Source organism: Magnolia sinica, chromosome 2 (assembly GCF_029962835.1).
Source record: "Magnolia sinica isolate HGM2019 chromosome 2, MsV1, whole genome shotgun sequence".
In the NCBI taxonomy this organism is placed as follows: Eukaryota; Viridiplantae; Streptophyta; class Magnoliopsida; order Magnoliales; family Magnoliaceae; genus Magnolia; species Magnolia sinica.
The window spans coordinates 39,683,027-39,755,115 of record NC_080574.1 but is presented as its reverse complement, the minus strand read 5'-3'; the positions used below and the strand labels follow the sequence as shown (position 1 = coordinate 39,755,115).

At 39.7% G+C, this 72,089-nt stretch overlaps 3 protein-coding genes across 7 annotated transcripts in view; 2 read left to right on the top strand and 1 right to left on the bottom strand.

The window, feature by feature from the left end:
- LOC131237003 (WUSCHEL-related homeobox 8) overlaps positions 1–970 on the top strand; it is a 7,054-nt gene extending 6,084 nt beyond the window's left edge. The window contains exon 3 of the mRNA XM_058234609.1: positions 231–970. Within this exon, the coding sequence (XP_058090592.1) occupies positions 231–319 (89 nt within the window). The 3' untranslated portion in view covers positions 320–970. The remainder of the gene's footprint in view (positions 1–230) is intronic.
- Positions 971–33,322: 32,352 nt separating this feature from the next.
- LOC131237002 (uncharacterized) lies at positions 33,323–44,869 on the top strand. Of its 2 annotated transcripts, none has more exons than XM_058234607.1 (3): positions 33,323–33,498; positions 33,992–35,420; positions 44,500–44,869. In XM_058234607.1, exons 2-3 carry the CDS (start codon positions 34,237–34,239, stop codon positions 44,501–44,503), a joined length of 1,188 nt encoding a protein of 395 aa, XP_058090590.1. In that variant the 5' UTR covers positions 33,323–33,498; positions 33,992–34,236; the 3' UTR covers positions 44,504–44,869. The 2 variants fall into 2 exon arrangements, with proteins under 2 accessions (XP_058090590.1, XP_058090589.1); XM_058234606.1 differs by having other exon boundaries at positions 33,324–33,498; positions 44,467–44,869.
- A 3,369-nt stretch (positions 44,870–48,238) lies between these two features.
- Positions 48,239–53,388, bottom strand: LOC131237001 (uncharacterized). Of its 4 annotated transcripts, XM_058234605.1 has the most exons (6): positions 53,244–53,373; positions 52,947–53,186; positions 51,122–51,901; positions 49,346–49,393; positions 49,192–49,259; positions 48,239–49,081 (listed from the first exon to the last, which is right to left on the bottom strand). In XM_058234605.1, the coding sequence occupies exons 2-6, from the start codon at positions 53,148–53,150 to the stop codon at positions 49,036–49,038; spliced, it is 1,146 nt and encodes a 381-aa protein (XP_058090588.1). In that variant the 5' UTR covers positions 53,151–53,186; positions 53,244–53,373; the 3' UTR covers positions 48,239–49,035. The 4 variants fall into 4 exon arrangements, with proteins under 4 accessions (XP_058090588.1, XP_058090587.1, XP_058090585.1 ...); XM_058234604.1 differs by having other exon boundaries at positions 48,239–49,259; positions 52,947–53,173; positions 53,231–53,388; XM_058234602.1 differs by having other exon boundaries at positions 48,239–49,259; positions 53,244–53,365.
- Between the last annotated feature and the right edge of the window lie 18,701 nt (positions 53,389–72,089).

Below are 72,089 nucleotides of genomic sequence, written 5' to 3'. Positions count from 1 at the left end.
AAAAGGCCAAGGATAAGAAGGGTTAGGATCTTCCAATTGGGACTTTTGGGGGCATCCCCAGTACACTGCAGGGCCCATCAGATCAATGGTTTGGATCACTGACCTAGGGAATTGGGAGCCTCAGCAAACGGCACCCTATAATTCCTCTTGCATATGGTACTTCCTTGTAATTCCTCTCTAGTCATTATGGTGAATGACACACAATGTTCTTATTAAGTCGATGATTGCAGGAATTGATCACCACCTGATTGGGAAGATGGAAGTCCCAGGCAACTATAGTCCTTTTCGGACTGGAGAAGGCTTTGATATGATTGGGTGATTTTCCCCAAATTGGCGTCATTTTATTACATGTGACTTCATGGTGATGAGCTGATTACATATTGATATTAACGGAGTAAAGAACATCTGAGCAGAAACATATGGGCCACATAACATAGTGCATGTTTACAATTGTATACGGAAAGTTAGATTTAGCAGGACTCTTGTGAAGAGTTTTTGAGTATTTCATGATGGTATGATCCTTCAGATCTGATCTATAGGATCCGCTTCCAATGAACTAGGATCATTGGAATTTAAGTTTACAAGTTACTTGAAAATAGACAGTCTCTATTCTGCCGGGACGAGCTAGTTCACGAGCGGTTATGATTGAGCGGTTTTTCTTTGTTTGGCTGGTGTAAATGAGTAGGTATCCAAGTGTTTTGGACCTTGGGTTTTGTGGTTGATTTGAATTCTAATCATGTGGCGTGGAGTTTCAGGCCCCTACCGAAGTTGCAGTTTGAGATCAATACAGTTATGGTTTTCTGAAAGAATGTGACTCCTTGTGTTGCTTCTCTGTAAGTCTATGCTTCGCTCTTTTTTTTGTTGATGAATCCTAAATCTTGGATATTTGTTTTCAGTGTATTTCTATGTTTCTCAATATTGAGTGTGTTATTTTTCAAGGAGCAAAAGAAAGAAAAAAGGAAAACAACGACCCGAATGAGTTATGTTACTGGTAACATGCATGATCATGAGTTCAATCTGCATGGATGTGTTGAATCATGTAACTGTTTTCCCTCGAGCTAACTGAACATGAGATCACTCCTGCATCAGCCACTTGTGGTTTATATTACTGTTGAACTTGCAGTGTTTTGATATTTTTCTTGAGGTATTGCTTGGCCCAAAAGTTTCTAGTTTCTACCATTCGATTGGGTTTTTGGTTTGTACATGCGCGGCCCATGGTTCAATGATCCGAATTGTTGATATTTTTGGGTCCACCATGGGTGGCTCATGTGCAAAAATGCCACAGATTGAAAGATTCTAGTCAGGGACATTTATTATATTTCTTTCTCAACCTTCTATTTACTGAATACAGATTGAAGCATAGGATTCATTCTTGTGTGTTGTTTTTGGTGCATGGCCCATTCATGGTGGGTCTTATTATATTGACAATCTGAACAATGGGCCCCACATGTACAACCTGAAACAATGCAGTGGAGAGACCTCTGGCCTGAGCATTCAGTAATAATACTTCTCTTTCTTCTTCTTCTTCTTCTTCTTTTTTCGTGTCTCCTATGTTGCTTTATTACTTATGGAAGAGTCAGTACTGCAAACCAAACCCTCCATGAGCACATCTTGAGAGCGTTTCATTGGTGGATACTTTAGGGTGTGTTTGGTTGCACCAAATATCATGTAAATTTGCACCAAAATAGACTGATTAATCATGACATTTCATGATATTTGGTGCAACCAAACAAGCCCTTATAGCTCTTTATTGTGCAGAACAATGCAACACCAGTGATGCATAATACATGTGGAAGTGGGATGGATTTGTGGCTGAAGCACTTCAATCCCCTTTTGCTGGTGGCTTACTGGAGTATGCATGCGTGCATGCATGTGCCTGTATATAAGGTTTGAAAAGACATCTTAATGCATGTTATAACTGGACTAGTGCTCCTTTTTCTTCTTCTTCTTTTCCTACCATTTTCATCATTTCCATTTTGAATGGTATATACCATAAGTCCATGATGAACTGTGATGATGGTCGGCAGTTGTTTGGTCAGATCACTGGTTTTCTGCCTGTTAGTAAAAATATTACATTCCAAGACCTAGTATGAAATTTTCTTAGCTTATCCTGGTTCATATTCCTTAGGTTTCACTATGGATTGCAAGTGGGCCAAATATACCATGAATATGTGATGAAAGCCATCCAATTATGCCATACAAAAATGGAGGGTAAGAGTTAAAAATGTTATCACCATCCATTTATGGGACCTTAATGTTGTTTCGACATTGGGCTGATTTTACTGTCATCTTCAATCCATAGTGAATCCTTCCTATCCAATGGTCCCACCATGATTGAAGGTGGGCCACTTGGATTCCTCTAGAGGAATTACACTCTGGTGAGGTAGGAAAAATTCAGAGCAGATCATGACTCTTTACATTCTATTTTTCAAATTTGTATTGAAGGTGTAGAGATTCTCATGTATTCTTATATGTTAGCTTGGTCATCTCAAACATTTTCTTTGGATAGTATGTAATGCAATTTGAAGAGGTGAATTGTGGCACTCTGGCACATTTGTGCAAGATCCAAGCCATGTATTAGGTGGGGCTCTATGTGAATGAATGAACATGGATGGTTGCAAAAGCTGGGAGTCATCAACTTATCAGATGAGGAACATGTTGGTATTTCTTTCAAACCTTCCATTTTCTTCATATGAGTGTGTGGATGATCTGATGAGCAGATTAGCCTGATTTATGTTGTTTGTCTTCTGCACCATCTATAATTTATTGGCTGAGATCTTGCACGGTTGCAGTATATTTTGAACTGATCCCCTACAAGCCACAACGTGTGGTACGTTGCGTAGGAAATCAGTACCATGAGAATGGTAGGACCCACCATGAAGATCACCTGGCACAAAAATCACGTCTGTCCAGTAATCAGGCTGGCCACGCCTTTGAGATCAGCGGACAACGGATGGTCTGAGAGCGGTGGCCTACCTAACAAATGGGTCAGCCTGATTTTCGAAGAGGGTGATGTAGATGGTGGGGCCTACCTTTTTCATGGCACGGATGTCGTGTACAATGATACAACAAAGCTGTTGTGCCGTTGGCTGTATGTGATTCCGCGAGAGTTTGGGAAGTGGGTTTAGCTTTTCAGTTTTGTACAGGTGGGGCCCAATGGTTAACGTGGATGGTACGCGTGTGAGGCGGCCTTGCTGTGAGTGTGCCCTTATTAATGATGAAGCTGGCCCACACTCATTAGGTGGGCAACACGTACCACTGCAAGCTTTCCTTTTAGTATTTTGGTCACTGGGCTATTCAAGTGCTGTCCCACTAATTGAAAGTTTTTTTATGAATAAGCCTCACCTACGATGATGGACCATCAAGACCAACAGAGAATCTGTTTGGGCCCTCTCTTTCCACTTTTTTTTTTTGTTTGTTTTTTTTTTTTGTTTTTTTTCATGTCTTGGTGTAACTTAGCAATGGAGAACCGGACTATCTCAACCGTTAATAACAAACCTTTTCTCGCTGAACTTGTTCCCCTTCATTTGTAGGCCACTGAATAAAGGTATGGGATGGTCTAAAGACCATTGGTTCTACTAAATGAGCGGTTCGGATTGCCATGAGGAAATGACCTGAAGGCAGGGTGAGGCATTAGATCTTATGGTTAAAAAGACTCGGCGACTAGACCCAGCTCAATAAACAGTTGTTTTCTCTTCCTTTCAGTGGGTCCCATGGCTAGGTAATCCGGACCATTGATTGGATCGGTTGATGGAGAATGTCCCCAGTCTCCCAGATTGGAAGATTCAGTGGACCAACATATTGAACTCTTCTTAGTTGGATATGGACGGTTGCTGTATCTCCTCGTAACCATCTATCTACAGGCCCGACGCCTAGGGGTGGCAATGGGCCCATCATAGCAGGCGGAAGCCTATGAGAGAAAAATTGGTTGGGTCTATGCCTGATCTGGTCTGGCTGGAAAATTGATCAGGTCCATATTTCACACACGAATGTTCCTAATCCATCTAGATTTTTTATCATCAGAACGTTATATATATATATATATATATATATATATATATATATATATATATATATATATATATATATATATATGGGAAAAGGTACTATGCGCTCCACCTCACGAGTCCGTCCCATGAGGTCGAGCTGTGTGGGCCCCACCGTGATGCGTTTCGAACATCTACCCCATCAGTCAGATGCACCATTCCATCGTGGGCCTAGGTCTCAAAAATCAAGTCAATCCGTGACTTGTGTGGGCCACACCACATACAGAAGTGGGGAGGGGCCGTGCACCATTAAAACATTCATAATCATTTTTTGGGCCCACTGAGATGTGGTTTGCAAATCCAGCCCATCCATTATGTGTGTCCCACTTAGATGAGGGTTCAGACCAAGTTTCAGCAGCATTCAAAACTCAGGTGGGCCCCACCAAGTGCTTTTATATGTTTTAACGGTGTCTTCACATGATTTTAGATGGTATGGCCCACCTGAGTTTCGTATACGGCTGATTTTTGGGATATCCCATAATTTAGAGGGGACCCATCAAATGCACGGCCCACACCGCTCAACCTCATGGGACGGCCTGGTGAGGTCGAGCGCATTGTACCTTTTCCCATATATATATATATATATATATATATATATATATATATAGTCATTTTATTGTTTTGCACAAGGAACTAATGTTTCAAAAATCAAATGGGTCACATGAGAGTAAAAAGTGGAGATTTAGTGACTACTATGAAATATTTATATCTTTCATACAAAAAGTTTTGTATCGGTTTGTGTTTAGTTTTTTACAAGTGCAAGAGAATTTCCCGCGAAAGCTCGCATGAAAATCATGCGAAAGCCTTTCTGTGTGGGGCTTACTATGATGTTTGTAATAAATCTAACTCGTCCATCCGTATTTCAAAATTATTTTAGGATATGCGACCAAGAATAAGGAGATTCAAACAAGTAAATCGGCCACATGAGAGAAAACCGTGGGAATTTAGTGACCACAGTTGAAATTTAAGGTGTTGAGCTCATAATTGAAGCACATACATAGATCAGTTGGATCATACCCTTTATAGGCCTCGTATTGATGTTTATTTGTCATCCAATATGTTCATGAGATCATACAGACATGGATGAAGGTAAAATACAAATATAAGCTTGATCCAAAACTTCTGTGGGTCATAAGAACTTTTCAATTTCAACTGTTTCCAGTGGTGTAGTCAGAACATTTAATATGCCTGATTTTTCGTGCCAATCCTTAAAATTATTGGGTATAATGAAAGGACAGAGAGGATAAAATACATAAATCATTGTGAACCACACAGAGTCTACTCAGTACGCTAAGCGCGTAGGAGTCTGGATCCTCAGTAGATCTTACATTTTTCCATACTGAGTAGACCACAACACTTTCACCTACCGGTCCTGATTCTTCAGGGCTGTTACTGCGCTTCTGTAAAGGCTGACGAGTCCACCATGACATTATCCAGGATAATTGATGGTTGTAATCGTAGGCTGAGCCCAGGCCCATTTGTATTTAGGTCCGGGCTCAATCGCAAATTTAAGGTCTGATCATTAAATGGACCTCACAGACGGCACGTTGGGAAGAATATGTCACACGTGTAATCTATCGAAGCTGCTCACCAGCTGACTCCTGCATCAGTATATGATCTGATGAAGGAAGCTGTTGCATGCGTACAAAATAAATGGATGGATAAGAGAAACAGAACAACTATCTAATATAAAAGTGGCCCATCTCATGATCTTGTATAATTGATCTTTGAGAAAAGGCAACTATGGAGCGGGATCATATATAAAAGTGGCCCATCTCATGATCTTATGTAATTAACCCATCTCACAAACTGCTTATATATGTTTTAGGCGGGTCTTCACATAATTTTAGATGGCATGGCCCACCTGAATTTCATATAAGGCTGATTTTTGGGATATCCCATAAACTAAAGGGGACCATTTTAGACCTTTTTTGGACTAACCATAACGGATTTTTCTTTCAATCTTTTCACATCAAATACACCAAAAGCCTATTTTTAAAATCATAGTAAAACCATGTGATTCCATTTCACATGGATTCCAATTTCCACTCATTCAAAGTCACAGTACTCTCTCTCTCTCTCTCTCTCTCTCTCTCTCTCTCTCTCTCTCTCTCTCTATATATATATATATATATATGGTACAATGAGGTCAAGCTTTGTGGCCAAATGTGATGTGTGTCAAGCAAGCTTTTAATATTATGGATATCTGACTTCAGGATAATGAGGTTGATACAAATAATCATGCCATTACACATTCAATCCCGCAGTCCTTGCCGGGAATATTGTGGAGGCTTCTATCCAGGGTTTCAGAGAATTTCAGGATTTCAGTGCATTTGGAGCATCATAGAAATAAGATAGTTTCTCCGTCTTTTCAGTTTCTCCTAAACTTGTGTGTGCCATTTGGATTCTTTTGAAGCATTCTCAAACTAATCTTTCTTTCAAAATGTAGGGAAAGCAACATAAAGCCATTTATTTCCTGCCCATATCCAATAATCTAGAGGGGACCTGCCAAATACACAGTATAGATGTCCGACATAGATCATGGTGGGGCTCCCGTGGGGTCGACCTCATAGCACCATTCGTGGGGCGCAATTTTGGATCCCACTGATAATTTTGTAGGAATGAGCTTATGAGTAGTATATATGGCATATGATCTTCACCCTGGTCGCAGGGAGATTCTATTCGTAGGCACTTTCGTACCCACTTTTTCCTATCATGTGGCCCACTTGAGGTTTGGTTTGCATCAATGACATTATCCACAAATGAGGCAGATCAAAAGCCCTAGTGGACCCCACCACATAAAAAGTGGGGAGAGTGATGCCCACGATTAAAAACTTCTAAAGGCCACAAAAGTTTTCGATCAAGCTGATATTAGTGTTTTCTCTTCTTTCATGTATGGGTTAACACAATAATGTTATATGACAAAGTTAAGGTCTAATCATCAAATGGGCCAGGAGTCCACGCGTTGTGAAGAATATGTCACACGTGTAATCTATTTAAGCCGCTCACCAGCTGACTCCTGGATCAGTATACGATATGATGAAGGAAGCTGTTGTATGTGTACAAAATAAATGGATGGATAAGAGAAACATAACAACTATATAATATAAAAGTGGCCCATCTCATGATCTTGTATAATTGATCTTTGAGAAAAGGCAACTATGGAGCGGGATCATATATAAAAGTGGCCCATCTCATGATCTTACATAACTGACCCATCTCACAAACTGCTTATATATATTTTAGGCATGTCTTCACATAATTCTAGATGGTATGGCCCACCTGAATTTTATATACGGCTGATTTTTGGGATATCCCATAAACTAAAGGAGACCCATCAAATGCACGGCGTTGATGTTTGACACACATCACGTTGTGGCCCACATAGCTCGACCTCATGGAAAGTTCCAATGAGGTCGACCTCATAGTACCATATTAATAGATCACATGTATATCGGGCAAAAATGGGCCAAGCCTGCCATTTTAACCCCTTAAAAGTATCAGATCTAAACTATTGTCGTATCAATGATGATTCTGAGACGGTCCATATACTCGGGACACAATAAACCAACGGACCAGATGATCGTACCATGGGCCCCACTTGTCAAAAGTTAAAGATGGGTTCATATCGTGTATATATTATTCAAGAGGAAATGATGTGGTCTGAAACAGGTCAAAAGTGGGACATGGACGAATCTTATCACTTGAGCATGATGGTATTGAAGGCCTACATATCATGCATCATTAAAAGTCCAAGCAAGTGGGGCCCACATTCTCATCACCATCCAATGTGTTGGGAGAATGAAAAACGACATCAATAGCAACACTCATTATGGGTGTTTCAAAACATCATTGCTTCAGCTAAAAATGGGAAACAATGACCGGACTGGAGGAATCCTCTGCAACGGGAGCGGATTAGGTGAGAGACCCCCGACTACCGTGGAGCCCACCTTGATGTATATACTCTACATCCACACCGTCCATCCATTTTTTCAGATAATTTTATGTCATTATACAGAAAATGAAGAAGATATAATTTTCAGGTGGACCATATCATCGGAAACAGTGGTGATTGACAATTAATGGGCCACAATTTTTTTTGGATCAAGCTGATATTTGTTTTTTTTTTTTTTCACTTCATCCAGGTTTATGTGAGTTTATCAACAGATTGGATGGAAGATAAACACTACGGAAACATTAATGTTCTCCCTAAGAAGTTTTTTATGGCAGAACCTTCAATCACCACTGTTTCCTATGGTATATGGTATGGTCCACCTGATGATTGGATCTACTTCATTTTTTGGATACCGCCATAAAATTATCTTTAAAAACGGATGGACGGAGCGGATGAAGAATATATACATCAAGCTGGGCTCCACGGTAAGGGCCGCACCATCTTGAGTGAGCCCAGGGTCTTACCTAATCTACTCTCCACTACCATGCATCCAATCTCTTTGGGGCACACTATGATGTACATGTGAAAATCGATTCCGTCCATCAGTTGCGATCCTTGGTAGGCCCAATAGCCAGGAATTATCTAGATCCACAACTCAGGTGAGCCACACCACAGGTAAGAAATGAGGATGGGATGCATAGGTTGCAATTATTTCTTTCTAGCCATGTATTCCAAATAGTCTTTTTTCACCACAGTAATATGCACCTGCAGTTGGGATAAGGCCAACTTGATAAAATGCAGCCCTATTTTTCTTAACAAATCAGGCCAATCCACTCATTAGGTGGGCCAAACCTCAAAGCTGAAGTCAGAACGAGGGCTGTCCATTCATTTCAATGGTGTGTGGGCTGCTTAATTTTTGAGCCAGGTGATCTTCATGGTGGGGCCCACCCGTTTGCATGTGTGAGATGTCCTGCGAAAGTGACACCTTAGCTGGCTGTAGGTGATTAGTTGCCTTTAAGAATGTTGCAACGTGCAATCGGTTATAGGTGTTCTCTTCTTCACGTCAAGGAGCGGATTAGGTGCAGCCTCAGCCTCACCCAAGACCGTGCAGCCCTTACCGTGGGCCCACCTTGATCTATGTATTCTAAACTGACCCCGTCCATCTTTCGTGATTAGGGGTGTACATTGGGCCGAACCGAGTCGAACTGGGCTCAACCTGGCCCAACCTGGTCACCAGCCCGAACCCGGCTTGGCCCGGTCAGCAATCAGGCGAGTTCGGGACGAGTTCGGGCCAGTTTCGGACCCACGATTTGGACGGCCTCGATTTTTTGATTCTACTCCATCTACTACATAGGAAGGGCTTTGGCAGGTAACTTGAACGGTCTTGATTTTTGAGAAGGGCTTTTGTCATAGATTTTCGGAACTTTGGTCCATCTACAAAGGGACCCACGATTTGAACGGCCTGAATTGCTGTAAATGGTTAGGGTAACTAGGTAAGAATTTAGGTATATATATATATATATATATATATATATATATATATATATATATATATATATATATATATATATATATATGCTGAGTTGGGCCGAATCGAGTCGGATTTCGGGCCGAGTCAGGCCGAACTAGAATCTATCCGAACTCAGTTTCGGGCCGAAGAAAATGGCCCGTCCCGACCCGAACTCAGTTCCGGGTCGGGCCAAGTCGAGCTTTTTCGGGCCGAGTCAAGCAAGTTAATCGGTCTAGCCCGGTTTGTGTACGGCCCTAGTCGTGATTGAGCCCAAAAATGAAGCAGATCCAAATCTTAGGTGGACCATAGCAGTGGTGATTAAACATTCCATCAGTAAAAATTTCTTAGGGGCAACCGAAATGTTTATGTAATGTTTATTTGCCATCCAACCAGTTGTTAAGGTCACAAAAACTAGGAGTGCACATTGAACCGTTAGAACCGTGGAACCGGACTGGAACCGTTGGATCGGTCCGGTTTGGTTCGGTTCTAGACAGCACCGATTCTGGTTCCGGTTCCAAATTTTAAGAACCGTTGGATACGAATCGATTCCGGTTTAGGGCCCTATAGAACCGAATCGAACCATGATCCGATCCGTAGCCCGAACCGTGGATCCGAACATTGGATCCGAACCTTTGATCCAGATATGACTTTAAAACAAAAAAAAAAAAATCCTAATCTAATCTTTCTCACCCGACTACCACCCTTGCCCTCTCTCTCGCCAACTGCCGCCTCCCCCCCCCCCCCCCTCTCTCTCTCTCTCTCTTGCCGTCTCTATTTGCTGCTGTCGGCAGCCCAGGGCCCTGCCCAAGCTCCTACACAAGCTCTGCGGCGCCTGCCCAGGTCCCTGCCCAAGCTCTGCGACGTCCTCTCTCTCTCTCTCTCTCTCTCTCTCTCTCTCTCTCTCTCTCGCCGTATCTGGGTGCTGCTGCGGCATCTGCAAACCCCTGCCTATATCTCTGCGGTGCCCAGGCCCTTGCCCATTACAATTACTCTTTTTAATTAAATATATAACAATATTGTATGGGAAATTTGTAGCTTATGCATTGATGTTGGCAAGTTCAAACTTGAAACAACCTGATTTTTAGGCCAGAACCGTGGAACCGATTCGGAACCGAACCGTTTTTCATGGTCTGGTTCTGGTTCGGTTACAGGATACCAACGGTTTGGTTCTGATTCCAAAAATGGTAGAACCGTTAGGAACAGTTCGGTTCTGGTTTCACCCCGAAATCGGACCTAACTGACCCGTGTGCACCCCTAAAAAAACCTAAATGAATGATTTAAAAAACAAATATCAGCTTGATTCAAAACTTTTTTAGCCCACAAAGTTTTTAATAGTCAATTACCATTGTTTCCTATGGTATGGTCCACTTAAGATTTGGATACGCTCCATTTTTGGGCTCATGTCCTAAAATGATCTCTAAAAACGTATGGATTGTATCCATCTATACTACATACATCAATGTGGGCCCCACTCAAAGTGCCGAAAAGTCTTGGATGAGGCCGGGCTGCACCTAATCCGCTCCCCCATGTCACCAATCTACTCACATCATTGCATATGCGACTTTCCATGGGATATACATTTACCCAATTCAAATTATCCAAATCTTGAGCCACGTAGTGGATATGTCATACCCAAATAATCAAACTGAATACTTACCATTGAAAATTTCTCGAGGTCTACGGAAGTTTTTCGATCAAGCTAATATTTGTGTTTTCCCTTCATCTATGTCTGTGTTAACTTATGAACTCGTTCGATCTCAGATAAACATCATGGTGGGTCTTAAGAAGGTTTTAAATGTGGGTCATGAGCTTTGAATCTGCCACATTCTTTTGCTCATGCCCTAGAATGATCTCTCCAAATGGATGGACGATGTGGATACAACACATACATCATGGCAACCCCAGAGAACTTGGTGACTTCACTTCATTAGCAAAATTCCCTACTCAACCCATCAGTAGCTAATTCACATCCCTTGTCGGGCAGATGGAGGAAGCGACATGTGCTAATTGAGCGGTACATGGGAAGAACATACGCGGAGCTGAACACGAGTCGAGTTAACTCGAAAAACTCACACGAATTGACTCAGTTGAACTCGATCTGACTTGACTCACAAACTGGTTTGAGTCAAACTGAGCGCCTAAACTCGTAGCTTGAAAAAAGTCATGTCAAGTTCAAGCTTGGTCACAATTCTCACGGAACTCGTGCAAACTTATTTGAGAACTCATCATACGTGATGTGACTCCAAAATCTGAACGGTCCACGTGAAGCAGCACCTCATGAAACCCCCCGAGCCCAATATTTACTTTGATCCAAAACTTTGGTGGGCCATGAAAAATGAAAACAGTTTCCTCCCTTGATTGTATTTCTCTTTGCTATGGCCCACCAGAATTTTAAATCAGAGTGAAAATTTGTCCCTTGGGGTTTCATGGGATTCTACATCACATGGACCATTCGGATTAAATGCCTATGACACGTGTGCAAAGGTGTGCACATGTGTAGGTGTGCGCAGGTGAGCATGCCTCTCTGTGTGTGTATAGAGAGAGAGACAGAGAGAGAGAGAGAGGAATGCTCACTTGCACACCTTCTTATGTGAGCACCCATTTGTACCTTTGTACATGTGTCATGGGCATAGAATTTGAATGGTCAATGTGATGTGGCACCCCTTCAAACCTTACAAACCCAACTTTCAACCCAATATAAAACTCTGGTGAGACATAGAAAAAGGAAATAATTTCCTCCCTTAATTTGCATTTCTCTCTGCTATGGCCCACTAAAGTTTTGCATCATATTGAAAGTTGGGCACATAAAGTTTTAAAGGGTGCCGCATCACGTGGACCGTTCAAATTTTGTACCCATGACACGTGTGCAAAGGTGCGCACGGGTGCTCACGTAAGAAGGTGCTCAGGTGAGCATCCCTACACACACACACACACACACACACACATACACATAGAGGAATGCTACCCCACCCAACCCCACCTCTCACTCTCTCTCTCTCTCTGATTTCTTTCTCCTTCAATCCTCTCTTTAAGGTATATAACATCTATATGGTTGTGCTTGGGTTGCATTGGGTTTGGTCAAGGTTAGGTTGTGTCAAGTTGGGTTAGGGTTGGGTTGCGTTGGGTTAGGTCAGGGTTAGGTTGGGTTGGGTCAGGGTGGGGTTACGTCGGTTTGGGGGTCGGGTTGTGTCTGTAACACCCTGAACTTTTCAATACCCGAGTATTAAAAGTTCTCGAGTGTTATCATGGAATTTAACGGAATATGTACATGAGTACAATACCCAACTAACTATCATAAACTTATGTCTATGTAACGTCCCGGAAAAATCCCTACAAAGACTCGAGTACCACTTCAGGCAGAAATCACTAAGGGTCAAATTAGGTAGAAATTAGACGAAAATTAATCAAGTACTAAACTAAATAATCTGTGGAATTAGCTTAAACCACTTTCTATACGAACTGCAAGGCCCAAAACCATTAGGATCGCTAACTCAACACTACCTTAAGACCTGGGAGCAATCTCAAAACCCAGTTGTTCTCGGGAGCACATTGAAACTCCGTATGGGACCTAGACCGTGCGTCGAAAGTCCGATTACTGTGAAACTATATGGTTATAACCGCGTTATTGGGCTTAACGACCATCTCGAAAATCAAGTCCAAATAGTATCCCGAAACGCACAACTTGAGCCCAGAGTGAAGTGTGTGAGAAACATGAATATCTTTAGAAAATGAACTAAAACTTAAGTAATTTGGGCCGTTAGCTTACAGGCCAAATATAAGGTTTCAGACCGTCAAATTCTGACCCAATTACACCTTTGGATCAGGAAAAATTTCCAACACATGTCAGTGTAACGGTGACCGTTGAACTGAAACAGGTCCTCCACGGTCGATCCATAAATCCGATCGGACCGAAATCTTAACCTAGCCTAGATCCAATGTCAGGGAACTTATCCCAGACTGTATGCAGACAATGGACCTCCAGATGTGCTCCATTGGACTGAAACAACCCCTCTTTAGCTATAACCTAAGTATACCATGGCCTTGGGGCCATTTTCATCAGTTCTGGGCCTATATAAGGACCTAAACCCACCCTTCTCTCATTCCATACGAATTTCAAACCCTAGGCGAGAGAAGAGAGGAAAAAGAGAAGGAGAAAGTGAGGAGAAGAGAGAGAGAGAGAGAGAGTTAGAGATTGTTGCTGGGATTTGATCCCGCCGCTCCACGTGCCAAATCATCCCTCCTGTATCACTACACCATCGAATCTGAATCCACTTTGGGTCAGAGATCCTAACCCTAATCTGTTTTAGGGATTCAATAGAGGGATTGGTGAAATAGCTAACATATTTCATTGATTCAAGTAGCCGTTGTGCCGTAGTCAAAGAAGTAGGATTCGAACTGAGCTCGTTACGAGTTTACCGACGAAAGGTACGGACTATAAATGTTTAGGTTATGGTTTTCAAGGCTTTCAATATCAGTAATGGTTTATGACTGACTTGCTTGCTATCACATACGCCTAGATACGACGTTTTCAGCATCTTACACATCTATATGAATTATGTAGAATATAATGCATTTCATGTATTTGTTAAAATGTCTGAATGAATATGGAATTATGACTTGTGCTTGTCATGCTTGTTAATCAAAAATACATGATCGTTGTATGTGTGGCAACTCCTTTGTGAAAGGATCTGCCATAATATAGGTTATAGGTAATATATTACATGTTTGTTGTAGTGTGTAGTCTAGGTGTTTGATAAAATGCCTGAATGAGTAAATGTTCGATGAAATGTATTTATTAAAGGTGTTGGGATGAGATCCTCAATTACCTTAGTGATTAGAATAGATTTCTCCATGTAATTTACATTAGGCTTAATGATTTATGTATGAAATGTGCATGTGTGATGTCATGCTCACTATGTGTTTATAGAATGCTCAAATGATTGAAATGCATGAGTTGGTTGTTAAATCCTGTTATGACTACTATATGGGAATGCTATTACTTGGAGTATGATTGGGACTACTACGTAGTTCAGGCAATCGGTAACAATTCCTATTTAGTGGCCGAATTAGTCTTACCACATTTAACACGTTCGATGAATCCAAGTCGTATGATGATTGTCGATAGTAGTACCATGTCGATTAATTTAGCGTACGCTTGTACCAGCTGAATTTGTCCAATAAACCGATTGACCTATTGTGTGTTTACCATATATGGACACTAGTACTTGAATCTAAGGTACCACTTACTAATGTAAAACCCGCTTTAACTATGGTACCACGATCCGCTAAGACTCATGAGTCGAGCTTGGTGGTATGGGACACCGTGGTCGAGCTGTCAGCCTACGTTGGGGCGACGAGCCTCCCCGTAGTGACCAATGAGCAACCCAAACTCCTAAGCCAAATACGGTAGTATGGGACACTGTATTTGAGCTGTCGACCTCCATTGGCGCAGCCTGGCTGTGGTCCCTAGTCGGGTTGGTGACGAGCCTTCGAAAATATACTGCCAGTTGGTAGGACGTTGGTAGAGTAACCTTGAGTACAAAATAGGCTTACCCCAGCGCAACCTAGCTGTGGTCCCCAGTCGGGTTGGTGACGAACCTTCGAAAATAGACTGTCAGTTGGTAGGGCGTTGGTGGTAGTGACCTTGAGTGTGAATTAAGCCTACGCTGAGGTGACGAGCCTCCCGTGGCAACCTATGGTATAAACTCGTGAACTTGCCTATCTTATATAATTAACTAGGACTGACGACCCTAGATGGATCATTGTTTAGGTAAATGATATAAAGGGAGGTACCTTAGCTTTACAAACCTGCTGTATGAATAAGTCTAATTAAGAACTTGGCTAACCACCTACATGCACCGCATTTGCATATGTCTTTGCCGTTGGAGTTGAGCACAGAGGAAGGGGTGCATGCTGCGATCGTGAGATGCTGTCACAAAGGGAGTGCAGCCGAGGGCATGCATCATTAATACATATCATCCCTGCATTAATAAGAATAGCTAAGATTGTTTGATGTATTGCTTTATCATTACTACTTGACTGAATTGATAATATGTTAACCTCTGCTTTATAGTTCCACTGAATTAGCTACTCATTCCCACCTGGGACGGTGTTTTAAAATACCACCCGGACTCTGGTTTAGATGCAGGTAATGGTGGAATCTATGCAGCTGAAATGGACTTCATAGGTGAGGAGGAAGAGTTCTCCTATATTCAGCTCTCAGGCTGGTCTATGTAGACCCTGTGCTGATTCGACAGGTTTACAGGGACTTATGATTTAGTCAAACACCTTACATTTGATAATTTCTCTATTTTGAACCAATACATGTATATATTCAGCCTGGTAACATACTCATACTCTGAAGATTATGAAACACTTATATACTTTATATATCTATTTCAGTCTTCTGCTTGCCAAATTACATTAACTCAAGAGTATGACATGTTGTTTTAGTATAATCCCACTCATGTTTAAATGCATTAATATGGACAATATTCAAACGTCATTATCTATGTTGCATAAGTGATGTTCTGAACCTCGGGAGTTGAGATTTGCTCGACCCTCAATTTTTAGGGCGTTACAGTCTATCCCCTGGCACGAATCTAACCATTGGGAATAATCTTCATTCATAGATCAAGCCATCTTACCATTGATTTTAAGACAAAACTATCCATCATGTGATTTGACATATGTATATTTCCTTAAATGATTTGGTGAATAACCTTTTGTCTGTACTGATTTAGATATAAGTTCATTTGTAAGAATTGCTTAGGAAGACATATACAACCCCGTAGAACTATTAAATTTCACAAAACTCTTAAATCAACAATAATTATGAAAATGACACTAACTTAGACCTTAACTTCTAGATCACAAGGTTCTCACCACCCGTTTAATGAGAAACTTTATACTATGCCTATATATCATAAATTGACCGTACATGTCAAATTTCAAACCTTAGATCAACAAGATCCATAGTTAAAACGAAGATGCACTTGAGATGACCCACTTAAGACTTGCATTCACTGCATACTTTGTGAGCCCTATGATGAATCGACAAAACGAATGGATGAAGTAGATTTCTTAAAATGTACCTGTGGACCCCACATCTAAGTGTGTGCACACGAGGTGTGCGTACACCACAGCGCACCAGAACATCAATACGGTTAAACACGAATTGACCTATGAAATCCCAAAACCGGAGGGATTTCCCATCGCACAACGCGAACGGACAACGTTCCGTTTGGAGACGTTGTGGCCCACCGCCATGATGATTCCAGATGATCGAAGCTGTCCATTATGACCGTAGGTCAAAACCAATTGGACCCTAGCCTTTCCGTAAAATCTCAAATGAGCACGTTGTACACAATCTTGACCACAATGACTGGCTGAGAACGAATAAGGCACAGTCAATCCTGATTTGGACCCCACTTCAACCCACTTGGGTGATCCGAACCGTCCCTAGAGTCTAACACGCAATCTTGACCAAGACCGTAAGAACCATACAGACCCATGCAGCATATAGATGTGCACGCAACAACAAGCACGAGAAGGAAACCTGACTTTCGTTGAAACCTATATTCCGAGAAAATTGACTGCACTAAATCCATCTACACAACCCATCGTGTGATCTTAACCGTTCAAACCCCTCCAAGAAAGATTCTGACTCCCTCCACGAAGACCGCTTGGAAAGATCCCACGTAAAGATCGCTAGCCACTCCATTTCTTTCATTACACAAGCCGCTGTCCCGATTTTCACAATGCAGAAACAGGGCTGCGTAAAGGAATCCACCATATTTCCTCACTTACGCAAATAGGCTTGCGCAGGGAGAGTCTAGAAGATCCACACTACTATAAAAGCACCTCCGTCCGGCGTTGGAAGAGGACAAAGACAGAAGCAAGAAAGAGAGAAAGAAGGAAAGAAAAACATAGGAAAAGGGAAGTCCACTAACATCCACAGCAGAACGAAGGAGGAGAAAGAGAGAGAAGAGGAAGCCCCGGCATTCCAATAAAGGTCAAGTCTGGCTAAGAATTCTATCGATTCAGATTTTCAGAAGAATATGTATGACCACATAACTTCTTTCCCTTCTTCTTTATTTTTTAGATGCTTTCTCTTCCTTTCCTTCCAACAATAAAAGCATAGGAATACCCCACCCGGTTGAACTGAGTCGACTCGGTGAAACTGATGTGCCATATGACACGTTCCAATCCGACCATAAACAAGTCCTTCATTAAAATCATCAGTCTAGATTATATCTAGCACAAGAACACCATAGCCAGAATCTAACTTGCTCTTAACCATATGAAATAGGATAGGATTGGACCTTAAATTATGTGTTCGGGCATTTAACTTTGATAGTAAACGATCAGGCAACCAATGGTGAGGTTTATTCCTTTAAGCTTACCTTAATTTAATTTGGTATGATTTATTTGCCTTTTTACATACTTTTATGTCATTATGATTCTCTCCCTGCAATCGTATAATTTTACCATCATCAATTATCTATTCTTTGGAAAATTATAGTATGACCTTAATTACATGTGCTCTTTATGAATTTATGTGGGGCGATGGATACAAGGCTTGCCTTTGCCTTATCAATTTTGTTGAGTTAGCCCTTTCCACTGTTCTCTTTTGAGTTGGCCATTGCCACTTTCCTTATTAGCGAGTTGGCCATTGCCACTCTCTTCTTTGTGAGTTAGCCATTGCTACTCTCCTCCTTACTTTACTAGTCTTATGCTATTTACCTTTAAGGCTTGGACATGTGTCTGATATTCCAGAACTCCCATAATTCAGTTTACATTTTCTTTGATGCAAGTGATGTGTTGAAGGTATCATAACTAGTGATTCAATTATAATATCATGGACGTAATGCACTTTGAGTAAAGACCTTATTGGTCGTCACGTAATTCCATGGGTTTTTGGGTAGTGGTGCACAAATCGATGTAAATAATTCGCAATGCGTATTACATCACTTTCGGAGTTGGATGTCAAAAATAATCGCTCCATGAGCAAATCGTGTCATGTAATTCATCTGACTCATGTGTTATGTCGCCTCGAGGTGTTCACGTAAATCTACGGTAGCGTTGACCATTCCAGCGAATATCCATAGTTATGGGATGTTAGTCGAGTCGGGTTTTTTATGAATCATACTCCACATTATGATGATCACTACATATGATGAGCCGCACACACTTTATTAGGCATGCATCTCATGTAGGTTGTTTGCGCATACTGATATCCCTTGTAGTAGTGGAGTACAAGGTGTATCAGAACCTTTACATTGCTTTTATAACTCTATTAAATTATTATTAAACTTAAAGGATAACCATCACTATGAGTAGGGCGTTAACCTTCTCCAACCATACAGACGATGTAGGTGACGTATAGGTTAAGAACCCAAAAGATCAGTCTCCGATAGAAGATTTCGTTGAATAAAGTAGAAAAATAGTTTATGACTTATTTTATTTATGTTTCTGCTATACAACTCATAACTTTGTAATAAGCTCCCATTGAGAGAGCATCAGACAAGTTTATTCAATTATGGAATGATAATTTCAGTTAATTTTATTCTTATGGATGATTACCTTCAAGAATGTAAATGGATGTGATCTAGACGAAAGAAAAATCAATGCGAGACCTTGAGGCATTCAAAACTTTTAGATTATTAACACCCGATTTTCTCAGGCCTGAGTATGAACTCTGGTTGTGAAAATTCAGGATGTTACAGTTTTGGGTAGGGTCAAGGTTAGGTTGGGTCAGGATTAGGTCAGGGTTGGGTTAGGTTGTGTCGGGTTGGGTCAAGGTTGGATTAGATTAAATCATATATATAATTGAACTTGAATATTTATTACTTGAATTTGAATTGTAGAATTATTTAAATTTGAATATTGATTACTTGAATTTGATTTATGTTTAATTCAAGTATTCAATTATAAATCATATATTAAATATATGATTTGTAGTTGTATACTTTAGTTAAACACAAATCAATTAGATTTAGAGTGACCTCACTTGACACTTGACATACCTGACAGATGAATTTAATAATCTACCAACCCATTTAAGAATTCATATACAATAAATTGTATCTAAATTAATTATTAGTTTGATATTATTTATATATATGAATTCTAAAATTGTCCAAGTTGAACAATTTGGTAATATATCATGCACCTAATGATACTTACACAATTTACATAGAGTTCGAGATTTTGTGCATCAACTCAATTTATTCTCCGAATATATGGTTCTCAAGTAATTGATAGCCTCCCCTGTGTGAATAATAGATAATGGTGATAACACTTAAATAGTAGAGAATTTTTACATATATTTGGAGAATTATGAAGAGATGCTGCTAAATTTTCAACTCGCATGTAAATTGTATTAGTAGAGTACATATATATTACTGAATGGTATAAAAAGTGAAATTAAATTTTAGGAGACGTTAGAAAATGCCTACGTACAAATCACATATTACAATAACATATTCCAACTTCTCATATCTTATGTGTGTTTTCTTATTTTCATATTTAAAGATGGCTAGTGATGAAGTTCCTACTACCCTTGGTGTTGGTGCATCTACCACATCCCCTCTAATTATTGATATCCGATAAGATAAGAAAAACTTAAATTCATATACGTCTAATAAAAAAATGAAAAAATTAGCAATTTGAGATAATTTTGAAGGGGTTGAGGTAAAAGAGTGTGTGAACTATGTTATTAAGGTTAGATGTAAGCATTGTAGGTCAGCATTCACAAACCATTCTCTAAGATCAACTTCACATTATCGCAGACATGTTATTAATTGTTCTAAGAGCCTAAAAATACCGTGTTCAGGCCAACAATTGCTCTCATTTGCCTCATTTGGAGGAAGCAATTCTGACACGCAAGTAGGGGTGTAAACGAGTCGATCTAAGTTGAACTGGGCTCAACCCGGCCCGGCCCGGTTACCAGACCAACTTGTCCAACCCGAACTCGGCCCGGTCAGCAATCTGGTGAGTTCGGGCCGAATTCGGGCCAATTTCGGACCTTACAACAAGTTCATGGGTGGAGATGCTTCCGAACTCTTTCGGAACCGTTCTGGGGATGCGGTTTCCCAAAATGGACCTGCAAACCACAAATCTCGGTTATGCCACTCTACTATTTAAGGCATACGATGGTAGTTTCCGTAAATAGGAGGCTAGTGAAGGGCTTTTACATGTGACTGAGGGGGAGAGAAGCTCATCTGGTTGGTATCTTTCCGCTTAGGTAATTCAAGGTGAGATTGTTGTTGCCAAAACATAACAAAAAGGAGTAGAAGATGAGTTTATTTACCGGTCGGACCTTCGTTTTTCCGTGGTTGGAAAGAATAGGAAAAGGAATGCTAGGTGCACCTGCATCTTACACATGGCAAAACTTGGGCTAAATGCATATGATCCAAGCCGTTCATCAAACCTTTCCACCTTATAGAAATCTTATTTTAGAAAGCTATTGCGAAATGATCATCGGATGGGGTACACGTGTGCAAGATTAACGTGCGATTAAGAGAAATTAATGAATATTACAAATTCACAAATACACACACACACACACACATACACACACACACCACTTGACCGAGTCGGGCCGAACTGGGACCTATCTGAAGTCGGCCCGAACTCAGTTTTGGGTCAAAGAAAATGGCCCGTCCCGACTCGAACTCAGTTCCAGGTTGGGCCGAGTCGAGCTTTTTCAAGCCGAGTTGAGCGAGTTAACTGGGCTAGCCCAGTTCGTGTACAACCCTACACGCAAGTTTCTCTCATCACTCATAAATTTGAAAAAGATAAACTGAAAGAGTGGTTTGCAATAATAGTTATTGTTGAGGAGAAACCATTTAGATTTATAAAGAACAGGGTTTTTGGGGTGTCGATTTTCGGGGCATTACATATGAGGTCAAGAATAATAACAAAAATATGGTCGACGCCAATTACACACACACACACACATAAGAAACAAAGAGAGAAAGAAGGGCCCGACCGAAATGCAATTTAGGCATAAACAACTTCTTCTCATCAAATTCCTTAATATCACACTCTCTGATAAGTTCAGTCATTTTCCTTTGAGCCTTCTATGACTCTTCACTTTTCAGAACACAGTCGAAAATGTGTAGAACTTGGTCAAGGCGGCGACCGATGACATCGGCTTTGTGCTTTGCTCTCTCTTTTGTTCGCTGCTCTCGCGCGACTGAGCTTGATAAAGGCTAATTTGAGAATTGATAAAATTCAGAAAAGTTTTAGTGTAATTTGAGCACCTTTCAGGTCAAATGCGCTTGGTCTCCTGGAGGTCATCATCAACCTCTTTGCATTGAACCTTTAGAATTCTTAGCATCATTTTGTTAAATGATGCTGTCAAGTCCAGTGTATGTGATTATACTAGGCTCAATTGTATTGATCAGAGAGTATGTTCATTTTCCTATGAATGACAGTACACTCATTTGCATGAGCATCAAGAGTTTCCAAATCATTTTTTGCAATGAAGTATGCATCACCGATATTCTGGAATTTGGTTAAAGCATCTAGTGGTTCGTTCAAAGGAACATCATTCATTGTAGTCACCCGGAGGTTACAAATGAAAGGATAATTGTCGTACTAGATGGTGGAGTGATCAAAAGTGTTGATGTCAAGGAAAATGATTTTTCCTAAGAAGGTTTGGTCCCAATCGATACGAGACATAGGTACTGTTGGGGTTAAAACCCAACTTCTTGCTGACATGTGGCTGCAGTCACCATAGAACAGAAAACAGAAACTTGGAAGAGGAAGAGAGCTAAACTGTTGTATTTTGAATTGAGTAAGAAATGAATACAATGGTGTCTTTTATAGGCTTTTCTCCTTGTGTGAAATGATTAAGATATCCCTATCTAGATGCTTCCTAGGGGCAGCTAAACATAGAAAAAATTCAGAAAAAATATCTACTATTATCTTAACCCAATTAGCACTCTAAACTTTAAAAAAAAAATGTCAACACATAGCTAGCATGCACGATTCTCACACAGTTTTGGATTTGCACAAATCCACCACCGTGTCCAACACTCCCCTTCAAACCAAAACCGGCTTCATTCTGAGCATTGATCGAAGTCTCCTGAATGTGTCAGTCGGCAATGCTTTGGTGAAGATGTCTGCTACTTGTTCAGTGGTGTGACAATATTCCAGCTTAACCATTTTCTGCTTTACTTGATCTCTAAGAAAGTGATATCTTATGTCGATGTGCTTGCTCCTTCCATGCTAAACTGGATGTTTGGCAAGTTCGATTGCCGACTAGTTGTCCACGTATATAACAGTGGATTCCTCCTGTGGATGCTTCAGCTCCTTTAGCAGATTCCTTAATTAGATTGCCTTACATACAGTGAATGAAGCTGCTACGTACTCAGCTTCACATGTGGACAGGGTAACCACACTCTGCTTCTTTGAATTCCATGTGAATGCCGTCGACCCAAGATAGAAAGCATAGCCTGTGGTGCTTTTTCTTTCATCTTGGTCACCACCTCAATCACTATCAGAGTATCTATACAGCATCGCCTTATCATCGTATGGATAAAAGAAACCAAATTCAATAGTCTCTTTGATATACCTCAGTACTCATTTTACAGCTAGCCACTGTGACTCTTTTGGGGCTTCCATATACCGGCTTAAAAGCCCAACATTGTAGACTATATCTAGCCTAGTGATTGTGAGGTATCTTAAGCTTCCAATTAGGCTCTTGAATAGGGTTGAGTCAACATTTCTTCCTTCTCCATATTTTTTGAGCTTTAGGCCTATTGTAACAGGTGTATTTATAGCTTTACAGTCGACCATCTGAAACTTTTCAAGAAGTTCCTTTGTGTACTTATTCTGGAATATGTAAATGCCGCCGACTTGTTGCTTCACTTTAATGCCCAAGAAGAAGGACATCAATCCACCATCAATCATCTCGAACTCTTTGAACATGGCCTGCTTGAATTCTTCAAACATCGTCTGGCTGTTCCTAGTGAACAACAGATCATCAATATATAAACAGGCTATAAGCATTTCACCACGGGCATTCTTCTTTGTGTAGACTGCATGCTCATATGGACATTTGACGAAACCATTCTCTTGAAAATAGCCGTCGATCCATGCATTCCAAGCACGGTGAGCTTGCTTCAACCCATATAAGGCGTTCTTCAGCCGATACACCTTGTGTTCCTCCCCTTGCATGACAAAGCCTTTAGGCTAGTCAACGTAAACTTCTTCTTCGAGTACTCCATTTAAGAATGCAGATTTCACATCCATTTAGTAGAACATCCAACTGTGATGAGCTGCAAGGGAGATAATTGTTCTTACAGGGTCAAGGTGAGCAACTGGGGCAAAAACTTCTTCATGGTCTACCCCATATTTTTATTTGTAATCTTTTGCTATGAGCCTTGCCTTATATCGTTCGATCTTATCATCGTCATTCTGCTTGATTTTGTACACCCATTTGAGACCAATAGTCTTCTGACTTTTAGGTAGTGAGATTAGCTCTCATGTTCGATTCTTCTTGATGGCATGAATCTCTTCTTCCATACCCTTTCTCTAACATTCTTCATTCACAGCCTCCTCGAATGTGAGAGGCTCGTGGTCCACATACAAGCAGAGTAAATCCACTTCCTCGGTTTCTGCATAGATGTTGTTGAGGCTTCTCATTTTTATAGGAGCCAAGGGTGAAGGAGAATTGAATGAAGATATGCTATCTGAATTCTGGTTTGATGAAGTGCTTCTAGGGGAGATGGAACGTACTCCTGGACTTCTGCCATCTGAAGAGGGTGATGTAGGTGTCTGCTCCTGATTCATGCCTGTCTTTTTCATATTCTTTGGCCTCGACCTGACTTTCTTTGGCCGAATCTTCATTGTTCCACTTTCAGGATTCTTCCTCGCAGAACACTACATCTCTACTTACCACCACCTTATTGATTGGTAGGTTATAGAGCTTGTACACTTTCGATTATTCAATATAGCCGATGAAGATGCACTTCTCACCACGATCATTAAGTTTTTTTTCTCGCTTATGGAACTTGAGCGTAGGCGACATACCTAAAGATTTTACGGTGTGCCACGCTCGGCTTGTATCCACTCTATGCTTCCTGCAGTGTCTGACACTCTTGGACGGACACTTATTGAGCAGATAGGCAGTACATGTAACTACCTCTGCCCAAAAATTCTTTGCCAGACTTTTCTCCTTCAGCATGATCCTCGTCATGTCGAGGATAGTGCGGTTCTTCCGTTCCGTAATTCCATTTTGTTGTGGCATGTACGCTACAATGTGTTGTTGCTTCATGCCATGTTTCCTGCAATATTCTCAAAAAATATTTGAGGCATACTCCCACCTCTGTTAGATCTAAGGGTTTTGATTTTAAGACCACTTTCTTTTTCAAAAAGGGCCTTAAAATTTTGAAAAAATAGTAAAACCAGCAGACTTCTCTTTGATTACATACACCCACAATTTTCTATTGAAATCGTCAATGAAGGTAATAAAGTATTTATTACCTCCAAGAGAGATTGGCTTCAATGGTCCACAGATGTCAGTGTGAACCAACTGCAACGGTTCTCTTACTCTTCGAGATACTCCACTCGAAAAGGAGTTTCGTTGTTGTTTTCCAAGTGTGCATGCCTTACACACATGTTCTGGAGCTTCAATAGCAGGCAAGCCATACACCATGCTTGATGAGGACAGAAGTTTTAGGCCACTAAAATTTAGATGGCCAAAGCGAAGATGCCACATCTAGGAATCATTCTTTGCTTTTTTATAAAAACACTTCTCAAGCATTGTGTTTATATGGAGAGGAAACATACGATTCTTTGCCATCTAGACTTTCACAATCAAACGTCCATGTATATCTCTTATGGAAAGAGAAGAGTTCTCCATGTGTATGATATACCCCTTGTCGAGGAGTTATCCGAGACTCAATATATTACTTTTCATTTTGGGCATGTAGTACACATTGTAGATATATTTTGGAACAACTTTCTTCTGAAAGATTTTGATTTTGCCTTTACCTTTCACTGGCATTTTTAATGAGTCTCCAAATGTTACATTGCCATGAACTCCTTCTGTGAGTTCCATAAAGAGTTTCTTGTCGCCACACATGTGATTGCTTGCACCCGTGTCGAGATACCATACATCCTGCTGATCATGCCTTTCTCTTGTGTAAGGAGAAGTGTGGAGCTTTCTTGTTCATGTCCTGATGCTTCGGCATAGTTGGATCACTCGTCTTGATTCACTAGCTTGCTCCAACAATTAGATGCATAGTGGCCAAGCTTGTTGCAATTATAGCACTAGATGTTCTTTGTACTTCCCCGTCCACACATCGATCTGCCTTTACCATTTCCTCTTCTACGAAAATTGATATTTTTCTGCTGGTTTTGGCCATGGCTTTGTTGGTATCCGCACCCTCTACCTCTTATGCGATTGCTAGCAATACATCCACCATGTTGTGAACTTCCACGTCCATCATTATTATCATTCAGAGTCAATCTTGACTCTAAAGCTTATCCATTGGCATGGAACTGACATTCTTCTGCATTCGTTACTCATGAACTTGCAACGACTCCATCAGCTCCTCAATGGAGAGTTTTTTAATATATTTTAATTCTTCAATCGTCACATCCACATGTTCAAACTTGGTTGTGAGGGATCGAAGTATTTTTTCAATAACTTGGACATCTTAAATATTCTCACCATTTCTTTTTAGATTATTGACAGTTAGAAGCAATCGCAAAAAATAATCAGCAATATTCTCACAATCCTTCATGTAAGTCGCTTCGAACTCTGCTTTAAGGGTTTGGACCCAAACCCTTTTGACACGATCAACACCCTTAAAGATAGTGCTAAGGGTCTCCTATGCTTGCTTACATGATGTTACTTCAGTGATCCGTTCAAAGGTGGAATCATCCAACCCTTGATAGATGAGGAAAAAAGATTTTTTATCTTTCTTTCTTTAATCCTTGAGATTGGCCTTTTGTTCAGTGGTGTAGGCGGCTTCTTGCTCCGTTGTGGGCTCTTCGTACCCGTCGGTGATGATCTCCCAAAGATCTTGAGATCCGAACAAAGCTTTCATTTGTATACACCAGTTTTCGTAGTTGTCCTTACACAACTTAAGTATTTGAGGTTGTATTGTAGTTCTCATTTTAAAATATTTCAATATATATACTGCTAGAGTTCAAAGACCGTCCACCACTTGAGATGATGAAAAAGGAAGAAAAAAAACTAACAGATTTTTAGAAATAAATCTGGACAGTTTGATGATGTTCTTGCTATCAAGGTAAAAAAAACTGGACGTTCTTGCTATCAAAGAAAAAAAATCTGGGCAATTTTTGCTATCAAGGCCCCAAAAAAAAATCTGGGTAGTTTTTTCTTTTGCTGCTTGTTGGGTTTTTCAAAACCAAACAAGGAGAAAACATGGCTGGTGCAGGTGACGACTGCTACTCATTTGGAAGGGGACCCGCTTCTTACTGATGAGGCCCAAAGATTAATGGCTTTGATACCAGTTTGTTGGGGTTAAAACCCAACTTCTTGCTAACATGAGGCTGCAACCACCATAGAACAGATAACAGAAACTTGAAGGAGGAAGAGAGCTTAACTGCTATATTTTGAATTGAGTAAGAAACAAATACAATGGTGCCTTTTATAGGCTTTTCTCCTTATGTGAAATGACTAATATATCCCTATCTAGATGCTTCCTAGGGGCAACTAAACATAGAAAAAATCTAGAAAAAATATTTACTATTATCTTAACCCAGCTAGCACTCTAAATTTAGAAAAAAAATCTCAACACATAGCTAGCATACACGGTTCTCACACGGCTTTGGATTTGCACAAATCCACCACCGTGTCCAACAGGTACAATAGTCATTGATAAGAGAAAAGAAGAGCTTTTGAAGATTGGAAGTAAGGAAGCTTGAGTGTGTAGGAGAGAAAGCATTGCAGACTCCTTTATATAGGCACTTAGAGTGGATAATGACACCTAAAGATGAGGCGTTGTGATGGTTGAAGCACCCCATTAATGGCATGAAACGTTCCCTAGGAAGAGGGAACAAACGGATGCATGACTTCTCATGTATGTGCCATGTCATCAATACAGTTATGTCATGTATGCATAAAAGAAAAAGAGAAGAAAAAGTTAAGTATTGGAGATAATATAAGAACAAAAGGGAAGAAAACATTCTGGCCAATTGTATTAAAGATAAGAAGAAGTACATACCGGCAACAAACGAACATTAAGCTATTAAAATTCAAAGGAAGAAAAGGAGGCAATTGTTTCTTAAAGCTTCGACCACCTAGCTTCCTACCGATGAAGAGAAGTTTTGGTCTTAGCTCATGAGCGTGCTATTTAATCAATGAGTGGAATGTGTTCTTGCATATAGGCGATAAATTTATTAATTTCAGTCTTTTGACCATGTCTGCTCTCAGTCAAAGATTTCTCTTCTTCTTTTAGTGCTAACAATTTGTCCTTCATTGTCAAGATTTGAGCATTCAGATTGATTAGAGTTGCATCTGACTCCTTCAAATTACTATATACAATAAAAAATTATTCTCTAGTAGTTGTGATCTCAGCCATTCTGAGGAAGATGATTAAATGTTCGGATTGAAGTTTATAGACCACAACAATTGCATCTTGATGCTCGTGAATTAGACTCATAAATTCATACCATGTAAGATTTTGGCCGATAGAGACTCATCAAAACTAGTGAGAGTTTGGTACCGATGAACAAGAAGTTTGAGTCTCTCAATTGATCCGATGAAATGATGTCAGCGGCACAAGAGTGAATGAAGACTTGTAATTCCTTCTGAAGTTGTTGAATCTTTAATGAAGGCGCATGAGATTTGCCCACTAGAATATTACAAGAGAAGGCCTGATCAAAAGATGATAAAATGTCTTCCACTGGAAGAATGTCTCAGAAGAAGATTGGGCATGAGAAGTATCGACCGATATGGCCAGAGAAGCAGAGAGACATTGACCGTAAAAATCTTTGTAGGTACAACTCAATCAGGAGAGACTTCAGTTGATCGAAATGTTTCCTATTCTAATACTTCTGCTTCGTCTAAAGGAACCACCATTTGCTTGTCAACCGGGGTCGTATCTACTTGATCGATTGGTTCTAGGGATGAAATAGGCTGAATGGAAGATACAAGAATTGCGGAAGAAGAGGTTGTTGGCACGACTGATTCCACAACTCCTTGATCCTGATCAAGTATAAGTGATGAAGTTATAAAATGTAAAAGGAGACTGAAGGACTCTGCGAGTTGATATATTATTACCTAGTCTTAAGTTTGTCCTTTTGTATGATTTTCTGGTTGACGAACGTCACTCATAGTCTCTTTCGAAATAGAAAGTTCAAGTCTTTTTGCAGGAGATTGAGGCCCCGTTTGTTAAATCTGAAGTCTAAAGACCAAATCTAAAATTTGAAGTGTTGAGCTTGGAGCGAGCAACTGTCTTCTAGAGCTTTGATTTTTGACATATGTATTTCCCTTATAGCATTGTATTCAAATGTTTATATTAGTGGATATGTGATGATGATGTTGCCTTTGTGATTTAGGTAAACTTGTGGTTATGCTTCTGATGAGACAAATGTACATTGGAAAATCTTTATTGTAAGATCCCAGGATCGGAATATGGCATATAGGCACTGAGAGCCAAGAATGGGGTACTACAGAGGCTGTCGACACCGGATTTGGCAATCGAAAATTTTGTAAGCCCGATTTCTGAATTTGGGGCGTGACAATATGTGTCTCTTATACGCTTGTTCCATCTCCTAAGAATATTGTGAAGGAGGAATACCCAAGCAAAACTTGGTTTTGTAAGAATTTTCAAAGGTTGCAATAGCCTTGAGCGAAGAAGAAATACCTAGAGTAGATCGACTAGAAGTCGCAAGAGATGTAGGAGGAGGATCTCAAAGAGGCCCGAGCTAAGAAATCTTCAAAATGGTTGGAGGAGCTGTAGTTGTTGGGATTAGAGCAGTCGTTAGAACCATTTTAACTGGACCACCAATTGTGGTATTCTGATGCTTCAATTCTAGTTGAGTTGGTTCGACGGTTCTTATTAATGCAAAAGAAGAAGGTTCGACTGTCTTTATTGGTACTGGGGATGGGATGGTCGATGTGACTGAAGTCATTTTCTTTGATCATGTCTTCCTCTAGGCTTGAGATATAGTCAACTAAGGTACTATCAATTTATTGGTACCTTCTTTGGTCGTCATCTTCTTTTCACCCATAGGTTTCTCCACTTTGGATGAAGGAGAAAGTCAGTCAATGATCAATAATTCATGGGACCCACTAACCAAAGCCCCATAATAGCTTTTCTACCAAGAGTAAAGTGAATTTAACTGTTGAGGACAGTTGGTAGAGGGAATGAGCATGAAAGAAGAGCCTACGGAATCAAACCCTCTATGGAGAATCTGATATGTGCTTACTGAACCTGCAACAGGTCAACGAATTGGAGGTTGATTACAAGTTTAATGAATAAATGGAAAATGAATGCATTGGACCGAACCAAATTAACGAGCAATAAGATTAGGGCAGTATTGTTCAATTCCAGCCTTGGCAGTAACACCCATGTATATTGTGCCGCTATACAGAAGGTCTCTATAGATCAAATAACTTTTCCAAGAAAGGAAGAAACTCATACATTCGGTGAGGGAATGATTAATTTTAGAGTAGAGGATGTCACGGTGGCCAAAAGAAGTGAATTTTACATCAGTTGAAACAAATTTGACGAAATTTGCCCTAAAATAATATTCATATAACTATATCTGGACAAGTCAAATAGGTTCTCCAAAGTGTTAAAAACCCTTCGTGGTTGCCTCGAATATACTGCGATATAGGTAGCTAAGCACAAAGGGGGCAATAACAAGTTAATGTCCTTAAGTAAGTGCCTAAGCCAGATGAATATATTCCTCGGTAATTTGAAGAGTACTCACATATAGAAAAAATCGATAAATCCATGTCAAAAGAAAAGTTGTGTGTTCTTGTTCATTAACTTCGTCTTGATATTTGCGTTGAAGAGCCATGAAAGTGAAATATACCTTACCAGTCTTGTTTGGAAAGGCGAAGGAATGTTGATTCTTCAGAGCAAAGCCCAGATAAATAAGCTCACTAAAGGGCAAAAGATGGGTGAAGGCACGTACATCCATGATTGTTGGACTTATAGGACCACATCCAAAATGGAATATATTAGTCAATCGACTCCAAAAAGTTAAAATTGCCGTAATGAAGAAAGTATTGATTGGATATTCATGCAAGGAAAATTTGATACATTCATAAATTCCAGCCTGCTTACATGTATTGCCATGTTGTGCTTCAACATGAGTATATCATTCTGCCCAACCATTCATCAATTCGGCCATGATCTCGAAAATTTAAAAGCATTGGAAGGATCCAGGAAATGATTGGATTGAATAGCCAAAAATTCATCAACGCACTTTGGGAAACATGATTTAATTTCACGAAGCTGTTCGTGAGTAACTGCATGATAAAAGGTTAGACTAAGTATCAAGAAAGCCTTATTCAATTTGATAAGAGTATTGAAAAGAAGGTCATAGACCAATCCTGGAGAAAGAACGTCCAAATATTTAATGAACGATTCTAGGTGGAAGAGTGAAATGGAAGAGGAGAAAGATGTAGGCATGATAATTGAGAGAAAAATTGACTGGAGAGAGAGAGAGAGAGAGAGAGAGAGAGAGAGAGAGAGAGAGTTTCGACATGAGGGAGAAGAAGCAATAAACACCGACTTAGAGTTGTGTTTATATATCGGCCGTAATATGTGCACATTAATGAAATGGCAATCATGACTCCTCATATGATATGATTCTAGGTGACGTGTCATATGGACAACCTATAAGAAAGATGCAAAGAATATCTTTTGGTTCAGCTTCGGTCAGGTAGAATCAATGGGTAGATGACGCATAGACCAATGGTCAATTGAATTAATTGCATTGGGCAACCAAACAATGTCTCTATCACCTCCTTAAAGGCAAAGCAACGTGGGTATCCTATGTCTGACCATTCTGAAAAAGCCAATAAGAATGAGACATGTAGCATTTCACAAGAGATAGGAGAGGGATGAAAAAATCTTTAAGATATTTGGAGTTTTTTTTTTTGTGTGAAATCATAGCGGACATAAATCTAATGTTACATGTCATTGGATGGTCAATGAAGTAACCCGTCCGAGTTATCCGAAATTTAACAAGTGTAGAGAAAAATGCAGTTGAGTAGTCCAAGATACGAGAGACAACCGAGACACAGAACATGGCCGACATAAGAGTAATAATTACAAAAGGGAAACGTATAAGAGGATGATCTAGAGAGAGTCTCTTCAACTGGTATAACCATTGGAGTAATGAAATAAACATCTAAAAAAAATAAATTGTAACGAAACTCTATAAATAACAGAGGAATCCAATAGAGTAAGGTGTATCACACCAACCAAACCAAATATATTAATTTACTTTATTTCAACTTATCTTATGACTAGTAATAATTCTTAGGTATAATTTTTAGTTGTAATCTGACTCTATAATTATATGTTAGATTTGTTTTTTTTTATTCAACATGACACGTAGTTCTTTCATGATATATATATATTCTTATAGTTATTCCTAACCACATCTATAGTAAGTATTTCCTTTTATTGGATTGGGTCGCACTCCTATCATAAAAGGTCCTCTGTGATGAAAGTCAAAACACAACTCACCTTAAAGTGGAATTTCAACTGTTGCCTTATGTTATAAAATTTCATATTTTCTGTGATATACATTTAATACGTAACATATCTATTTATTGGGTGCTTGAGGTCAAAGTTTATTGTTTTGAATCTAACCGCTATATTAGTATTGGCCCACACAATACACGTGACAGATGCAAACCGATTGCCAACAGAGTCATCTTAGTATCATTTTGTCGTTTTACAAGAGAAATAAAGTGGGTCCCATTATTTAGACGGTTTAAGTTGAGTTAAACGCATTGCATGCATGTGATTTCTCAATGCCTGTGTACCATCCATCACACTCTGCCAGAGTATCAAAGTTTTTCTCCTGACGTAACGGCTCCTATCGCTACAAGACACGCGTACTGTCGCAGTTTTAATGAGACATGTTTACGTACAACGTTGCGCATGATCTTCCAGTTTCACATACAACGGTTTATTCACAAAAACTTATCATTCTAGTATAAAATCCAATCTGTTGATATTGTGTAAATTATTATAAAGATCATCTTGAGAGGAAATAGTATCCATTGAATCATTCTATCATCCAAAACCAAACACTTATTTAGACCATCAAATGTGGACTGATCAAGTTCTTGAATTGTTTTTGGATATATTTAGATTCTAAGATTATATTTAGATGAAATTTATGATTATACATTATTTTAACGGTTTAGATTTTATATAAAATAATATATTTCTAGAAACTAAAGCGTTGTATGGAAAAGTTCACATACAGCGTTGTATTTTGAACATGTCTCCATTTTCGCCGTTTCTCTTTCGTCCAGGTGACGTCCTCCCGCCCACTACACGCGCCAAATAATAACGGCCCAAGTATCAAGCTTGTGTAGATCCAAACCGTTAATCATACGGGCCTAGACGTGCAATCCACAATCTCAATATTTTGATTGATCTGCTTATCAATCAAACTTTTAAAAAACAAAAATGGACGGTTAAAAAATGGATAACAAACGTCTCATACTCTGCACATGTACTACCCATCTGTTGAGTAACACCGAACTGATTTTAAGGTTCAGGACACAGCTATCAATGGCCTGGTTGATGAACGTCCCAGATCTTGCATCTGGGTCCATTTCGCACGTGCGAGTGGGTTTGTATTTTGTGACATATATAGAGAATGGAATTCCTCTTCTTCTTTAAAACAGTAGGAATTCTCCCTCGTCACGGATAATTCTCTTCTCTGTCTTCCCCTCGAAATTCGAAAATTCTTTCCATTGTCGAATCCGATGAAATTAAAAGAAAAGAAAAATCCCTAATCTCTCTCTCTCTCTCTCTCTCTCTCTCTCTCTCTCTCTCTCCATGGCAGAAAATCAGGTACTCTCTTTCTCTCTTGTTTCTGCAATTCCATCTGAATCCTGTTGATCTTCCGTTCCTAGTTCGAATATGCGTTTATCGATCCCATTAGATATGAGAATTCCACTCAAATAGAGCTTGGATTTCTCGGTTGCTGTTGATTTTCGAGGTTCTTCGTCGATGTGATTCCTTTTTGCTGATGAAATGAGATTCCAGCCTTGGTTATTTTGATTCTTGTGTCTCTGACGTGTTTCGTGCTCGAGGTTTATTGGATTTCGAATTTAGGGTTTTGGATCGAAGACATTTAGGTTATTTGAATTGGACGGAGGATTTATGGTCTTTTTTATTGAGGTTCCTTTGGTTCTGATATTTGTTGTGATTGGATTATGTGGATAAATTGGGATGGAAATTTGAAATTGTGATTCGAGGGTTGTGAATTTTTTGGTGAATTAGGGTTTATAATGTGTGTTTATTCAATTTTTGGTTTGAAGTAATTCTGTTTGTTCTGTTTCAGCGACAATGCATGGAAGTTTCTGGCTGAAAATTTGAACTTCTGCTTAAAGATTTGTGAATTTTGAAGAATTTAGGGAATTGTTCAGTCAAAGTTTCACGAATTTTTAGTTGGTGGAGAAATTGTGGAAATTTTGTATGTGAATTTTGATGAAGTTATAGTTTTGACCCAACATGTTCGAGGCTTGAATTTTGGCCAATTTCACATCTTTTAACGGTTTTAGTGGAAAAGCTAGGTGGCGAGGAAAGATGGAAGTTAATAGTTATTCTTTCGATCTCATGGACGTCGATGCCCGTTTGCCTCCTCGGAAGCGACTCCTTGCTGGATTGAAGAAGCAGAGTTGTGAAAATGCTGCTGCTACTTCTTCATCAATGTCATCATTATCTCTATCTCTTTCTTCGTTTTCAAGTGATTTCAGTGCTCATCTTTGCGAGCTTTCGGGTGCTGATTTTAAGAGCTCACATATTTCTCCAGAGCAGATTGTTGAGGCCTCAAGATTAGTAGCTTTGACTGCAGCTGAAGCTGCGGCTTCGGCTAGAGTCACTGCCATGGAAAAAGCAGCAGTGGCAGTGAAGGCTGTAGCTGCTGCCAAGAGTGCATTAGAGCTTGTCACTTTGCTTACAAAAAGGAAGACTCACAAGGAAAATGTTATGCGGAAAAACAAACTGAAAAAACAAGTTCCAATTAGGCTCTTGTATCCTGGCCAACTGCTGATTGAGAATGATGGAAGTGATGAAGAACTGGCCTGTAGATTGCATCAAGATATGAATAGCTCCCCTAGAATTTCGAGAAACTCTTCAAATCCTAACCGGAAACTTCACAGTCGTAAGAAGCGTAAGGAACTACTTCTAATAGGCAAACCTAGTCTTTACAATGAAGATGCAGTATGTGAAGGAAACCCACCTTCTATTTGTGATAGGGATGGTGAAGTGGGTGATGTGGACTGTGTGGGGTCAACCTTGGAGGTGGAGAACTTGGATAACTTAGAAGATAAGGCCTTGCTATGTGCTAAAACTAACTGTGTTGATGAGGATAAAATTTGGGATGAGGAGGGAGAAACTAACAACTCCATAAAAACTTGTGGTCATGCATTTGAGGCCAGAGTTGCCTCTGGTGGAAAGAGAGAAAGGAATAAGAAAAAAAAGTTGCCTCTAAGTCTATGCAATATCAGAGATCATGAGAAACTTAAAGATAAACAAGAATTCATAGGTTTTCCATCAACTGAAGACCCAGAAGTTAATTACAGCTTGAGAACTATGCCTTCATATGCTTCTAAACTTTCCAATGAAGCTGAGGTGGCAGTTGATGCTATACCAATATCGGCTTGCAAGGAGTTCAAGGTGCCCCAACGTTTCTCTGCAAGTAAAATCTTGTGCCCTCCATGTTCAAATCCCACTGTGACTACAGTATCGGCTATGGTGAAAGTTGATCAGTGAGTTAATGTCATCTGTACTTGATATTGAAAATTTGAAATTTCTCTCTATTATTGAACATGTCATTATAGTTATTATTATTACTTGAATTTATGATGATTTAGTCTGACTGGAATACAAAACTTACACCGTCGTCAGTTTGCTGCATGCTTCATACTTATAGTTTCATTCATACAAATACCATTTGCCATTGACACTTTATAATTAGATATTTAGAGATGCCTCAGATGCAAATTTCTGTCTCCTCTTCTAATAGTAATGGCATTGAGCTGTGGCTGTACTATTTAACTATTGCCTAATTACCTATCAGCTGGCAGCAACATGTCATCCAGCTTTTTGTTTGGAACAGTAAATATACCAAGTGGGTCTAAAATAATTGATGTGGCCTTCATCATGAAATGGTTGTTTTTGTTTCTTGTTGTTATTACATGTATTGACAGCTGCTCCCATTTCGTAACAGTTACAGCTACCTTACCACTAGCCAATTAGAATTTAATTTAAGTTATCCTTCTTTTTTTATTGGTCAATAAAATTTTCTAATCTAAAGAGAATGTCAGCTTTGCAACAGTAGAGCCAGATTTGTGATTCATTTGTGTAATTAAGCCAAAAAGATGTTGCTTTTTTATGATGTGAAAGCCAAAAGCCGCTTGTGTGTTTAAATCTGTTAGAAATTGTGGTGAAAATCAATTTACCATGGATTTTCATATCGGTATCAGCAGGCAAATCGGCCAGCTAAAAACCAATACAATACGGCATCGTGCATCAGTATCGGCCCCGTATCAACCCGTGTCGGTCCGTATAGAATTTTTTTATATATATAAAAATATTAGAGAAATAAGAAAAAAATGAGATATCTAAGAATCTATCCTCTTTTTTTTTTTTTTTCTTTTTTTTTTATCCTTTCTTCTTTCTTTCTTTATTATTATTATTATTATTATTTAATGTGTATTCAGTGGTGTATCATACCATTCTTTGGTAAGAGTTGTTGTATGTCGTGTTGACCTATCGTAAGCTATGATGTTGAGTCTTTTGGGTATAAATTATTGATGTATGTCATAAATTGATATGATATATTATTAATACGATTATCTATCAAGTTTCGGATTATAAAATGATTCAAGATAATAACATTAAACTAAACACATAAACTCACAAAACAACTGACATTCAATTAAAAAAAAAAAAAAACAATAAAATTAATGCAATGATAACATCCAACTTCAATAAAAATAAGAAAACAACAAAAAAATTATAAAAGTGATAGAAACAAAAAAGGTGTGAACATGAATGTATTCATCTACCTTTTTATTCATATGTCCATTTTCCCAAATTGATTTTTGAAAAAAAAAATACAAAAAATTAGGAAAATGAACGAAAATACATGAAAACAAAATTACAGCTCATAAATGGTAGATCTATGTCCAAACAACGTAGATCTATTTTCAAACAACAATAATTTTCCCAATCTGATTTTTGAATTGCTAAAAAATGGGAAAATTATGTTAAAAATAAAATTGCAGCATATAAGATTTTAATCTATATTCAAAAAACTTAGATCTATGTTTAAACAACATAAATCTATCATTCCCTCAAAGAAATTTTGGAAAAAAAAAAAAAATTTGAAAAATGCCTAAAAAAGGCAAAAAAAAAAAGGTCCGAGGTACAAAAATAAATTAAAATGCAGCAAAAATGGTAGCTCTATGTTTAAAAAAAAACATAGATTGACCATTCGATTCATTTCCCTAAACTTAATTTGGTAAAAATAAAAATTTCAGAAAATGCCCAAAAAATGGTCTGAAAATATAAAAAATGTTGTAATTTTTTTAAAGCAGTGCTTCTGTGAAATCTGTAGATCTATAGTATCCAGAACACCTATCATGCATCATTACAACAATTAGTTTTAAAAAAGTTAAAAATTACAAAAAAAAAAAAAAAAAAAACCAAATTGAACAAAATTCAAGCATGATTTGATTGATTTGGGGTTAAGGCCCTGATTCGATATGCTTACAACAAGAATAAATAAGAAAGATTAGGTTTTTTTTAAACCTTTTTTTTTATAGTTTCCCCAAATCAGGGAACCGACATCCGATCATTCCAATTGGAGCCCAAAAAATTTGTTCTGATCTTCAAAATTGTTGTAGTTTTGGTCCAAAATGAGCACAGAACAATACCTGAGCTAAAGAAATTCAAAAGGAGAAGGAAAAAAGTGAAAATGGTAGCCGTTTCTGTCTTTTTATGCCTGTGTCGGTCTAACCGTTATGCGTACGATATATCGGTGTTGGTACGGGCTGTATCAGCCAATACAGGCCGTATCAAACTGGTACGGTTTTTTTTTTTTTGTAAAGATGGGCTAATACAACCTGTGTTGCATATACTACCATGCCAATATGGATACAGCTATATTAGAAGATACAATACCGATGTTTACATCCATACAACTTGCACCTGTCTAATTGTTCATAAAGCATTGAAAATAATGTAGGTTCATTGCAACTTCACTCCGCATATTGGCATCTGGATAGATGTTGTAGTGACTAGTTAGTACTTCTTTGATCATGTGCGTATCATTCAAATGAATCACTCATTAATTGTAATCAACTTGTTGATTGTAATCAACCTATGTAATAGACTATTAGATAGTGCTTGGTGGTAATCAACCTATGTAATAGTCCATTATATTGCGCTTGTGAGAGTTTTGTGTCGTCAGACTAGCCATGCTTTATGGGACAAAATGTTGGGAAGTTAGGAAACGTGTTCATAGGATGAGTGTAGTTGAAATGATGATGTTGAGATGGATGAATGGCAGGATGACTGAGGATACAATTAGAAATGAGTGCATTCAAGGGAACCTATGAGTGGTGCCGGTAGGTAATAAGATTAGGGAAAGTAGACTTAGATGGTTTGGTCGTGTACAACAGAGACCAAGAACTGCGCCAATTTGGAGTGAGTTAGTACAAGTTGAAGGCTCTAAAATGGCAAGGGGAAGGCCCAACAGGATGTGGATGGAGGTAGTAAGAACGAGGAAAAGACCTAATGACCTATGGTCTAACTGAAGGTATCTCTTGATAGAGTGGAATGGTGGAATGGGATTAAATGTAGCTGGGCCCAATGAATTGGGATAAGGCTTATATGATGATGATGATGATGATATCATTTAGATGAATATTGGGACATGAATAAAGAGGTTTCCTAGAGTGTTGTCGAGGAATGGAGTTTCAGAGGTTTGAAAGCAATTAGCTATTTTGTCATTGAGGAGGAAGGAGGAAAGAGTGATATTTCTAGAAGAGTAGGGAAGGTTTTGAAGAGGTGAGATTCATAGTAAGCGGGGGAGATGAGGTCTTTTTTTGAGAGGATGTTTGTGTGGGAGAAACCTCGTTGGCTGTTACATATTCATCCCTTTATGCCATAGTTTGAGCAAAAGGATTCTTGTGAATGTTGCTTTTCATTGTATTTCTTAAAGATGAAAAGAGAGAATGCTTCACAATTCTTCTTGATGTTTTGGGTAAGGTGGTGGTCAATTTCGGGGAAGGGGACTGTAAGTTCTGGAGGCGGGTTGTAAATGAGTGTATCTCCCCAAAACCTTTTTAAAAAAAATCATATCAGAGATCTGCATGTGAGATTTCCATGCATAAATGTGTGGGGGAAACGGTGCTCCTCCACGGGTTGAAACCTTGTATTGCAACTGCAAATGAAGTTTTCTACAGCTGATAGGGTGAGGGAAAAAGTTTTGCACTTCCCAATGCATGGTATATGTGCTGGGGGGAAGAAGAGAATTAATAATCTCTTTCTTTGTTGCCAGGCAGTGAGAGTGTCCGGGGTTATTACTTATCATTTTTGGTATGGAGATGGTGATGCAAGCGGTGCTGTAAGATACTTTTCTTTCTTTTCCATGTGGAAAGCAAGGAATAAGAGGATTTTCAAAAACATGTCAGCAACTCTGTAGGACATCTAAAGGCTTGTGAAGTGCACTCTAGTTGAGTGGGCAGGTCTGAGGTCAGGTATGTTCTGAAGGACTTCTTTAGATATTGGAGGTGTGCGATGGTGGATAATAGGGAGTGCTGATTTTTATGGGTTCTATTGCCATGCAACCTCTAGGCAATGGAATGCCCAATTCTCTAGGCTGTTCTGTTTGTTTATGTGATAACTGTCTGTATCTTTGTCATGATGCTTTTAGTTTAGCTGATATTTACAAAGTGACAAGAGAGTCACTCAGTTTTGGTTATTTTGTACACTTATGTTTAGTTCTTAATAAAATTTGGTCAACATTTCCACACACACACACACACACACACACAAAGGATACGAATAAAGAGGTGTTTAGATTGGAGTAATCCTCAGGGCCCTTGTTCTTCAATTAATAAACAATTGTAAGATGGTTGGTCCAGTATGAATTGGCTCAAGTGACAAACACCATTCTCAAAGAACTCAATAATGATGGATCCCACACCAAAAATAGATACAAGTAATTCAAAGAAGGGCTTGCCAATGTGCTTTTCTTGCCAATATCATGACATGAGAATGTATTTTCGTATTTCCCTTCATTTGTGACCTCAATCATATTGGATGTGACTGGCATCTGGCCTCCCCTTAAAATCACTGACATTAACGGTCACTCGAATTGGTGGATCCCATTCCATCATTATCAGCACATGCACAACCACTATTAGGTAGGGGTGGCAATTCAGCCCAGCCTAGATGACCTAGCCTTGAAGGGCTAGGGCTAGGGCTACTAAGGGCTTGTTTGGATCATAAGTGATGCAAGGATAGGCGTGTTGAGGTTGAGCACCGTCTTCCTCAGGGCAATAAGTACTCCAAATCCACGGAGCTTCTCTGGACTCCACACAGAGATACCTCGAATCCACGAGGAAAATAAGAAAATAGAATAATTTCTAGAAATTCATAATAAATTGATTGATGATGAGAAATGAGCTTACAACCTATTAAATAGTAACATAAACCCTAGGAAGAAGTTCCGGAATTATACTATAACTAAAACTCCTAGAAATCATGACTTACTATAAATAGTAAACTTACTATTTATAGACGGTCATGATTTCCACTAGACCTCATGGTTTTCGGCTAAAAATAGTAAGTGTTCTATTTGGCTCAACCATGCTATTCTCCTAATTATTCTAATTTCTAAGCACTTTTCATGTTCGACGCAACTCCTAAAGCCCAACGGATGAAGAGTTATAATCAAACTAAAACTTTCTATAAATAGTAAAAATGAAAATAAAATGAAAATTCGACAGTCGATCTGATGGAATCTGACAAATTCGGCATGCACAACCTAGTGTAGCTTGTCCTACCCCAAAATCGTATATGACACGTTGGATAACTCATTCTGGTGTGCGAGACATGCTCGTTTTAAGGTTCTGACGGTCCAGATCACTTCCGCTTCCGATTGGGCCTTTTCTGGTCCATCTTGGCCATGAAATTGTACACGACCCACTCCACATCAATAAGTCGTTTTGCTTAAGCTACTTATGGCTCAAGTAGCTTATCTTGGTTTCTACTATCCAACAAATAAGTATGTTTGGTAAACAACATACTTATTAGCCAAAAAGTAGAAAAATTTGTTTGGTTTCTAATATCATATAAGTAATTTTAAATACATTCCATTATCTCTCTTGCTCCTCTTTCTCACTTCTCTTCCAAAACTTTTTAAATATGGAATGTTCCATTAAAATCCCTTCCAATTTTTACTTATTCATTTGGGTTCCACCACCAATCATGTGAGACCAACCTTTGATGTGAATTGTTCATAATGTTGGGCCTACCTTGGCCCTATCTTCAATGTGAACCATCCATTGTATGGGGCTTACCTTCAATATGGACCATCCACCTTGTAAGGCCCACCTTCAATGTGGGCTATCCATCATACGGGGCCACCTTGGATGTGGGTTGTCCATCATGGACATTGGATGTGGATCATCCATCATGCGGAGCCCACCTTTGATATGACCGTCCATCATGCAGGGTCTTAACTTTAAAGTGTGGCTTGCCTTGGATGTAGGTCATTCATCGTAAGGGGTCGACCTTTGATGTGGACCGTCCATTATGTGGGGCCCGCCTTGATGTGGCTCATCCATCACGTGGGGCCCACCATCATTGTTAATTGTCCATCACGTGGGGCCCACCTTCAATGTCCATTGCCCATCACATGGAGCCCATCTTTGATGTGGACAATCCATCGTGTGGGCCCCACCTTTGAAGTGGGTCATCCATCATGCAGAGCCTGCCTTGTATGTGGGCCATTCATCATTAGGGGTCATCCATTACGTGGGGCCCACTTGATGTGGACCATCCATCATGTGAGGCACACCTCTAATGTCCACTATCCATCATGTAGAGCCCACCTTTGATGTGGACTGTCCATCTTGTGGGCCCCACCTTCGAAGTGGGTCGTCCATTATAGGGGCCCGCTTTGGATGTGGACCATTCATCATCAGGGACCAACCCTTGATGTGGATTGTCCATTATGTGGGCCCACCTTGATGTGGGTTGTCCATCATGTGGGTCGTCCATCATGTGGGCCCTACCTTCGATGTGGACTATCCATCATGCAGGGCCACCTTTGATATGGACTATCCATCACATGTAGAGATGAGAAAGAGAAAGAAGAGAGGAGAGAAAGTAAAGAAGTAAAAAATTAAGAAGCAAAAATTTATACTTATGGCTATAAGTTTAAGCTAATAAGCTACTTTTTACAAAAGTGGTTACCGAACTAATCTTTATTAAAAAGTAGCTCATTTGCTGGTTTTAAAAAAAAAGCTACCTTATGAGGGTGTATCCAAACAGGCCCTAAGCTTAGCCAAAGGGCTAGGATAGGGCTTGAAATCTAGGCCCATCGTTTGGGCCAGGCTGTGCCAGGGCCAATGGTGAATAGCTCAGCCTGGCCTGTTTCCCTAGTGTATACCACATAGTACATAGGTACTAGTAACGCATAGTAGAGTTCATATATAGTATGCTAGTGTATAAAGCAATATGAAGAACTTTGATACTTTAGTCGTGTGATGGATGATACACAAGCACTTATAAACTGTCCAAATTGTGCTACTTCAGACAACAAACAATTTATTTATGCACTTATTTAAGTCCATGCATGTGGTGGATAATTGGTTGGGCATATGCTTGGTTATGAATGATCTTATTTGACATAGGTGTGCCATGGATTTGGAGCATGATGGTCATCAATTATACATGTAGCATAATACAGTTGGCCCTGGACCGGCCTAGTCTAGCCCTAGCCCTGGCCCTGGTCTAGCCCTAGCCCGGCCTAGCCCTCTAGGACAAGGGCTAGGGCTAGGTACGGGCTTGGTTCAGGGCTCTAGTGCTGGTCCAGGGCCAACCTCGGCCCACCCCTAAGCCAGCCCATTGCCACCTATCAGGGTGGCCATCATCTTTGTTGCAGTCACCAATTCTCTTTTCGTGATTATCAACATATTCTGTCTTATTGTGTAACACAAGCGTTCAGTTTGCTCCAACATCATCTGTCCCCAGATTTCTTGCTCATGGAGAATCCATATTCTCATCTGCATTAATTGCTCGCATGTAGGATCCTCATTTATAGTTTTGATTCAGTTCACTTGCACTTTTCTATAGGTCCTAGTGGAAAATATTATCAAACAGTGAGCATGTCTTGCTATGAATCAATAGTAACATGACTCAGATTTGGACAGCCCTTCATCACACCATTTCCTCCATTCAATGGCAATGAAATGAACCTTAAAACCACCATTTTCAGCTTCATCAATCCCTCAAAACGGACCAAAGTGAACTTCTACTGAATATAAAATTATGTCAATTGATTTAATAGAATACTGAGCTCACATTGCCTCATGCCACTTAATAAATTCTGTGTTTGTGTTTTCAATGGTGATAAATTCCCTTGCCATGTTTGTGGTTTAATAAGATGAATGAATGTAGTAGCTCTTGGCGTTTTGTTCATTTTCATACTCGTCGTGAGGCTATTGCGTTTTCAAGAACCTAGTTGCTTGGAAAAATAAAAAATGGAATGCTGTGGCATGATATAGTGCTAAAGCCGGATATGTGGTGAGTTCGCCACATTATTGAACTCAAGTGGATAAGGAGTCTTCTTTTGAGGGTTGGGATTGCTCCAATACCTTGAAAGTGTTCAGATCTGAATAGGGACTTTCTACTTCTCAAAAGAGTATGTGTCGCACCTTTTATCTTTGAAAAGGTTTCTTTGGCCTAGCAATCTTTCAAATGCTTGTTTCTGATGTGATTCAAAAACAGGATTTGCAAATCTGACCCCAAATAGCTGGCATAAGGGTATGGGTATGATGGCAGAAGAGTACCTCTTCTTTCTTTCTTGCTTTTTCTTGTTTGTTTCTTCTTTTTTTTTTGGAGGTATATTCGCCATCATGCTCTTATGCGTTTTAGAGGTAATATTTGCTTCTCAGGAATGTATGAAAGAAATCATGGTTGGATGTAGTGTTACTGTTAGAGGAAACTAATCCTTGTAAACTTAAAATGGATTTTCATGCTTCCTAAGCCTAGGGTAATGGATTTAGGCCATGAATTGTGAACTTGGTTTTGCATCCTACAGTTACATGACACGAATATTTTAAGACTTTAGTACACAAGATATTTACAACTGTGATCTATGTATAACACACTGCCTGAATAATTGGTGCATGCACTCACTACCACCAACTGATAGTGATCAGATGCTGGTGAGGTGCAGGGCCTCATGTGTTGCCAGGGGAAGTTATCAGGTCCACCTGAGCAAGTTCTAGTCTAAAGCAGTTGGTGGGCTTCGTGGCTTCCCATGTTAGCATGAGCACCAAATATTTAGTGTGCTCACCGTGCACCGGATCATCTTATTTGTTTACAGTGGACAGTTCATAGTCAACTGCATCAGTGTGGAGAGTTCTGAATTATTCTAAACACGAGAGGCCACAAGATAACCCATTTCTTCAATCTTATACGTTCATATGCATTCTTCATCTCTAATGCTTTCAAAGTTATATACTTCTGGTTTCCAGGGCTTACATATTTTCCATTCAATTGGCATGGCAGCTTCAACCTATGACATAGAAAACTCATTGGCAGATAACATGAGCTGTAAGCCAGAGGTCCTAGTCTTCTTCTTGTAAGCTTCCTGTATGATAAAGAATACAAGGCTGATTACACTTACAACATTGGCTTTAATCCTCAAGCAACTGCAAGTGGTATGATTTCATGCACTGAAGTAGGGCAGCTTCCTTCTGGATATGAATGGCTATAATCATTGCTCTTGGCATGTTTTAGTTCTTTGCACGAAATGTCCATTTCCTTCAATGTGCATAGTAAGGTGTGTTCTCTATCAATAAATTGTCACTTTTGTGTAAAAAGAAATCAGGACTAACCATTTTCTGACATTAAGACCTTTTAGTATGGTTGTACATATTCTCTCCATATCTCAAAGTGTTTATTTCTCTCATGCTCTTTGTTTGACTGATTTCAGTTGCTTTTCATGAAATTGTTACTGGTGCATACCATACACTGAAATTCAATGTAATACTACAAACTATATCTACAGCTGAAATGATGCACATGCCCATAAACTAAGAGCCGTTGGTGGGGCCATATGCCGCAGTATGTGATCCTAATGGTTAGACTAATGGAAATTTCATAGATAATTTTATTTAGGTGAAAAATGAAGAAAAAAACTCAAGTAGGTAAAGGACAACCGATAATTGCCATATTTAGGTTGTCTTATCCAAAGGGTGGAGATGGTTCCAAGTAATTTCTCCTTCCCATATAAAGCTGATATAGAGCCTTTATGCCCACGAAACATGCTCAAAGACAAAATGCATTTGTTTGCACCATTACAATGTGTTTTCTATAATTAAATCATGCGAGTGCAAGTTCATGATTTTATATAATTGTTTAATGCATTCATTTACTTACTATCTTACCAAGAGCTTCTGACTTTTTAAAGCAGTTATAAAATAATCTGGGCAGAAACATGTGGTTGATACTTCTGTGAGAACTATGTACATGGACAACCAGAGTAGAAAAGAGACTTGCATTGAATAGGTAAAATTTGGCAACAGTTGCTATGAAAAAATTAATATTTTTATTTTTCGACTAACCAAGTGGCTGATGCGGGTTCCCATCCTCATAGGAGCTTTTTGAAAATTTAAAAAGTACAAAAGTGGAAGACTAGACAAGTAGGATCGTTCAATTTGGAAGATTTTGGAATATGTTCTGTCGAAAGTGTCATCCATCACATTGTCGGTCTGGATCACTGAAATAGGGGCCCACTTGTATGATCTTCCTATCCATGTCCTCGTAAAGCTGTTTTAGATGGGTGAATGTATGGTCTGTTACAGTGTAAAACACAACTATGTAATAACTTCATTTGTGGTTCCAGTGCCATTCAATTTAAGAGATCCAACTCTTAACAGTCCTACCAAAAACGGTTTTTCTAACTAATTTCTACCGGTTGGATATTTTGATGGACAGACCCCTTTTTTCCTTTTTCTTTTGTGTTCCAATCAATCTGTTGCTACCCATGAAATATTCAATGGTGAGAGAACCACAAATGTGATGACTCCATAGATGTGTTTGGCTCAAACTTGTACTTCTATTAGTTGTATATGAGCCTTGCTAATTCCACACTCAGGCACAAGTGCTAACATGGAACATGTATGAAAGATGTGAGCTTTCCATCTGGTTGGAAATAGTGCTTGGATCTTCTGCTTCAAAAATCAGTCTGTTGCACTCACGCAGGGCCACAATGCACAAAGTAAACTGATGGTTGAAACAACTTTTTTCTGTCTATTTGTTTTGCATGCTGTAGCCCACGACACCCAGGTGTGAAGTGGCCTGATTTTTAGGCCAGAAGAGCTAAGCAACGTAGCCTGTCTGATGGAAAGTTCTGATATTGCATGTATTACATATTGTTGGCCTCTGTGTTTGGTCAGGGCTCCACATGCGGGGAACTAGCAAACCTAACATTCACACACGTTCTCTGCACATGGACTGCAGAGGTGGCTGCTTTCTTCTTCTTCGATTCTCTCTCTCTAGCCTTGTAATGGCATTGGGCCCCACCTTTACTCTATTAAAAATCCTAGCCAATGATAATATTTCAAATATTTAATCCCACAATTATAACAGCTTATTATACTGCAACCTTGAAGGTGAAAATCCTGCCATGGTGGCCCATCATTGAACATCCGTTGCAATTGTCTAAAACCATTAAAACTTGACTCCTATAAAGGAATTTAGTACAAGAAGCTGAGCAACTTACTATTTGAGGAAAGTTCATTTCTTTTGTCACTGTCAATGGGCCATGATGAAAATTTCTGATTAATCCAGCAGTCCTATCTGATTGATGGGTGGGTTGGCCTTGCAAGCAGACGGCTGGAACCTGAAGGATCATTCAAGAATCCAAAGCACCACAGGACCGAATCGGGAGCCAAAACACAAAAATGGCTAGGCTAGCTCACATCAACCAGCCATGTGGGATGGAGGTTGTCAACTCATTAGGTAGGCTGCACATTTTGAAAAACTAATGGACAATCTGAAAGAAATCACTAAAACCGACTACATTCAAAGTACACGTAGCTTCCATTACGTGTGGGATGGTCTGGTTTCATAAATAAGGTGGAGATCACATTAAAACAAGTGAAATACTAGAAAAGAAATTTGCAGCCTCAATTTACTGTGTACGTTGCGGCCCACTTGAAGAGAGTGCCTATTTTTTAGTCCAAGGATCCAAGTAGTATTTCCAACAATGTGAAAGGCTCAGATCTCACATGCGTTTCATATTTACACGTGTCCACATGCAGAATTAACAAACCTCATAAGAATGACATGATCCTGATTACAACCAATCAAACTTTAATAAGAAAAGGTTGGGAGCGTGTTTCAAAGGTAATGCTTAAGTGAAAAGAGTGTCATGTATTAGTAATAGAAAAGAGAGCTACATGACATTTCATGTTTGAAAATGCCATTTTAGTCTGTCACTTTCGCTTATTATTAAACTCATAGTATTTTGGGCTGTAGCAGCAACCTGAAGATTCAAAGGTTTTAGAGATGGAACTCCATACCACCAGCCCACATAAAAAAAATCCAATGAACAAAAATATTAGATACTTCTAAAGTTCTGCCATTGAAGTAATTTTCAGAAATACATGAACATTCTCATGTGCCCACAGAGAGAGAGAGAGAGAGAGAGAGAGAGAGAGAGAGAGAGAGGGGGTGGTGTGGATTGATTGAGTCGTCGCCTGAAAGGAAACCCCTCCCAAATCATGCATCTCTCTGATCATGACTTGCACAACACAGCCATAGAACCAAAATGCACACACCTCAATCATATAAGAAGTGCTAGGATGACTGGCACGAGGGGAGATTAATGACATGATCGCTTGACACGTGCATGCATATGAGAGATCCAATCCAATCCAATCCTCTGGTGGGTCTTGCCATTGGCGTGCCCTGGTCCAAAAAATTCAGGTTGTTCCACTTATGATGGGTGTCATGTGCCTGAGAACGATAGATGGTGAGGAAAATGATGGCCAACAGTCTCTTTTCAACAAATACGTGTGGTCCACTCTTGACTAAGCAGAACTTGAATTTTGGAACAGAGCATGTTCATTTTCGACTCTTCCAGATGAGTGCCTGGATCCTGGACACGTGCCACATCGGCATGTGCACCAGGAATTACCTAAGCAATCTCCCCAGGAAGGAATTGTCTCAGCATTTTCTAATCATGCACACCTGCAAAACCCCCAAGGCTTGTGCAGAGAGAGAGAGAGAGAGCAAAAGCTTCCCACCATCCCACATGGATTATCCTCCAAAAGACTGAAAAAGCACAAGCACTAACATAACCTTTATGACTGAGAGCTCCTTTTAAGTCTCCACAAGGGTATCCAGAAAGGAGCAGACATTGCCTTCTAAATGACAATATACATGGTTTATGGATGCTAAAATCAACAAAAGCATGTTGCGGGGGCTTCTTTACTGTCTCCCCTTCACACTCAAACCTGATACTCACACCATCTTCAGTCCTATATTGTATTTTAATACGTGTGTTTCTCGTGTATGCCGGTTGGTCGAAAGTCCACCAATGGGGCTGGAGGCATGTCTTTCTGTGATTTATCTCTTACACTCCAGACACTTCCTGATAAAAATATGGATGATGCTAAACTGTCAATCAATCACAATGAATCTTACTGAAAATTTAGTCTTAGGGTGTGTTTGGATGTACAGTTAGATTGAATTGCAATATTCAATCTAGTATAGAGGGAATGACTAACATGAAGGTGGGGCATAATAATGAACAACCCCTAATTGCAATAGTATGTGATTGAAGTTGGAGTTGAAGCAATATGAATTGCTATGTGCTGGTTAGACAAACAGAATGGAGCTAGCTCCATTTGGGTGATTTTGCAATTCAATTTGATTGAGCATCCAAACACAACCTAAAACACATCATGAGCACAACCCAAATGGACAGGATTCATAAAGGGTGGCAGATGACAATACATCCAATCAACCCTTCACTTGGCCACCTTAACCTTCACCGTTCTCATCCCAACCACCAACTCTTCCACACCCAACTCTTCCTTTCCACAGTTTGGCCTTGGAGTTCTGTTCTTAAGCCATGGATGTTGCAGGCAATGCGCCGCTGTTGGTCGCTTCTCTGGGGAAAAATCGAGAAGTGGGCACAAAAACTCAGAGAATTCACGTGCATCAGAGTCGGAGAATTTGTACTTCTCGACTAGAAGCCTATCTAGTGGCCAGAATTTTAACCTTCTGATTCGTTTCAGATCACCGTGTCTGTCAAACAAGTCCTTCGATCTAGATCCCCCGGTTGCAATCTGGCACACGAGAGGAAATTGGTATGAGAAAATTATAGGACAGTTGGAAATTATTATTATTTAAAAAAAAAAAAAAAACACTTCACCTTTCGAGGCATCTTTCCAAGGAGTTCCATCATCAGAGCCAGGTGATCCTAAAACCAAGCCATGTCAGTTGTAGGGAAAGTTTGAAAAAGATAAAAAGGAGACACATCAGATGAAAACACAAGCATCCAAGCTTGTTCCGGAACTGGAAACTAAGAATAAAAGTGTGTTTTGTGTGATTGGCTATTTCTGCATAACCCAATTGCTAAAATATCATTAGCATTGGTTTTCACAGTGCTTGAAGTTTCTAACTCAACATGCTTAAGAGTTGTCCATTATGATATTAGCAAGGACTAAGGAGTGATAAGTTTATACTGTTTAAGCTGTTCAAGAGGTTTCCACCTCATTGGTGTATATTCAGTTGAGAAGTAAAGAATTCAATTCGCTGAAATGGCGACCCACGAGATACAACAATATGATCACAATATGCCAATTTGATTGAAATTAATATGCATCATTGGGCCACTTCAAAGCATATGTGAACAAACTTCATCATCAATCCATGAAGAATGCTCTCTGGAAAATAAAATAAAAAATCCCTTGCAGCCATTTCAGATACTGATGATCAATATGTCTGGAAGTTTCATCATTTTGCAAAAATTCAATGTAAAGAAAACCCAGAGTTCCTTTAGCAACTAAGGATAGATTATCAATATATCATATTAATTTCATCATGGTATCATACCTTTCAAAAAGGAAAAATAAAAATAAAAAATCATGGTGTCAGAAAAAACCAAGCAACAACAAAAGAAGAAGAAGAAGAAGAAGATTACTTCATTTGAATTAATCACAAGATAGTCAACTTACCAGATATAGAACAGTGATAATAATGAAGCAACCAGTTTAAGGAAAAGGCCTTTTTTTTTTCTATGGGGCTTTGCAAAAAGTAATTATCAAATCATCTAATGGACATATGACTCGTAATCAGAGGTCATATCTTACTAATCAAATTATTTTTCGTCATCATTTTATGGTTGAAATGTCTTAGTTATTACCCTTTTTGGCATCATTCTGTCCTTGACCTGGCAAAAATAAAAATAAAAATCCGTCCATTAAGAAATCCAACTCGTCCAAGACATTTCACCATTTTCCCATATCATTATTGTGGCCATTTCCAAATTCATAGAAGTTAAGACTTAGCAAAGCATTTTCTGGCAGCATTTAAAGAGAGAATCATGGTTCTTTTACTCATTCAAGGAAGAAAGTTCATTTCAGTGGAGACATTTATTATCTTACCACAAACGATTGAGTTATATGCATTGAGTACCAATTTGGAAATGGTATCAACCCTACCAATCCTTATTTTTTGCACCACCGCAATGGTCTGAACCGTTCAATTAGCAGACTACCTCTTGGATGAGCCATAACCCAAATTTGCACTGTTAGCTCTCAAGTATCCAATTATCAATGCCAAATTTGGACGGCTAAGAAAGGTTTGGAGCAACGGTCAAGAAGAAAGTCTACGGATTGAATGATTTGAAACAACAATTTTGTAATTTTGATGGTTAGCCCATCCATGAGCTGGCCAATAAGTTGATATGTCTGCATTGACCAACACATTTGCCAATCCTACAAGCTATAGGGTTGATACGATTTACTAAATGGTACTTAATGCACCCTAAATCTTTAATCTTCATGGAATCACACAGCTGCTCAACTGACTACTAATCATAGCACTTTCATCAAACTTACAGAAAAGAAAGGCCAAAGATTTTATTTTTCCAAGAAATTCTAATGCACCAGTAATCACAAGAAAGCGAAAAGGGGGTCAATCCTACCTCATCTTCGTCAAATCCCTCACCATTCTTCGGAGCAAACATCATTTCACCAGTAGCAAGCTCAAATGCGATGCAAGCTAAAGACCACATGTCAACAGAAAAGGAGTAACCGGCCCCAAGAATAACCTCAGGTGCTCTATACTGCCTTGTCTGAATACCATCCATAAATTGCTTACCAACCCAACAAGCATTCCCAAAATCTACAACCTTGCACCTCAGATCAATCCCTTCTAAGCTCCTTCCCTTCTGTGAAATCTCCTCTGTTGATCCTCTTCCCCTTGAGATCTTCGCCACTGCTCTCCTTGCCTTTTGCTTTAGCTTCTTCTCATCGAAATTTGCCACAACTCCACCCTTGGAATTTCCCTCGGGTCTCCCGAGGATAGGGGAAGCCCCGGAACGAATAGGGTCCTTTGAAGGATTGATGGTCGAAACAAGAAGAATGTTTTCTGGTTTCAGATCCAAGTGAATTACACCGAGCTCTCTATGAAGATAATCAAGGGCCAACAAGATGCAACTGCATATCTCCTTAACTTTATTCAATTCAATGCCTTTGTAACGATTATACCTGATTAGATGGAGTAAGCTGTCACCGAGGAATTCAAAGACCAGGCAAACATGATGCCCATTGGGGCCGACATGCTTGAAGTGGTCAAGCAATCGAATGATGCATTTGGAATTCGAGGGGTCGCCTTTGGCGATTGCTGTGAGAAGTTCTATCTCATGGAGGGCAGCTTCAGCGAAATCCGCTGCACTTCTCTGGATTTTAAGAGCTACAAAACTCTGCAAACAAAATGATGGAAGAGGTTTGCAATGAAACAAGTGGTCAGAATAAACATAGAAAAAAATATGAAAATAATGGAGGCAATAGGTATTTTCAAACATTCTAAGTGACAAAGAAGAAGAATGAGAGAAGTGATGGCATAAAGATAAAATGAACAAAATGATAGATTTTTCAATAGAATAGGGTGAATTCCAATAGATCTTGGAAGGGAAAAAAAATCATAAAGAAAAGGGTGAATCCAGAAAATCTTAGAAAAGTTTAAAAGAAGGGAAAAACAAATCGGGCATATGGGAACTGTCAAGATCGGGCAGAAATTCAGCTAGACCACAGTCAAAGGAAGAAACCCAGAGGAAGAGACTAATTTCAGAAAGAGAAAATCAATAAAAAGAGAGATGATATTTTCGGGTATGACATCAGAACTCAAATCAATCACAGTCACTTCCCGAGATAATCTGGAAATTCAGCCAAGTCACAGCTTAAGAAAGAAACCTACAAGACAACTGAATGTGAGCAATGGCAAATCAACAAAAGATGAAACCTTGCAGAAGGATGTGAGAATTCAAGTCAATATTAGCCACTGTTATACAGAAATCTAGATATTCATCCAAACCACAGCAGACGAACGTAAAGAAAAGGGGAAAAATCTATCCGGAGATTATAAATAAATAAATAAATAAGGAGATTTGTTTCCATATTGGTAAGAAAGAATTCGAACCAATCTTGACATATTTTCATAGAAATATCTAGAGATTCTAGCAGATCACAGCAATATAAAGAAAGCCCAGAAGACCGAATTGACTTCAGAAACAGAAATCTAGAAAATGAGTTTCTTTTCTATAAAAGTAAGAATTCAGATCAATTTCAACCAAGAAATGAAAATTGGAAAAAAAAAAAAAGAGTACAAAAAAGCAGAAATCAAAGCAAAAGATGAGATCTTTCATAGAAAGCAACAACAACAAGACAAATCAAAGAAAACCCAGATGAGAAAATCGATCAAAACATATAGAAAAAAGCATCGAAGAAATAGAATTGAAGGAAAATTACAGAGAATTTGGTATCGAAGGCCAGCCAAACGGTAGAGAACTGGCCCCACCCTAGCTTCCTCTGCACGATGTATCGACCACCTGCGAACGGATCCCCAGGTCTCACAGCATGGTATCCACCCTTCCTGTAATCGTCGATTCCTTCATCTTCTTCTTCTGATGACGAAGAGCACGACATCTCTCTCTGTCCTATTGTAATTTGCATACAAGTCTCTCTCTCTCTCTCTCCCTCTCTCTCTCTCTCCTATTCTCGTTTGTATCTCTCCCTCTCTCTCCCTCTCTTTCTCTCTCTCTCTACCGCGTTGGATTGTATCGTTCCACCAGAGAAGGAAGGTGGTCTCTTTACCGCGTTGGATTGTTTCGCTCCACCAGAGAAGGTAGAAGGTGGACTGTCCTTTTAAGACTTTTTGGCAGAGGAAAACCTGATAGTCTGACATGGTGTAATGGCTGATACTCAGGCAACTAGAAATTGCATGCGTGCTATAGATTTCATTAACATTTTACGGTCGGGGGTCATTTGAATTCCTATGACTTTGTTTTTTTAAGTGTAACTGACATTCACTCTGCCAGGCTTTGATAAAACCCATTTTCAAACCATGTCAGTCATGCGGTATAAGTTTTTGACCGGTTATGAAAACAACTAATGGACTAAATCGATATGGCTCGACCAATCCAATTTTCATAAAAAATTGTCTTGATTTTTCCGAGATTTGAAACATGCAACACTCTAATAAAACCGTTTGATCGATTCAGAAGGCCTTAAAAAACCAGATGGATTGGATAGAAAGAGTCATTAGCCCGATCTAGAAGTGGCTAATTGACCGAATTGGTAAGAGTGAAGCTTGATGAAATTAGATAACGGTCAATCATCCAGAATAGCTGAAAACTTCACTGCATACAATCTCGATCAGGCCACATTTTCCAGGCACCAACAGTGAAAAAATTCGAACCAATCCAGTTGAAGAATGTTGGGCACCTTTCGGAGAACTACTGAATTCGATTGATTCAAAAATGAGTAAGATGTTGCAGATCTCAACCCCTACAATCCCTACAATCATGAAATTATTTGATAAAAACTTACACATGGTCATTCACAATCTAAATATTGAAATTATTCATGTAGCAACTAGGGTTAAAAAAATGATAAAAATTGACAGGCAGTCATTGAATGACAGCCTAAAATTTGAAGCTATGCACTTATAAGCCCCGCACTCTGACGTTCTATCCTGACAAAACCTACAAGGGCAGCTTATAACGTTACAAACAATCCTTCAATGATTGCTAGTCTCGTGTATATAAACAGCAGCACAACAAGCATTTCAGGGACGAAAAACAAACAGCAAGGAGAGGCTGTAAGGGAGAATAACACGTCAGAGAGGATTTTGAGGTGTGCAGAGTGTATGTGTAGCACCTACCTGAGGTTCCAGAGTATTCACATATTCTCAACCGTGATAACATTTTGCTCAACTCAAGAGTCAATTATCAAAGAAGGCGTTAGAAGTCAAGAGTAGAGTTGGAATCAGAGATATCAATAAAGCTACCCATTTTTGTAAGAAGGGTGTATGGTCTCTCATTTTTCTTCTCATATTTCAAATCAATATGCATTCAACACCACATATTCCAAGAATATCAGCAACACCCACTTTCTCTTTATTTATTTCTGCAATCCTTCCCTTCTATTTACACTCTTTTTTCTTTTTTCTTTTTTCCTACCCATGATCGTTAGTCCTACGATATAAGGTTAGATGTGATAGTGCTAAAGCTCCACTAAATCACCTAAAAATTGATAAATCGTATAAAGTAGAACCATATGTAAGTGTAGGTAAAAGAGGGTGCCCAACCTCTTTATTTTTATTTTTTTTGTAACTAAGGCTCTTAATTAGAATCTATGATTGCAGACCAACCACTAGAGTCACTTGATTCAAAGAACTTTATGATTCCCTGACCCTCAAGTAATTCTACAGTTTCTAACCAACAATAAATTCTAAAATTTCATTTGGTTAGTAACAACTGCAAGTTAAATGCATTGCCATATATGAATCAGTACTACATCCCAAATTATACCAACCAAAGTAAGTAAAAAAGCGCCAAGGAAGTGAGTGGGTCTTGTGCGTTGTGGGTGGCATTCACAATTATAAATAAGTAGTTTTTTTTTTTTTTTTTTAAATTATGTATTTGTATCTGGCAACATGTGAATCACTTACAGGTGAAATGGTATCTATTCTTGCTAAAAAGAGCTTGGAGTATAAAATCCTTTTAAAATTTTGAATCACAAAAATTGTCATTGGGCGAAACTCATTTAGATGAACATTTGAATCGATTCTTAAGTTAAATCAATTATCAGGCTACAAAAGTCTAATAACAACTTAATATAAACATTAAATTAATTAAAAATTCTATTAATAAATATAAAAATAAATATTAATTACCATAATTCCTATAGGGGTGGACAGCTCGGCACATTGCCAATAGGAGGGTTCCATTATCACAACCATCTTTCATCATCATTTCATTTAATAATGAAAACAATTCATAGTTCATACATGATGCAGGGAAGAACGTGAGGTCGAGCACCATCTTCTATGGGGAATAACTGTTCCGAATCCACAAGACTTCTATGGACTTCTCACAAAGAAACCTCGAATCCATAAGGGAAATAAAAAAAGAAATAATTCTAAAATATTTGAAATAATTTTATTGATGATGAAAAGTAAATTTACAACTCCTTAAATAAAGTTATGGACCCTAGGGAGAAGTTTCAGAATCATGCTATAGCTAAAACTCTTAGAAATCGCAACTTTAACATAAATAGTAAACTTACTATTTATGAACTGTCATGATTCCTACTAGTGCACATGGTTTTCGGTCAAAAATAGTGTCCTATTTGGTCGAACCATGATGTTCCCCTAACTATTCTAAGCACTTTTCATGTTGGGTGCAACTTCTAAAGCCCAATGGATGAAGAGTTATACTCAACCTAAAACTTATTATAAATAGTAGAAACGAAATTCAAACGGTAATTTGACCATAGATTTGATGGTATTTCGCAAATTTGGTGTGCATAACCCAGCATAGCAGGGTTGGGTGACTAAATTAGCTCGTCCTACTCCAAAATCATAACTGGTACATCTGATAGCTCTTTCCAATTTGCTAGATACGTCTATTTTAAGTTCTGACGGTCCAAACTACTTCTGTCGTTAATCGGGCCTTTTCTGATCCATCTTGGCCATGAAAGTGTCCGTGACCCACTCTACATCAATACAACATTCTCTTTAGCAAAATTTAAAGAGATCCATCGACAACTTGTTTTTAGATACAACTAATAATGAAAAATAAAAAATGCCAAGTGTACCTACAACTCTCTATGCCCTTAATATTTCCAAACCTTCTACTTGAAATTATTCAACCCCAAGCCTACGCCAATCAAACCATTTAAATGTAATTGGGTCAAGCTTATATGACAGGATGCAAGATGGCATGGCCACCCCCACATCTAAGAATGGAATGTCGGGCTAAAGTCCACAGTCCAGCTCAGTTTTTGAACATGGGCAGGTCAGATTATCCAGCCAAACCATTTTTAAGTTATTATATGGATGTATTTGCTTGACTAACCAAATCTGACCTGAGCCATTTACTTAAATGACTCACATTTTCTAAATCGAGCCTGACTCAATGATATGAAGCACTATTTTAAAGACAAAAATACCCTTTGAACTCTCTCTCTCTCTCTCTCTCTCTCTCTCTCTCTCTCTCTCTCTCTCTATATATATATATATATATAGCTTGTTAGTACAACATGTGAGTTCACATTTCACTGTTAGTCACCCCCACTAGGGAATCGATACCAAGACCTTAGCGTCGAAACGAGGTATCTTTCACTCGGTCTACCACTGTAACACACACACACACACACTCTCCCCCCCCCCAAAAAAAAAAAAAAAACTAAAAAAATCACATAGCTCACTCGAGAACTATTAGCATTAATGGCATGCCCAATATGATAGATGACTTACATCAAGGTCGGCCCCTAATTATGAATAGTCCACATCCAAGACAGGCCTTGTATGATGGATGGCCCACTTTAAAAGTTTGGCTTATACAATGGACAGGCCATGTCAAAGATGGACTATATATGATAGTTGATCAACATATAATGTATAATATAATAAATGGCCCAAATGTCTTAAAATATAAAGATTGTAACCATCAATGCTTTTGTCATTTGGAGCATGGTTAATCTAAAAAAACTAATATATTATTCTTATAATAGAGTTTTCCTAATATTTAAAAATAATGTCAACCACTCTTACTGCTTATTTTAAATAAGCGATTCTTTTGAACTTTAAAAAAAAAAAAATAGTAATAATAATGACCAAGTTTATTTAAAACAAGAGTTAGAATAAATTTTTTTTTATTGAAATAACTTTTATTAAATTAGAGTAGAGATGCCAAACTGGCCCTAAAAATTGATTCGAGGAATCTTGTTTAATGAGTTAGTACTGTTGGCCAGTTTCCATTCACCGTCCATTAGATGTCCCCAAATAGACTAGATAGCCAATAAAATTAGTGTAATGTTTATATTTATATATGTGAGTACGGTGGTTTGATAATTCAGACGGTTTGATTTGAGTTATTTGTATGCCACGTACATATTTTATAGTGTCGTTTTATCAACATCACACAAAGCCAGAGTATCAAAGTTTTCACCTATGATACGGCTCAACAAGGCAGACCGTCGGTTAGACCGCATTGGAACTTGCCGCCACCGCCATGTCTTGTTTTGAGAGCGTGTTCGTGTGTAGTTCGTTTTGCGTCAGTCGTGACTCAAAACCTCAGCGTATGTCGCCACATTGGGGCCGACTTGTTGAGATGATCTGATGATCGGAACCGTCCATTCTATGCGATACTATCCATCGTAGTAAACGTACACTAAAAGGAAGAATCCCAACGGTCCACATTCAACTTTAGAAATCGAAGGTCAGAATTGCTATTGAATTGTGATTATTGGAAGCTAACTTATCTATCATAGTACCAAGAGAAGATTGACGGTTCAAATCGTCAGAGCATCCAGCATGTGGGCCCCAATGGGGAGACTCGTATGAAGATCCGGAGTCGCGAGAAAGGCAAAACAGACTCCTGGTGGGGTTGTTGGAAAGTAGGTTTTTTTACACGGGTGTGGTGGTTGATCAGCGGCACTAAGTAATTCTACACGTTGCGTACAATAACTCAAAGTAAACGGTCCAGATTGTCGGCCCCAATTTACTTAGATCACGAAGAAATAAATACACTGGCATTTTTACCTAGCCAATTCAACGGTCCTGGTTGATCAAACATGTCAAACAAATCATAGGTTAAGATTGTTCATACGATCTGATTTTGGGTTTAAAACCTATCTGATATGTACAATGGAAGGCCACCCTTTGGCCAGATTAGAGCCGGGCATCGAGTCAAGTCGGACCTATTTACGGTTGGCCCGATTTGATCTGATTTTGAAAATAGGACCCAAACTTGATCCAACTCAGTACCGAGTCCAGCATGTCTGACTATATCTGAGTCTTGGTCTGGCATGGACTCATTCGGACTGAGTATGACACGGTCAGAAGCACCAAGTTAGATTGAGGGAAGGAGTGGGCAAGAGAGAGAGAAGAGGAGGGTGGTGGTGGTCGGGGAAGTTGCCAGGATTGAAAGAGGAAGATAAGGGAGGGAGGAATAGTTTAGGATCGGTCAAGGTCAGATGCGACGAATAGAGTTAGAGATAATTAAAATTTAAGTTATATATATATATATATATATATATATATATATATAGAGAGAGAGAGAGAGAGAGAGAGAGAGAGAGAGAGAGAGAGAGAGAGAGAGAGAGTCATGCTCCCCTGCGCACCTACGCATGTGCACATGTGTCATGGGTGTCTAATTTGAACGGTCCATGTGATGCGGAATCTCATGAAACCTCCTGTGGCAAATTTTCACCTTGATCTAAAATTCTAGTGGGCTATAGCAAAGAGAAATGCAAATCAAGGGAGGAAAATGTTTTCATTTTTTATGGCCCATCAAAGTTTTAGATCAAAGTAAAACTTGGTCCTGGGGGGTTTCACGAGGTGCTGCTTCACATGAACGGTTCAGATATTGGATCCACATCACGTATGATAGGTTCTCAAAAAAGTTCGTATGTAGTACGTACGAACTGGTTTGCAGGTGAGCGTTCCCGTGTGTGTGTGTATATATATATATACACCTAAGTCAAGTTTAGGATCGAATTGAGTTGAGTTACTTAGGACGTGTTTGGTTGGGCGCTGGATATGGTATTAGATGGGATTAGGAGGGTTGTCCTGCGCCATCTCATCCCATCCCCAGTTTGGGATAGCGGGATGTACCTCGCCCTTGTAAACACCGCCCGTAGCTAACATGGATTCTGCCAATCCCAGGATGTGAATTTTCACCTCTATGTGGGGCCCACCAAGATATCAATAAGATATCCACTCCGTCCATCATTTTCACCAGCCTACATTTAGCCATAAACCTGTTTTAAGGCAAATATAAAACAGTGAGTGGGGCACACCACAAAAAGAGTGTAGATGCAAACCCATCCATTTGGGACGGTCCAAACAGGCTACTGTATATCCCATGGGCTATCCTAAACCCATGGAATCAAGGGACAAACACTGACACCACCATCATTACCTTAAAATCCATTTCATCCCACCTAATCCCATGGAATTGGTCCGGCTAAAAACGCCCTTAGGGCCTGTTTGGCCGAGCAGACTGGATGAGATTAGATTGTATTGAAAGGGATTGGAGGGAGCAATCCTGAGATTGGTCGGGCATGCCAAACAAGCATGTTGAACTTTTGCCTATATTGGAGCAATCCCATGGGATTGCCAGCAATCCACTGACATCACCATCATTACCTTGAAATCCACCCAATCACTCCTAATCCCATCTATTTTGCCTGGGACAAGTTTGGGTGGACGAATTCGAAGGGATTGGCTGGGCGTAATCCCGGGATTGGCCAAGCGGGCCAAACATAATCGGTGGTAGATTCCCTGGATATAGCAATCCCATCGGATTGCCAGCAATCCACTGACACAGCCATCATTACCTGTCATCCACCCTAATACAATCTAATCCCATGGGATGGGCCCATCCAAACACGCCCTTAGGTAATTTGGGAGTAAGTCGGTCTTGAGTTTGAATTGGGCGAAATCTACTCTCTTCATATCAATTCACCCGTTCCTTTTACATCAATTCATCCTTTAAGGTTGGTTCGAGTCAGGTTTAAATGAGTCAGATGAGTCGACTCAAGTCAGCCTAATCGAGTCATCCCGTACCCAAGCTCCAAGATAGATGCATACTACGTAGGGGTGCACATTTAACCTGTAGAACCATAGAACCGGACCAGAACCGACCAAACGGTCCGGTTTGGTCCGGTTCTAGAGTGCACCGGTTCCGATTCCGGTTCCAAAAATCAAAGAACCGGTGACATCGGTTCGGTTCTCGGTTTGGGGGTATGTAGAACCGAACCAAACCGTAAACTGATCCGTAGAACCAAACCGTGGATCCGATCCGTAGAACCGAACCGATGTATTTTTGCATACCTTATAATTATTTTCTCTAGAATAATTATTTTCGTAAATATATTTTTGAACACTTTATACAACATCTAAACCATTCATCAAATGGACCACAACATGGATGGACATGGGCTTGTAATTAGACTGGATTATAAAAAGCCAAGAACTGTGGAACCGATCCGGAACCGAACTGGTTTTAACGGTTCGGTTCCAGTTCGGTTCTAGGGTGCCAACGGTTCGGTTCCGGTTCCAAATTTCCTAGAACCATTAGGAACGGTTCGATTCCGATTTCACCCCAAAACCGGACCAAACCGAACCGTGTGCACCCCTAATACTATGTATGCCTATTTCTGGGTGCCTGAGTATTAAGCACCATGCTCTGCCAAAGTATCGACTAACTCCCTTGCGGTGGTGATTCACATGGCATGTTTCTGTTTTCCACTGATGTGCCACTTTGCTAGAAAATCTGAACCGTGAAAAGGAAGATCCCATCATCTGGAGTGAAAATTGGAACAATCAAATCATCAGGTGGTCCACACACATGCATTAAGTCAAACCATCGGCTGTCCATTGATTTCAACGGTCTAAACCACCTGATGAATGTACCATGTTGGTTTTCTTCCCACCGAACTACCTTCGGTGGGATCCGATTTCGGATATTATACACAAGTGAACGTCGACAGGAAAGAGACCTTTGTAGGCGAATGTAACGTACGGCCTTGTATGTGGGGACCTAGATTGGCTGGTCACCCCTGCACCAGACAGCTAGTTGGTGGAAAAGCTCCATGTTCTCCACCACGATGTATGTGTTTTATCCGAGCCGTCCATCCATTTTGCAAGTTTTCAACGGTGGCCGTTCAATCCTCACTGTTTTATGTGGTGTGGTCCACTTAAGCTTTGAATCTGCCTTATTTTTGGGCTCACGCCATACAATGAGCTGAAAAAATGGATGGACGGGGTGGATAAAACAAATATATCACGGGCGGGCCATGGAGCTTTTCCATCAGCTAGCTGGCCGCTGTAGGGGTCACCATCCAATACTCGTCCTCTACGCGGGGGCATTTCCCCTTCTTTTCCGCGGTGGAGATTTGCTAATGCCACGTGCACATCTACATACCGCACGTGCCCTTGGCACATGAATGAGACATCAGAGCCGTGAGTCCTGTGGGCCCGGCCGAGAAGATTACGGGCCTGTTTGGGAGCGTGGATTTGGAACCCCTGGATTCGGAAATCCCTGGATTGGCAATCCTCCCAGTGTGTTAGGCACCCTGGAGTGTGAATCAACTTTAATTTAAAAACTACTTGTGTGCATCGCATTTTTAGGGGTGTTTGAATTTAATTACTAAATCAATTTTAATATCCCTAATCAGTGAGATATATAAAAATATATAATTTTTGACACTATGGCTATGATAAGCCGGCTGAAATATATGTTTTGCCTGAAAATAATGACATTCCAAGTCTCGAATGGACCGCGAGCACAAGATCATGTTTGAGTGACCAACCAACGTTTTTTAATCATTGATTAATATGTACAATGTTTGGATAGTACTGGACAATGTTCGGACGATGCTGATTTATATAGACAATATTTGGACAGTGCTGATCATCATTAGTTGGCCATATGCCTAACAAAATAATAGCGTACAGTGCATGTTCCACCTGCAACTATTGAAATGACTTTAGGAGTAATCCGACCTCTGACCGTGGATTACAAACCTTGTCTAAGAGGGATTAGAAAACTGAGGGTCCACCGTGACGTTTGAATTATCCACACTGTTCATCCTTTTTTCCATATCATTTTAAATTACTAATACAAAAATTGAGAATATCAAAGGCTTAAATCGACCACAAAGTGGGGATTAGATTCCTACCGTTGAAAATTTCTTGGGGACCATAGAAGTGGACTCTAAGAAGGTTTCAACGGTGGGTATCCTTAGCACCGCTACTTCCTGTGGTGTAGTCCAATTGAGTGTTGGATCTGTCTTATTTTTTATTCAGTGTTCTAAAATGATATGGAAAAATGAATGAACGGCTTGGATAAAATTAAAACATCAAGGTGGACCCTCAGTGGCCCTTAGAGCGTCCGCCTGTCCCGAGCTCGGAACAGGCGGGGGAAGTACGCTATTTGGTACTTGGCCGAGTGTGATGGTTCATACGCTGGAACTCATAAATTTTACACGTGTCATGCATGTGAGTTCGAATTAAACTGTCCAAATCACAGGATCCACTGTATCTAACTGCAGATTCGGAGTGATCTAGTAATCCTAACCGCTGATCAATTGACATTTGCTTGTTGAAACTGAACCGTTGTCTATTTTTCATCTAAACCGCCCATCAGACCTCACCAATCAGCTATTGATACGATCGCTTGTATAAATTTTCGATCATGACCTGAGGTCGTCCGCACGATTTATACATTTTAATTTGAATGACGTGTATGAAAAGTTGAAATGTATCGTGCCTGCGTATTTACCATCACATCAGTCAGAGTATCAGAGTACTCTCTTTAACTTTAATAAAGTAGTTATAGGATAGGATACTCTGGTAGAGCCCAGTGGTTGATATGCATGCACTCATAACTTGTACACGTGGCAAAATTGTGGGTACTAATGTAAATAGGTCATAACCATGAGACAGTTTTGATGGAATGATTTGAATATCTGATTAATGGAAACTTGTTTGTTGCCTTTGGACGGTTGCATTTTAACATTTAAACCATCCATCGCCTGTCCACCACCAATCCGCTCAAACATCATTTCTCTGCAATAATTGGATTGCGACACATCTAGAGCGTAAACCTACGATTTGGATAGCTTAACCGACTTACACGTATGATAGGTGTAAGAAAGAAGATTTGCTAAGCTCACACGCGCCCACACGTGCCAACCGGACTGTGTGGGACATCCGAACCATCCATCAGGGAGTCCTACCATGAAGATGACCTGACCCATCTGATATTCTGATGCATTAACTAGAGCGAGTTATTTGATACTCTGGCTGCATATGATGCTTGATACGCCGACACTAAGAAATGGCATACATGGCATGTGTTAACTAAAATTAAACCGACTAAATTGTGGAGACTTGTGTCTCTAAGTTACCATCTAAAAATTAGATGGGTAGAAGAATCCTAACCTCTGATTCGTGGGCACTTGTTTATTGAAATAAGATCATTGGATATTTTTCATTTAACCGTCCACTAAATGTCCACCAATCTGACGGTGAGGTAACCAACTATATGTAATTTTTGGTTTGATCCATCTAAACTGGGATCCATATAATTTGAACAGTTCCATTTGTATAATGCCACATTTGCAATTTCAAAGTTATTTCTAAGTGCCGGTATATCATCCATCACACTCTGCCAGAGTATCAAAAAATTTCTCTCAACCAGCTTGATTTTAGAGCCATGTAATATCAAACGGTGGTCCAACCTGTCCTTAACGCTGCTGGCTCAAGCATTGCATAGTTTACTCAGATAACCATCGTACAATGCCTGAGGGACAAGTGCGACCATTGGTTGAGTGATCCAAGCCGCTGATACAATGGTCTCATGCCGTAGATGGACCATATCCCCCAAATCTTCCACAGTAGAAGATTGTATCAGGCCTTATTATTGGTTGAGCGTGAACCGCTGCTGCCATTTGTTTCCGAACCGCTTTTTATTTTTTGACGCGGTTTGGCTATTAAAAATTATACAGATTGATATAATTTATGTATAATGTAGAAACAAAAATTGCAAATAAATCAGAAATATGGACAGGCTGAAGCACGTCTGAAACGCTGTCCTTAAAGCGTTATTTGCCCATACTCATGTGAATTGAGTATGCTGATAGGTTACAGGCAAATCGCTTCTACGATACAACGATCCTGGTGTGGGTCTGCGTTCAGCAAACACGAAGGCCCACCTAATGGAATTCTATTACACTCAGTCTGGCAGAAATACAATAAAAGAAAAAATCCCAGAAGAAAGAGAAAGAAGAAAATTATGATTTAGACCACTGCACTGGTCAAGTCTTCAGCCACTGGTTCAATTGAACCGTTCTACACTACACCGTTGGTCTGTTCTTCTTGCAAAGGTTTAACTAATGCTATCTTGCTTGAATTACTGGAGTATAGAGAGAGGTGTAGTGAGCTGTCTCAATTCATATGGTAGTGTTGGATTGGGTTGTGAGATGGTTTGAAAACCCATCTAGACCCTCCTTTTATAGGCTATGGTGGCTGGGAGTTCTGGTCCAGGGAAATAAATCCCATGACTGTTTTCTGGCTGTTGGAGAAAACTAGTCATTTTCTGACTATTGTGCATGGGCCATTAATCTATTGCATGCTGACTGTTGTGAGACAACAGCTAGCCGTTTTCTAGCTGTTGGGCTAGCCATAGAGCAGTTTCAGCTGGACCCTGCACTTATGGCACAGCTGTTACAGATTTTCTGCAACAACTCTTTTTTCAGCCCTCTATACATTCTGAAGGACTCTCATTCAGTCCTCTAGTCTATCATTCACCAAGCTATCTGCCTTAGCCATTTAATCGCACCGCGACTCGCACACGTCTCGCTCCGGTTCGCGAAGGGATTGACCCTCTGCGACACGATGTGCACGTGCAAAGTGCAAAGTGCGCCACTACAGCCACACTGTCTCACATGCCTACACCCTTGTACCATGCTCGTGCTCGTGCCCGAGTCTGAGCCCGAGCTCGACCCCGAGCGTGAGCGTGCGCGCGGGTGTTCCAGTGCTACGCACTAGAACTTGCAAGGTCCATAGTCCTTACAATAGGTAAGTAAATATTATAATACTCTACTGTTTTCATTTAAACTACTTTTTCTTCTCGTCCCTTTCCCATGTGGGACTATTCTTAAAAACCTGCAAAAGGTGTTTTTCAAACATATTATATATTATATTATTTTTATTTTAAAATATATATTTTATATAAAATTAACATTTTTTGTAACAATCCCCCACTTGATTTTTATAAAATATATTTTCTCGGTTAAACATTTCTACTAAAATAATTAGCTTATATGCATAAAGAAAGATATCTTTCGATTTTAATATTTCCTTAGTATAAGTTATCTCAAAACGCTGTCGAAATGACTGGTAGCCATAGCGTTGAACTAGTTATTCCTAGATAACAAAGTCGGAGAAACCATACACATATTCGCTATGTGTTTGTTAGAATTCCCACAATCTTGCTCAGTACAATTAATGGTCATGTGCTTATCCTAATTCGTGAACGATCCCGAGAGAAAATTTCTAACTCTCATGAGAGACGGCACCATCTCTACGTTCATATAGGTGAAATCCTTCCAGTATCTTTGTTACTATAAGACACTTGTCCTATAGACTGGATTTCATTAAGAGTTCTAAGACTCAACCCTCTTTCGTAACGCTTAACACTTATCTATTATGGATGAGGTTTTATAATTTAGTACTGAAAACTTTTCATATATCAGTGACTTGTTTTTACCCATTAAACCTAAAATTAGAGATTTTTTGACTTTAGGTTGGATTACCATCACTGGTCGAACTTTAGTTGAAGAGTTTCAACCCCATCCCTTTAAATGTAGCCTTTACTACCTCTCTCAATAGAGGTTTAATAAAAGGATCTGTTAGGTTATTGCTTGATTTCACATAGAAAATAGTTATGATTCCATCTCGAATCAATTGTCTGACATAATCATGTTGAAGACTAATATGTCTAGACTTTCCATCATATGTGCCACTATAGGCTCTAGCTAATGTGGCTTCACTATTACAATATAGTGACACAGCCGATATAGGCTTTACACAGAAAGAAATTTCTAATAGAAGATCTCTTAGCCACTCAGTCTCTCTGCCTATTGCAGTCAGGGTTATAAATTCAGACTTCATAGTCGAGTGCGTTATGCAAGTCTGTTTCTTTGATCCCCAAGATACAGTTGTACCTCCTAGGGTGAATACCCACCCTTTCGTAGACTTGTTGTCCCCTGCACTTGATATCCAGCTTGCATCAGTATATCCTTCCAATATGACAGGAAACTCTGAATAAAATAGTCATAAGTCTTTGGTTGCTTTTAAGTAACTAAGGACTCTACTGATTGCATTCCAGTGTTCAGTACTGGGGTTACTAGTAAACCTACTAAGTTTACTCACAGCATATGCGATATCAGGTCTAGTGCATTGCATAGCATACATAAGACTCCCTATAGCACTCGTATATTCTAATTGTGCAACTATTCTTCCAGTATTTTCTTTTATCTTGATACTTGGATCAAATGCGGTTTTTGCTTCCTTTATATTTAGATGGTTAAACTTGTGTAGTATCTTCTCAATATAATGAGATTGACACAAAGCATAACCCCCACAATGTTTTTTAACTTTAATACCTAGGATGGTATCAACTTGTCAAGATCCTTCATTTTAAATACGGAAGATAGAAACATATTTGTTTCAGTCACACCTTCCATTTTATTACTTATTATTAACATGTCATCAACATACAGATAAATAATAACGATATAGTTACCATCTACTTTAGAATATATGCATTTATCAGCTACATTATGCTTGAAACAATGAGATAATATTTTTGAATCAAACTTCTCATGCCATTGTTTTGGTGCTTGTTTTAATCCATACAAAGATTTGACTAATGTACATACTTTATTTCATTTCCTAATAGAACGAAACCTTCAGGTTGTTCCATTTATACCTCCTTATTGAGGTCACCATTCAGGAATGCGGTCTTTACATCCATTTGGTGGATGTGAAAATAATGTATAGAAGCTAGCGCAAATAATATCCTAATGGATGTTATCCTAGTTACAGGAGAGTATGTGTCAAAATAATCTATCCCTTTTTTGTTTAAAACCCTTAGCTACTAATCGAGCTTTAAAGGTTTGGATAGTCCCATCATTGTGATATTTTTTCCTAAATATCCACTTACAACCTATGGGTCTAGAACCTGGAGGTAAGTTTACTAGTTCCCATGTTTGATTTGACAGTATGGATTCCATTTCATCGTTTATAGCTTCTTTCCAGAAAGTTGAGTCTCTAGAGAATACAACCTCTTTATATGTGTTAGGATTATCTTCTATATTCATCATTATAGATATTTTTCTAATAACATTTTCTCTATCTCTTTCTACAAGATGGAAAATAACACGTTATGAGTCTATGTAGTCATCTCTTAGACTCTTCTCTATTCTTGTCCTTTGACTCCTACGAGGTTCAATAGGAGCTTTCATTATTTGTAGAGCTGTACTGTCTGTTTCTCTATCAGGAGTTTAGATTTCATTATCCTTTGACTCCAAGGATAGTGAGTTCTCAAAGAACTCAACGTCTTTTGATTCTATTATTGTATTAGACTCTATATCTAGAAGTCTATAAGCTTTACTATTTTATGCATACTCTACGAAGACGCACTTAATAGCTCTTGGTCCTAACTTAATTCTTTTTAAATCAGGAGTTCTACAGTATGCAAGACACCCCTACACTTTTAGATATCCTAAGTTAAGTTTTCTACCTCTCCATGTTTCATATTGTAAAACCCGTATCCTAGTCCGTACCATTTCGTAGGCTTCCACGGTTCTCTCAGTCGAATTTCGACAACCCTCGACCCGTATCTGACGTTTGCGCGTGATCCTAAGTCGAGTCCTACATACCAATGTCGGCTCGATTTAAAACTTATATCTTAGCGACTGCGCTGTCGCCACGGTTCTAACGCCGTGACTTGCGCATCGAACCGATACCCAGGTCAGAAGATGTGGGCCTGCGTTCATTCCAAAGAAACGCCGCGCGTTGTGAACTTCGAGGGAATCTCTGCAACATGTTCCATCAATCAATCAATCACTCATGTCAAGTACAAGTCATACCTAAGTACAAGCAACACATCTCTCCCATCCCAAAGTCAACTCTCTCTCTCTCTCTCTCCACCCATCCCTTTCTTATAACACATCACTCCAACCATCCCTTTCTTACAACCCATCACCCATCCTTATCATCCCATCACTTCTCTCTCCCCCTCATTTCTCAAAAAAAATCTCTCAAGCAACATTCCATGTCCAAGCTCCCTCTCTCCCAAACAACAAGCGTGGCGCACCCTCTCATCTCTCATCCCCACTATCAAAACCCCATCAACCACCATCAAAAGTGTAGGAAGGAGCTAAGGAGGCTAAGGGACCAAGGAGAAGGCCTAGAAGTGGGTGATCCACCGTTATTCTTATTTTTAGGGCCCACTTGTTGGTGGGACCCATTTTGATGTATGTGGTCCCTCTATCTCACAGTATATCTCTTTCTCTCTCTCTCCTTTTCCTCTCCCTAGAATGTAGTGGGTCCCACCGAATTATGTAAAATCTACTCCATCCATCAGACAGAGTGGCCCACCACATTTTAGGGAGATCTCATCTCTTAGAGAAAAATATAATATAATATATATATACACACTATACACACACATGCAGGGTGGGCCACGTGTCCGTGTGGGACCCACTATGATGCCTGTGTTATATCTCTGCCGTCCAGCATCCCTAGACGCTGGACATGAAGACAGTAGGGTGGCTAACATGGAGTGCGTGTACTGACATGGGTGTGTACTAACTAGCTAGACTTGGGGTGGGCCGCTCATGCAGGCCCCACCTTGATGCATATACTTAATCCAAGCCGACCATCCTTTTCCTCAGATCATTTTAGGCATTGAGCCAAAAAAAAGAACCCAATCTGATTTTTCCTGGTGGGCCATAGCATAGAGAATAGTACTTTTACCGTTGAAATACACTCTGAGATTTTCTGTGCACCAAAACCCATCGAATATTGGGCTTGATGGGTTTGTATCGAGCTATAGAGACCAATGGGTGGGGCGGATTTCCCTGATGCGGGCCTTACCACAGAAAAACCACAGAAAAATTGATTGTTCAAAAAAAAAAATTTTAAGCAGCAACGCCTGCTGCTGCTGACCGTGCAGTGCAGGCGGCTGCTGCATGGGGACGGACTGGCAGGGACCCACGATCCTAGCCGTGGGCCCCACCATGATGGGTGTGGATCATCCACTCCGTGTATTAGGTAGGTCCCTTTTGGGACAGTGGTCCCCCCAAAAATCAACTTCATGTGAAGCTTAGGTGACCCACATCACCAGAAACAGTTGAATTGGACACCTACCATTGAAACCCTTGTGGGTTGCAGAAGTTTCGGATCAAATATGAAATTTATTTTTCCTATTCATTCAGATCCTATGACCTTATCAACAGTTTGGATGGCAGATAAATATTAGGTGGGCCCGAGGTCCACGTGACCTTATCAACAAATTGGAGGAAAATAATCATGACGGTGGGCCCCAGGTCCATGTGACCTTATCACCAGGTTGGGGTGCAAATAAACATTATGGTGGGCCCCAGGTATGTGTGACCTTATCAATAGATTGGGTGGAAAACAAACATTATGGTGGGCCCTCATGTCTGTGTGACCTTGTCAAGAGTCCGGGTGGGAAATAAACGTTATGGTGGGCCCTACATGGGACCCACAGATGTATGTACTATAATCCACACCTTCCATAGTGTGGGCCCCATCATGAGGTATGTACCTCATCTATGCCGTCCATCCTTTCCATCCCTATGGGATCTACCATGATGCATATGTTTCATCTAAACCGTCCAATCATTTTGAAGATTATTTTAAGGCCTGTGATGGAATAAAAATTATATGTATATATATAAAAGACAGATTTAGGATCAGGTGGACCACATTATAGAAAACAGTGGGTTTGAACGTCCACCATTAAACCCTTGGGAATTCTAATGGTGGAAATCCTTATCACCACTTATATTTGAGTGTGGCCCATTTGATATATATGTGGCCCACTTACCATATTTATGGCCCATTGTTGAGGCCCACCTTGATTTGTATGAGGCCCGTTGTTGAGGCCGCCTTAATAGATATGAAGCCCATGTTATAAGGCCCATTGTGACGTATGTAAGGCCCATATGATTAGGCCCGACTTGATGTATTTGTGGCCCACCCACTGAGGCCCACTTTGATATATAAGAGACCCATGGTATGAGGCCCATTTGATGTATTGGAGGCCCATGGGTCGAGGCCCAATAGGATGAACATAAGGCCTATTGTAGTGTGATTCCACCATCGTATACGTGTTGACATTTATAAAGGGCTACGCCTTGGGAGCATTGATGGTTTGACGTCCACATTGTATGGATAATGTTGGTTAAATGTCCGCATTATCACTCTCCCTAGAGCCCATTGATAAGCCCATACTTGTAATGTGTAGGCCGTCTAGGCCCATCTCCGTTATGAACAGAGCCCAACACCACATAACTTGTTTAGTATAGATCCATGATTCATGCTCATACACATCATATATATGCTTGATATGAGGAGTGACTGGTCATAGCATATGCCTTCGAGCAGATTATTTATGGGCTCCCTGATAGGCGGAGTTGCCCTTCATGAGCACGCGGTATGCGCAGCACTGTTGCATGACTGGTAGTGTGATTCATGCACTTCACATTTGTATGACATGATTACTATATGCCCTAACGACATCAGGGTTATGACCTCCACTGACACATCGTGGATGGCAGGATCAGATACTGAAAATATTGTTACTAAGCATCAGGGCGCCATAGATGTCCTTGGGTGAAAATTTCTAAACCGATGGTACAAGAGGATGACTCCAACTTCGAGACCGAGTGGATATATGAGCGTACGATGGTCGAATATCAGGAGGCCACATTTTTCACTGTGTCGTGGTCAGTTGGAAAGGGGTATGGCCTTACTCGCCCGAGAGTAGGAGGCAATACTAGGCTAAGTTTGACCAGCTCGTGAATGGGTCTGCTATCGACGTGCCGGATAGGTATTGGCAGACTATTGGCCAGGCGGATAGTGAGGTTTCTTACGCTCATTTGGACTGTACGGCTAGGAGAGCGGCAGTGCCATTTGGAGTGTACTAAACCCCGGTGATTATCCAGAATGAGAACTGTACTGATATATAATGAGGATTGGCATGCTTGAGTTGCATCTCGCATCGCATGGCCGTGCTATGGCCAATAGCATTCATATCTTGCACCGCAAAGCCTTAGTACGGCTGATTGCATTCATGTACTCATCACCATGATTCCGCATTACTCTGACCTTGCATTTTGAGCACGTTTATATTGCGCACACACTTACACCACCCTCTAAGCTTTCTATAAGCTTATGCAAGAATCGATGCGTGCAGGTGACGCCAAGACATAGCCGTAGCCTCGTCAGAGTTGGAGCGTGCAGTTGAGCTTTTGAAGTTTCTGTTATTATCATTATCTTGTATTTCCATTTCATACGCATTGTACTCAAAAGTTTTTGATCATAGTGGATTTTGTGATGGTGTTCTTGTGGTTATTGTTCGTGGGTTATGCTTATGGTTATGCTTGTACAGAATCAAAATCATGTTTGAAATTCTCCTTGTATGTAACATCCCGAATTTTCACGACCAGAGTATGTACTCGTGCCCGAGGAAACCAGGTGTTAATATTGTAAAGTGAGAATGTCCCAAGGACTTGCCCTGAGATTTTTTCCTATCGACATCACATTCAAATACACTTTAG

Coding starts and splice junctions, on each gene's coding strand:
- LOC131237002 (XM_058234606.1), top strand. CDS start 34,237: ATGGAAGTTAATAGTTATTCTTTCGATCTCATGGACGTCGATGCCCGT.
- LOC131237001 (XM_058234604.1), bottom strand. CDS start 53,150: ATGCAAATTACAATAGGACAGAGAGAGATGTCGTGCTCTTCGTCATCA. Junction 51,902..52,946: donor CCTTCGATACCAAATTCTCT/GTAATTTTCCTT, acceptor TTTTGTTTGCAG/AGTTTTGTAGCTCTTAAAAT. Junction 49,260..49,345: donor TTGGAAAGATGCCTCGAAAG/GTGAAGTGTTTT, acceptor CTCGTGTGCCAG/ATTGCAACCGGGGGATCTAG.